The following is a 72,089-nucleotide window of genomic DNA, read 5'->3' as shown; positions in this document are numbered from 1 at the left end:
AAGAGCCCGGAGAACGCACTGGCCCGTTTTGTCCCCCAAAAACTCCCAGAATTTCTGGTAGACTCCAGCCTGCAGCCCATCCGGTCCCAGAGCTTTCCAGGCACTCATTTTCCCCAAAGCAGCACAGACATCCTTCATATCATACGGCCTTTCTAGCTCTTCCACCTCCGTTCTTTCAAGCCTTGGAAACGCAACTCGAGTTCGTAAGTTGGGTCTCTCAGGCATGTCTTCATGGTAAAGATTCTTGAAGAACTGGGTTGCCATGGCTTTCAAGGCTTCACCGTTCCATTCCCAGGTCCCTTCATCCGTCTTCAAACCCGCCACTTTGTTCCTTCTTGTCCGAATGACCGTGGAAGTGTGAAAGAACGAGGTGTTCCGGTCCCCTTCGCACAGCCATTGCACCCGAGATTTTTGTTGCCAGTACATCTCTTCTTGTTCAAGAACAGTATTCAGCTCGATAGTTAATTTTGCTTCCAGTCTAAGAAGACCCCTGGTACAGTGGGTGGCCAAGCTCCTTTGCACACCTCCTAATCTAGCATAAATCTGATTCTTCTTCTTGAAAATATTTCCAAAGGTCTGCTTATTCCACTTGCTCAGGTTATCTTGCATTTTGATCACAATTTCGCTAAGCAAACTCGACCCCTGGCAGCTCTGTTGCACTTGATTCCTGAGAGTGTCATCTGTTAACCAAGCTCTTATGAATCGAAATGGGACTCTTGGCCTGTCGCCACCATTCTGAAAATCAATGAGCAGCGGAACATGGTCCGAATGAAGCCGCTGGATATGCTTTACAACAGCTTCAAGGTACCTCAGGCGCCACTCTACCGAGCAAAGGCTCCTGTCAAGCCGACAAGCCACTCTTGTGCGTAGGGACAATCCACGGTACCAAGTAAATTTCGGGCCAATAAACCCTAGGTCAACCAGCTCCATTTGGTTTATCCAATTCGCAAAAGGTACACATCTATTCAGGATTCTGGCAGCGCCCCCTTGTTTCTCACCAGCTTCCTTAATGCAGTTGAAATCCCCACTTAGAAGCCAAGGCTGGGTAATCGTGCTTTGGACTTCAAGAAGATCAGAAAAAAACCTTCTTTTATGGATCAATTGGGGCCTAACGTAAACAGCCGTGAAGACAAAGGCGGAGCCATGGCTAGCACCCCCTATTGTAGTCACTTCACAGTGCAAGAACTGAAAATTTCTGAGAAGAACTTCAACCTTCACTAGCGCTTCATCCCAGAAAATCCAAACTCCTCCACTAAAGCCCTCTGCTTCCACCACCTCACAGCTTGGTAACCCAACCTGCCTACCAATCTCCTTCGCACGGGAGCTCGGAATACGGGTTTCCAGAAGACAGAGAATGGAGGGACGATAAGTTTGAACAAGGTGTCTAAGAGCTCGCTGAAAGTTGGTGCCTCATTCACCAAAGCAATTCCAGGTTATAATCTTCATAAACAAAGAAGCGAAAGACGTAACCCTGTAGCTGCAGATCACTGACTTTGCACCGGAGGGTTAAGCTCCTCCTCCCTCACTTTTCCTTCTAAAATCCGTAATGTGGAGCGGTCCCGTAGTTTCTGATTCAAACGGTTATTCCCCTTCACTTTTAGGATATCCATAGCCGCACTCTTGCCCCCTAATTCACGCAAAGGTAGGGGAGCAGCTGGTTCAGTTCGAGTTCTTTTGCCTCTCCCAGATTCCAGCTCGGGGCCATCCCTGTCTCCGCTGTCTTCTATCTCAACATCCATCCTGTCCCCTGCCAGACTTGCAAACCTGTTTATGCTTGCAATCTGGTTTAAATTCCTATTTTCTTTGTTTTGCCCTCTTGTCACCACTCCTGCTTTACCTTTGCCTTTCATAGCTAGAGCGCTTGGATGATTACCAGGAGCCATAACATTGGTCTGCATACCTCCAAAGCTCAGGAATTCCCCACTTGCCTGCAAATTCCGCTCATCTGCTAATGCAGAAGAGAACGGGTTGGTGTTCCTTTTGCTCAGCTCTCCTTCATGCACCTTGTCGCTCTGTCCCTTCCTAGTTGGAGCAATAGTGAATTTTTTGCGCGGAACTATCATCCAAGGGCCGTAGGTCGGGGCATTCTCCTCTCTTTCACCAGATTTGGTGACCTCTTTAGCCAACGGGGTCTCCTCATTGTTTGCTTCCACCTCGCTAAGATGATCCCCAATTACCATATTGCTGTCATTTGGGGGAGGGATAGCGCTCGGCCAGCAGCATTCAGTTCTAAGATGTCCATAGCGCCCGCAATTAGTGCAAGCAATATGAAGACCCTCGTACTCAACACGTTGGAATTCACCTTCTAGTTCGAACATGGCTATTAGTGGCTTCTGGAGGTCAATTTCCACACAAATTCTAGCGAATCTTCCTCTCATCTTCTTAGCTGTATTATCATCCACGCGGACCGGCTTTCCAACAGCCCCAGCTAGCCCTAACAGCACATCCTCATCATAGTATAACAGTGGCAATTGCGGAAGGCGTACCCATACCATCGACTTCTCTACACAGGCATCCAACGGGTTAAAATCTGCAGACCAAGAACGGACCGTTAGGTAGTGTCCCTGGACCATCCAAGGACCGTCATTAATCACATGGTCTCTATCTAACTCCTCGTCAAACTGCACCAGGTGGAAACCTTCCCCCAAATCCATCATGCTGACACCAGCAATTGGCTTCCAAAGCTCCAGGGTTCTCTTCTGAAGGGCCACATACCCTAGGTTTCTCCCCAAGAGTTTAATTATCAGGGCTCTTTCCCATGGTTTCTCTAGTTTCTTCTTCAATTCCGGGTCAATCGTCACTCTAGGGATTAACGGTTTACCTTCATCAACTTCGATGTTAACTAATCCAGCTGCACGTAGATCAGCTCTAACTCGGGCCGGGGAGGCTTCGGATTTCGCCATCGCAATATCCTTCCATGTTACTTTTGCAGGCGTTGATGTTTCCGGCGGGATCGCAGCCTGCTTGTCCGACGGAACGGGGGGCGGCGGCCGTCCTCCAAAGGAGGAAAGGGTTCGATGCAGACATAGCTATTTCCAATCGTATATTAAATTTAATTAGTGTGCTCTTTTTATTTTTTTTAGTTTTGTTCACGTTATTATTAAATGATTTTATTTTGTGTTTAAAATTTTATATTTTGCTTAGAATAGTAATTATTGGGTTAGTGTCATATTTATATTATATCAATTTTGAGTTAGTGTAAAATGCCTCAACGCCAACCCAATAAAAATGTGTTTTATGATTGTATCAAATTTAATGGGGTTATTGATTCAAAAAATAAAATAAAATAATGGGGTTATTGGTGATTCCATATCGTGTTTCGGGTCGCATGTAAAGTCCACTGTATACTTATGTGTCATTTATAAATGTAGAAGGATATATTTCTAAATATTTTATTTTATTTTTGTATTAACATGTTAACTTCAAAATTTAAAAGTCGGCTAATATCATTGTTAACTTCATGTAATTTGTTTAGAAGTCAGATGTATCAGGAGTTGATGAGAGTCACAAAGGGTCAGCCGGCTATTCAGGTTGTCGAAAAAATCCCTAAAAGTTGTTATTCTAACGTGGCTATGTCCCTGGCCAACCATGACAAACGAGAAAAAAATGTGAGTTGAACCCTCGTCTTATTCTTTTGTTAATTGGCCCAAAATGACGTCTTTAGAAACCGTCAAAACGTCATTTTGTGGGGCCTAATTAGAAAAGGATAAATAGTTTATTAGCGTCCGGTTTTTTTTACGTAACACACTGTTTAATTTCTTTATATTTTAAAAAAACACATTATAAAGTCACTTACTTTTGTTAATATTAACATTTTGGTCATTTTATCTATTTTTTTTTTACATTTTTAACCAAATATATCTTAGCTTTCAAGACCGTCATACTACAATATAAAATGGTCATGTTACTCTATTATTTCTAGTCTATCTGTTTATTTCAAATATAATGGTTAGAAATCTAAAAAATAGACAAAATGACCAAATAGTTAATAATGATAAATGATATGGACTTTATAATGTGTTTCTGAAAATAAGGCTAAACAGTGGTAGTAAACAACTTTAATTCTTGGAATTTTCAATTTTGAAATCGTTAACGGTTATTTTTCTAGTGTCAAACTAAATGATAAAAAACGAAACCCTAAACTCCGTTTGGACAAAAAAAAAATGATAAGCTTTGGACAAATTTTTTTAGAAGTAGTAGTTTGACAAACATGAAAGTGTATATATATATATATATATATATTGAAGACTTTAGTTGTTAAGCATAGATTTATGTCATTTTATTGAAAAAAGACCCATCATCTCCTTTGCCGTTGGAGTGACAAAGGGAAGAAGCTTTTGCCCTTCTTCCAAATTGGGAGTTGAAAGGATTTGTTATTTATTGTTTGAAATGCTTTTTTTTTCCAAAAAGTTGGATTCCATAATTTTATAAGGTAAACATGACTTCTTTAATCAAATATCTAAAACTTTTATTTTTAAAGTGAAAAAACAAACATAGGGTGAAAAATAAGCAACCAATTCTGAGAGGAATAGACGGCATTTTGTGGATTCAGGGGCTTGTAGCAGATGCAGAGGGCATATTGAGTCTATTGCCATGCTCTTAGGGATTGTACTAGGAGTAATGAGGTGTGGAAGAAAGTTCTCCCTCACCACCTGCTTTCTTCTTTCATGGACCACTCTGATAGTGCCTGGTTTGTTGATGGTGTTAGTGGGAAGTTGTTGGCTGACCTGGAGCATGGTGATATCTTCTTTGCTATTATCTGTCATCAGATTTGGTGTTGGAGGAATGAAGAGATTTTTGATAGAAAAACCGTTTTTATCCCTAATTTGGTTGAGTTTTTCTCAAGAAAATTATTTAATATTATTGATAGCTTCAAAGGAGACTCCCTGGCTAGGTCTACCCTGAAGAAAACGGTCCACCTCTTGGGCTGGTGTAGACCTAGGACAGGGTTGGTTAAGTTAAATTCGGATGGTTCGTGCCTTAAGGATTGTAAAATTGCTGCAGGTGGTGTTCCGAGGGATGATGGTGGTGCCTGGGTGTCTGGGTTTACTCAGAATCTGGGGATGAGTTCGTCCTTTTCGGTGGAGCTTTGGGGGATTTTTTCTGGCCTTAGACTTGCCAAAAGTCTGGGCTTGAAAAAATTGCTTGTTGAATTTGACAACCTCGAAGCTATCAATATGATATCTGATAACAAAGCTATTTGTTTAAATAGCCAAAACTTAATAAAAGGTATCAGAAGGATTTGTTCTTCCTTTGAATACATCAACTTCAGCCATGTTTTTAGAGAACAGAACCGTGTGGCGGATCGTTTGGCGGGTGCTGGTCACGAGAGGATGCCGGGCGTCACAACCTTCTCTTATCCTCCTGATTTTCTTTCTTCTCTTCTCCTGGAAGATGTGGTGGGGATTAGCTTCCCTAGGCTAATCCCGGGTTAGGTTTTTTTCTGTTTGTTTTCTTTTCTGTTCCTACAAAAAAAAGAGAGCAACCAAACACCCCCGAAGTTCCAAAATCCAATTTTTTAAGTTTAAGGATTCTAATCTCTTTCGCCCCAATCCTAAATCGAGTTTGAGCAGTTAGCTATATTCTAAATTCTATAAATATGATATTTCTAATTTATTTATTTATTTTTGTTAAAAAACTTTAGCTTAGTAGCAAAGCAGTTTGATTTACACCCTAAAATTTATAAAGGACGTGGATTCAAGACACGAGGAGTGAATTAGGAAATCAATATTAATCCTCATTGTTTAGAAAATAATTTTTTTTTGCTTATTATTTTATGTAATTCCTAAATTAGTTATTAAATATTAGTTCAATACTTAAAATTAGATAAATTAAATTAGTTAGATTAACTAAGGTTGTGATAAATATTTGATTGGAATGTTAATTTGATTTGGAATTACGATCTAAGATATTATTGAAAATACCAGTCAAATTTTCCCTGCTCCAACGGTCACATTGCCAGTCAAAATCCCTATTTTATTTTTTTTCCATTTTTTACCTAAAACGACATCACTTCATTAAACCTTGCTCACCACTCTCCCAAAACGCACCGTTCTTCACCTCTGCTTCTAGAACCTTTCCCTTTCATCTCCACTATCAACCTCGTTGGAATTATTCCCCAATGATGCCTGCAATCATCAGCCATCCTTGTACTCCCCTCTCATCCTCTCGACACCTGGCAATGCCGTTGTAACTGTTTTTGTTGTTTACCTTATTGCTTTTCTATATCTGTAATCGTTTCTCCTTTCAAAAGATAGAGACGATGAATAAAAGATTCAGTCTTTATTTTGGCTCCCATCTTATGATGGTATCAGAGCAATCTTATACCCATATTTTCCGATGGCTACTCCGCCGGCTATTCCGGTCACCAACCCTTATCACCTATCCGCTAATGAAACACCAGCTCTAGCTCTAGTTACTCAATCTCTCTCTGGAACTAATTATCACCAATGGTCCAGAGCTGTCAAAGTTGCTCTAATGTCGAAAAATAAATTTTCTTTCGTGGATGGATCCATTCTGTCACCGGCGATCGGAGACCCCATGTATGGCCAATGGGAAAGATGTAACAACATGGTCATGTCTTCGCTTCATCACGCAGTCTCACCCTCCATTGCTAGAAGTATTATGTGGTTTGACAAAGCCCTTGATATTTGGGAGGATCTCAGAGAAAGGTTTTCTCAGACCGACACCCTTCGCATCCTGGAATTAAGGCGAGAAATCCACAGCTTTAAGCAAGGTAATAGCTCTATCACAGACTATTATACCAACCTAAAAATCATGTATGATGAATGATATTTCCATATTTCATAGATGTTTAGGGGCATTTCCTTCATTGTTAGTTATTTTCAACCGTTTTTGTTTAGTGTTTTCGTGCTTTAGGTCGGTTTTATGTTTCCTTTACCCTATGGCATGATTAGTGTTTTTCAGGACTTTTTGGACCTCTTCGGAGCTTTAGGAAGCAGTCAGGCATCAACAGAGAGGACGGGGAGCTGAAGAGGACTCGGCCACATACTGTCTTGCCGAGACAACTACTGTCTCACCGAGACAGCCACTGTCTCGCCGAGACAGAACGCGAATCAGCGCTTCTGCAACAGCAAATCCGGCCCTTTATGCTGAGTTGACCCTATGAAGACCTGGAAATATCTATTTTTTACTTCTGTAATTTCCTTTTTTGCCCTTTATCTCTAGTTGTGACTATAAAAGGGAATTAGGTTTTATTTGAATAGGGGATCTTCTTCTTCTTAAGAATTGAGCAACCATTTTTTGTATTGGAACATAATTTTAGAAGCTAGGCTTTTGCTCAATCATTGCATTTGGGATTTTCAATTGCTCTCATTCCATTTCTGGCGACTTTCAATCGAGGATTCACCGACGATCACTAGAGTGACAGTCTAGTTTTCTTCTTCTATTGAATTTCAATATATTTATGGATTTCATCTTTATCATTATGATTGTGTTGATTTGCCTATCTATGAGCTAATGTCCATCCAATCTGGGATGGAGGTGAATTTGGTGTGAATGACTATATCTGGGTTTAGAGTTAGGGTATGATTTGATTGTCAACTGTAATCTGATTGTCTGTACTTAATGTCTTGATCTGAAAGGAAATAGAATTTTAGATAGATTCGAGACCGAGAGGAGAGAGTCTATTCTGAACCCGTACAGTCAGACCTCGCTAGGATACTAGGAGTGCGGTTCTTACTCGGGCTACAGCTTAGAGTTCAACCAAACAGGACTTAGTAATGCTTTACATGTTGTAGAACATATTGCCTAACCAAGCTATTGTTTGAACACATGTGAATAAGGGTTTTAGAATACTGATCACATTCATACCTTTTCTAGAATGGTTGCCGTTATATTCCGACATGATTTAACAACTCTTAACTCTCAACCTAGATATATGATTCGACCAAGGGATCCGAAATCCCAGATTTCTCACCTATTAATCTCATCAATTGATATCCCTAGTGTTAATTTTCAGTTCTTCATAATTAAGTGCATATTTAGTTAATACTAATTCCATCCCAACCTTATTTGTCTTGACATTTGGACGTTTGATTAGACTTAGTGGCTCTGCAATCCTGTCTCCCTATGGGTTCGACCTGTGCTTGCACACTTTATTACTTATTGCGATAGGTTTATACTTGACCTTAATTTGCTATATATCCAAGGAGCATCAGGTTTTTGGCGCCGTTGCCGGGGAGGCACACGAGTGCACATTAAGTCAAAAAAATCGAAATTTGATCTTGACGTTTATTTTATTTTGTTTTGTTTTTAGTTTATGCACCAACGTTCTCGAAGTTATTCACCTTTGCATTTTGACCCTGAAATTGATAGAACTGCGTGCAGGTTAAGGAAAGCACACATGCAGTAGTTTAGGGTGGAAGAAACCGACACCCCTCCTGAGGAAGAAATCCCTCAACTGGAAGAGATGGCCAACCCACCTTCTATCATGGAGCTTCTCAAGGCCACAAGGCCTACAACTACTTCTAGCCTAGTGCAACCTACCATTGCAGTAGCTTCTTTTGAGATCAAACTAGCAATGATCCAAATGATCCAAAACTCGGGACAATTCGGTGGAGAGTATCACGAGGATCCCAATGCTCACCTGAACAAATTCACCCTTTATTGCAGTACTTTCAAATATAACAATGTTACTACTAAAGATGTATACATGACATTATTTCGTTTTTCTTTGAAGGATGAAGCAGCAGATTGGCTAGCCTCATTGGAGCCGGGATCCCTAGCAGATTGGGATAGCACAGTCAGTGAATTTCTGGCCAAGTATTTTCCACCGTCCAAGACGGCCCAGTTCAAGAGCGATATTAACTGTTTCAAACAGTTTGAGAGTGAAAATCTACACTTGGCTTGGGAACGATTCCAAAAGCTTCTGTGAAAGTGCCCACATCATGGGTTTGAAAAGCACCATTTGGTACAACTCTTTTACTCTGGTATTTCTTCTGCTAACCGAGCTTCTTTGGATGCAGCTGCAGGTGGTAATCTATTCAGTAAGACTGCTGCAGTCGCTTATAGCCTTGTGAAGGAGCTAGCAGAGCGTAGTGCGCACTGGCAGATAGAGAAGCCAACCCCAAGGCGGGGTGTATTTGCTGTGGAGGTCCCGCCAACAACATCGGTAGGGACATCAGAATCATACTCTTAGGTAGCAGCTTTGACAGAAAAGCTTGATCTTCTTATGGCTGAGATGAAAAAGTCCGAACCAGCGCCTGCGCCAGTCTTCAAATGTGAAATCTATGTGGGAGAGCACAGAAGCACAGAATGCCCCATAGTGCTGGAGCAAGTCAATTATATGAAGCATAATGGACCTTATCAGAATAATTACAACCCCGCCTGGAGACAAAATCACCCGGGATTCAGTTGGTCCAACAACTAAACCGCCTTGGGACCACCCGAATTTCAGAATCCCAATCAGGGGACGTCTTCAGCACCGCCTCAGCAAAATCAGAACCAATACCAAAAGAAGAAAGATACCCTGGAAGATAAGGTGGATGTCATGATAAAAGTGTTGGGAGCAATAGACGGGAGAGTTTCAGGAATGGAAACTCGTATGCTTCAAAATGAAGCTCATACAAAGCAATTGGAGACTCAGTTGGGACAAATGGCAAAGAATAACTCTGAGCGTCCTGTGGGACAACTACCCCCAAACAGTGAGCAAAATCCGACTCAGGAGTGGAAATCAAGTAAGAAGCGGCCTGAGAGACTCTATCGACGAAGATGCGACCTCGCCCGAGTTGTCTCGGTGAGACACTACAGTGTCTCGGCGAGACAACCCGCTGCTGGAGGCATCTCGGCGAGACACTGTAGTGTCTCGACGAGATGACCCCTCTGGGTCACATCTCGCCGACAAAATCTCCCCAGCCGCCCCCGCTCCAGCTCAAGTAAGTCTCCCTAACCCTAAACTATTTGCTGACCCAAATGTTCAGCCTACTAAGGTACCCCTACCCTATCCAAGTCGCAAGACTAAATTAGATAAGGAATATGCAAAAATTTTAAATGTGTTTAAGAAAATTGAAATCAATCTTCCTTTTCTTGAACTACTTGAAAACATGCCTATTTATGGGAAATTCCTTAAAGAGATAATCACAAAAAAACGAAAGTTAGGGGACCATGAGACTGTAATGTTGAGCTAAGAATGCTCTGCTATGTTGAGCACGAATCTGCCAAAATAATCTAAGGATCCTGGTAGTTTCAGCATTCCTTGCACTATAGGTAGTACACATTTCAAGTATGCACTTTGTGATCTGGGTGCCAGTTGTTAGACGAGGTGCCGCGGCCTAATCTTCTGGGCAGACCGGGGGGTGGACAACCTCATGGCGACGTAAGCGGTGATTGGCGCTGAAAGCAACCAATCGTGGAATCAAGCTGCTCGGCAGGACCGGAGCTCGGAGATATGGAAGAGTCGCCACCCACGAATGGAAAAATGAACACCGATCCCTTGCGGGAGACCGGTGTGGGTTCGGAAAACTTAGGTACGAGACGAGAAGGCTAGCTCCTTTCTGGAGAAAGGCTACTAGGCACCCCGACATCGCCCGGTTATGAACCACCGGCCTCCTACTCAGCATGTTAGGCGATAACGGACTAATCGTATACTTCTTTAAGTTTAAAATTCATTTGAAACCCTTTTCTTTCTCTTTTTAGAAACCGTTTTGAGCATATATTATTGAAAGGCCACATCAGTAAAGAATCACCCATTTATGTTTATACATACACAGAGAGGGGGAAGAAAGAAGTGATTTATTTACACCCGTATTAAATGTTATGTTGTGTGTTCATTCTACATTAACTTATTTTTCCCAAAACGAGTTCATTTACATGGTTCGCACCTTAATCGCCGTTGGAACGATTTAGGTGCGTTTTAAAACCCCGTTTGATGAAATTTACCCGAATCGCCGTTGGAACGACTCGAGTATTTGAAAACGTTTGAGATAAAAACCTTTTAATGAGAAAACATGGTTTAAACATACAAGTCAATTTTATTTTGTACAAATTCTTTGAGAAAATGATTCAAAACTCTATTATTCACAAAGAAAACGATTTTAATTACAATGATCATTTAATCCGCCTTTGGAACGGATTAAGGTTTTAAAACGTGGTGTTTTGAGAAACGATTTGAAATATTAACAAGAATGACTATTTATTTACATTAGAAATCTAAAAACTCATTAGTTTAAATAATTCAATTGAAAACTCTCTTTTTGTGATTTATTTTCTCCACTTATTTAATGGACTCTTTACTAATTATAATTACCATAATAAACCCATTTAAACCACCATCCATACTCAAACAAAGTCCACTTGAAACATGGACCCATGATTAAGCCCAAAAGAATAAAGAAAGCAATTCTAACATATATATATATATATATATATATTTAAATCAAAAATAGAATATGAAAATAAAAGTTAATACAAAAGGAACTATATGTATATAAAAATAATAGGTACAATATATCTATACTTTGAAAATGTGAAAATAGTAAGTAAATCCTATAACTAAGAAAATAACATTTACCCAAGAATAATTTCATTCAATAATCAAGATAACCCAAATATCCCAAAACTATATATATATATACATAACTAATATAGTTTTAAATATAAAAAATGACACATACTAATATTTATCCATTATTTCTCCAAATATCAAGTAACTAATATTCAAAACATAGCCTAAATCAATAAAAAGGAAATACATATATATATACTTATACTCATATTGTAAAATAGAATAAAAATGATATACAAATATTCTAAAATAAATATATATGCTAAAGTTCAAAACATATATTACGTAATTATACATATATATACTAAGGATCAAAAGCTTAAAAGTTAAGAAAAAGGGACTGAAATGGCATTTTTTACATTTTGGCAGATTTACCGACGGAAAATCCGTTGGTAAACAGCATTTAGTGACAGAATTGGTAAATTACAGCAGCACTCCTAAATGTTTCCAGATTTATTCAACAGCTTTAAATTAAATCTAATTCAATCGTTTTGGATTTCCGAACTACCAAAAATGGATCATAGTCGAAAACGGAAGTTCCTAAAACGACGTTTTTATTTTAAAACATTATTTGGAAATTTCTTTTAAATTAAAATGTTATAATTACAACGTTTTTGATACCCGAACTACCTTTTTTATCGGATCACGGTTCGTATTGGGATATCAAAACGAGGTTTTTTATTTGAAAACAAAACCGAATTTTATTCAACACGAAACGAAAATTAAAGAAATACGCTAATTAAATAAAATGTGGCCAAATAAATAACTGACTAAATGAATAAAAACTATAGTATATAAAAAAAATAGGAGAAGAGAATAAATTAAATAAAATAAAGAGTCTAGTCCTCGGATAATACCTTGAATTCGGTATCTGACAGTCGAAGCCGATTGATTCCACGAACCGCGAGCTTCCGTTTTTTTTATGAAAAATTTAGTAAAAATTGAACTTAGGGAATTTGGAGATTTTCAATTTTTAGGAAAAAAAATGTTTTCTCCTAAAAAAATCAACTTCTTCTCTCTAGAAAAAATATTCTAGTGTGAGAAGCTCTCCCTTCCTCCCATTTTTCTTGTTTTTGTTTGCATGGGGATCTGTGCCTTTTATAGGCAAACGGGTCCCCGGACCAATGGGCGACGCCCAAAAGAAATTGGGCGTCGCCCATTGGGGTTGGGCGGCCGCCCAACCTAGTGTTGGGCTACCGCCCAACCTTGTTGGGCGGCCGCCTAACAATCGTTGGGCGATCGCCCAACGGCGTTGGGCGAGCGCCCAACGCTAGGTTGGGCGCCCGCGCCCAACCTCCGTCGGGCGTTCGCCCGACGTGGTTGGGCGCCCGCCCGACGACCCTCGGGGCATGCCTCGAGCCATCGGGCGTGCGCACCCCGCGGCCGCCGAGCGCGCGTCCCGCGCCGCCGGACGCTCACACGTCGCGGCCGCCGAACGCGCGCTTCGCGCTACCGGGCACGTGCGCTCGGCGGTCCACGAGAGCGCGCCCCGTGCCACCGGACCCGGGCATTGCTCGGACGTCGAGAGCGTGCCACTTGCGGTGCGTCCGACGGACGCCGAGCGGGCATTCGACCATTGTCGTCCGTGTGCCGGATGCCGCTAAGCACCCGCGCCGTGCCGCTAATTTTCCTTCGCTTATTATTCGTTATATATTTTTTGTTTTTTGTCAAAACTTCCGGAATTAATCACTTCAACCGTCTTGTTTTCAGATTTTCGTCACAGGTCCTCCGACTCAGTGTCTACACCAGTATTAATCTGATGCCACTATCTGTATACAGGAAATTGGGCATGGGAGACCCGAGTCCCACTTCGGTCACCATTCAATTGGCAGCCCGCTCAGTACGGAGGCCAACCGGAATTGTCAAGGACTTACTCGTGAAGGTTGGCAAGTTCATCTTCCCTGCAGACTTTGTAATTCTAGACATTGAGGAGGATGATCAGGTGCCCATTATTTTGGGAAGACCGTTCCTAGCAACAGGGAGGACACTTATCGACGTGGAAGAAGGAAAGCTGTTTCTTCGATTACACGATGAGAAAGTGGAATTCAACATTATGAAATCAATGAAGTATCCGATAGACACTTCTTCTTGTAATTTTATTTGTGCTAATGATGTTATTGTTGAAGATGTCTTCCAGGAAGATCAGGAACAAAGTCTAGCACTTGTTGAGATCACAGTGGCTGAAAGCAAACTAATCGAGTTAAGTGAGTTGGCAGTAGAAAGGTGTTATTAGATTCGACACGTTGAGGAGTTAGTAAGTAATTCTGGTTCTCTTCCAAAACCCTCCATTGAGGAACCGCCGATCCTCGACCTTAAACCATTACCTGTTCACCTTAAGTATGCATTTTTGCAACCACCTATGTCTTTGCCTGTGATTGTTTCTTCTGAGCTGACCAGGGATATGGAAGAACAGTTAATTGAAGTTCTGCGCACGCATAAGGGCGCTTTTGGATGGCAGATGGCAGACATACAGGGAATCAACCCCTCCGTATACACCCATAGGATTTACATGGAGGACGAGATCAAACCAACTATTCAACTGCAGCGACGATTGAACCCCAAAATGAAGGAAGTGGTGAAGGCTGAAGTGATCAAGCTCTTAGATGCAGATATAATTTTTCCCATTTCTGACAGTCCTTGGGTTAGTCCTGTGCAGGTGGTTCCTAAGAAAGGCGGAACTACAGTGATGCTGAATGAGAAAAACGAACTGATCCCTGTGAGGAAGGTGACTGGTTAGCGTATGTGCATAGACTACAGGAAGCTGAATGACGCCACAAGGAAAGACCACTTCCCACTTCCATTCATCGATCAGATGCTAGAGCGAATGTCAGGTAAGTGTTTCTATTGCACTGTAGACGGTTATTCGGGCTATATGCAAATACCGGTCGATCTAAAAGATCAGGAAAAGACCACTTTTACATGCCCTTACAGGACTTTTGCATATAGACGAATGCCATTTGGCCTGTGCAACGCACCCGCCACATTCCAAAGATGCATGACAGCAATTTTTAGTGATATGGTTGAGCAATTCATGGAGATATTCATGGACGACTTCTCTATATTTGGATCCACTTTTGAAAGTTGTCTACAAAGTCTAAAATTGATGTTGCAGCGCTGTGAGGACACTAGCCTAGTTCTTAACTGGGAGAAGTGTCAATTTATGGTCAAAGAGTGCATAGTATTAGGGCATAGAGTGTCTGAAAGGGGGATAGAGGTCGACCCTGCTAAAATCGAAGTAATAGATAAACTAACTCCCCCCCGTAATATTAAAGCAGTTAGAAGCTTCCTGGGGCATGCAGGATTCTATAGGCGATTCGTTAAAGTTTTTTCCAAAATTGCTAGGCCTTTAACTCAATTGCTTTTGAAAGATGCCGATTTTGTTTTCACTGATGCATGCTTAGATGCTTTTAATGAACTTAAAAGTAAATTGGTGAAACCCCTATTATGGTTAGTCCAGATTGGGACCGGCCATTTGAGCTAATGTGCGATGCAAGCGACACAGCTGTAGGTGCATGCTTGGGTCAAAAGAAAGATAAAATTTGTCAGCCTATTTGTTATGCTAGTAAGACTTTAAATGAATCTCAGGTAAATTATACCACCACAGAGAAAGAATTGCTAGCTATCATTTTCGCCTTAGACAAGTTTAGGTCTTATCTTGTGCTTTCTAAGATTATTGTGTATACTGACCATGCTGCCCTGAGATACTTGTTTTCTAAACAGGACGCAAAGCCTAGACTCATTCGTTGGATATTGCTGCTCCAGGAATTCGATTTAGAGATAAGGGATAAGAAGGGAGTCGAGAATGTGGTAGCTGACCACCTCTCCCGCTTGGAGAACAAGGAGGACGAGATGATCCTCTCTGAGGACATCAAGGAATCTTTCCCTGATGAAAAGTTAATGGCAATTTTATCAGTACCTTGGTTCGCTGACTATGCAAATTTCATTGCAGGAAAGGTCATGCCCCCAGATTTGAGCTATCAGCAGAGAAAGAAATTTCTACATGAGGTAAAACAGTACTACTGGGAGGACCCTTTCCTATGGAAGGTATGTGGTGACAATATCATTCGGAGTTGTATCCCTGAGAGTGAAGTAGAGTCAGTTCTAGCTTTTTGCCATTCCAGAGAGGTAGGGGGGCATCATGGCCCAACCAAAACTGCAGCTAAGGTATTACAATCTGGTCTATTTTGTCCCACCCTTTTTGCCGATGCTGCTAGATTTGTAAAATCATGTGATAATTGCCAGAGAACTGGAAGTATATCAAAAAGACATGAAATGCCTCTCAGTCCTATTTTAGTTTGTGAGATATTTGACGTCTGGGGGATAGACTTCATGGGTCCTTTCCCCAAGTCTTTTAACAATGAGTAGATTTTGGTGGCAGTCGATTACGTGTCGAAGTGGGTGGAAGCTGTTGCTTTACCTAGTAATGATGCGAGGATTGTAACTAAGTTCTTGCAAAAGAACATTTTTACGCGTTTTGGCACCCCTCGCACCATTATTAATGATGGCGGCTCACAGTTCTGCAATAAGCTTTTCTCACAGCTTTTGCAGAAATATGGAGTCACACATAAGGTGGCCACACCTTACCACCCTCAGACTAGTGGCCAGGTAGAAGTGACCAACAGAGAGTTGAAAAACATCTTAGAAAAAACAGTAAATCTATCTCGAAAAGACTGGTCTTTAAAAATCGACGACGCCTTGTGGGCATACAGAACCGCGTTTAAAACGCCAATCGGCATGTCTCCCTACAAATTGGTGTATGGAAAGGCATGCCATCTGCCTGTAGAGCTAGAACACAAGGCCTTTTGGGCCACTAGGTTTCTAAACTTTGATAATAAGATTGCAGGTGAACAGTGGTTGTTGCAGTTGGATCAATTGGAGGAATTTCGACTGGGAGCATATGAGAATGCCAAGATTTACATGGAACGAATGAAGAAATGGCATGACAAGCGGATCATCAAGCGTAACTTTGAACCAATGGACAAAGTTCTGTTATTTAATTCCCGGATAAAGCTGTGGCCTGGCAAGCTAAAGTCTAGGTGGAGCGGACCATTCTCCGTAGTACAAGCTTTCCCTTCTGGTATGGTTGAAATCAAAGACGATAAGAATCAGACGTTTCAGGTTAACGGTCAAAGGTTGAAGTGCTATGATGACGGGCCTCGAGTAATCGAGCATCTACGTCTGGATGATCCGTCCTGAGGGAGAAGGACAATCTATAAGCTCCATAGACTATAAAATTGAGCGCTCCTGGGAGGCACCCCAGATTAGAACCTCTTTACATTACGTTTTTTTTCGTTCTCTTTCAAGCATTTTTGAACATTTTATTCGCACTAAATTTCTTTCATAATTTTGTTAGGACTGTTTCCTTTTCCCGCTGTGTCTCGCCGAGACAACCATTGTCTCACCGAGACAAGGCGGCCCCTGGTAACGTAGGGGCACGCCCAACGTTGTGTCTCGCCGAGACACATCGCGGATCCAAGGCCTATCAGCCTGGATCCACCAATACACCACAATAAATACCCCTCAAACCCTACCTTTGAGATCCCAGCCGACTTCTACCCTCTTTCTCCCCCCAAATTCTTCACTTAAACCCCAAACTCTCATCTCTCTCTACCATTCACCCATATATATCCTTCCCATTTTTCTATTTCTTCCACCATTACCCCCCTTTTAAACCCTATCCCCTCTCCTTCAAAACCACCATTTCTGATTTTTGTAAGGTTTCTTGCTAATCATTCCTCTTTATTTATTTGATTTAGTTTATTTGATTCAGTTTCTTGCTAATAATTTATCTTTATCTATTCTTTAGGTTTCCTTCCCACTTTTCATTTTTTTTGGGTGTTTTCTTGCTATTTTTCTTCTTTTGTGATCTTAGGTCATGGCAGAACCATCCCGTTCCACGCGGTCCAGAAGCAAGAAACGAGTGGACGATGAGCAAACACCGATTGAAGGCTCTGGGCGACCCCGTTGGATGCCACCACGCCCTCCTAGGTCCTGAGCTTCATCACAGCAAGTCGATACTCTGTACCCGTCCGAGTTATCACGTAAGTATCTTTGCCCTTTCTCAATCAAATCTGTTGATGAGGGGGAGCTATACCTGAAATTTAAAGACTACAAACTTGCTCACCCCCGATATTTTGACTGGCCTTTACTTGAGAAAGCGGGTAAGGATGAGGGAATTAAGGAAATCCTAAACCGGATGGGGTGGAAGAAATTGGATGAGAGACAGTACAAATTGTACAAATTCTATATTGTTGAGTTCTTTACTACCCTTCGAATCGACACTGACGACGAGGGAGTAAGAACGCTACACTATAGGATTGATAATACCGAATCCAAATGGAGTGAGGCGGAATTTAACAAAGTCATGGGTTTTAAAGAGGGCGATTACACCGAGTGGGATGAGGGCCTCACTAATAAGGATGTTTGGTTTGAACTTTCGGGGATCTTTGACTTTAAGAAAAACAAAACACTTAATAAGAACATAATCGATCCCCAAATCTGTCTAATGCACAAATGGATTACATTTAACCTTGTCGGTCTTCCCGAGGCCGATAAGGTTAGCGAGGCCGACCTTTTACTTCTATGGTGTATGACCCAAAACAAACCTCCTAGGATGGCCCACTTTATCTGGACTTTGATGGTCGGGGTTCGTTTTTCAAAGCGAACTTCCCTTCCATTTGGCCATATTATCTCCCGCCTAGCCGTCTGTGAGGGCACAATGACTACTTTCCAGTTAAAAGACTCTGAGAACTTTAAATTGTTAGATGCTAGTTATTTGTTGCGTGCTGAACTCCTCCACAAGTCGGGAATATGGTGGAAGGATTTTCATTCTGCAGGTACAGGTTCATATGAGCCAATGGACCTCGGTTCTGACGAGGGGGATGATGACTATCAATCAGAGCCGAAAGGCAGTTTTGAGGAACGTTTGACCAATATGGAGGCCAACTTGGAGGAATTGACACATGAGTTCCGCGACTTCCGCATGGATGTCAACGGATTCATGTCCGATATGCGCGGATGGATGGATCGCCACCTTTGAGGGAGTCCCTATCCTATTTTCTTTTCCCTTTATATGTTGTGTAGCTTTACTTTTCTGCATTTTTGGGAGTAAATGCATGCTTTAAGTGTGGGGAGGGAAAATAGGATAGAATTCTGGTACATTGTTTGTTTGTCATTTTGTTTGTCGTTTTGTATAAACTGTTTGCGTTGTTGCGTGTGTGCGTCTACTGTCACCATGTCTGTCTTGTACCTGTCGTGTCCTTATAAAAAAAAAAACACAAACAAACAAAAGAGTCAATCAAAGCCCCCCCAAAAGTTAAGTCTTGGTTCTTTGCTTGAAATAGATGAAACACTCTAGAGTTGTTATATTGCATATCCCTTGAAAACTCCATCGAAAGAAAAATTAGACAAACAGGCCATCTTAATTTTACCCTTGAATAATTGATGATTAGGTTGTATCGCCAGTACTTAATTTTGCTACTTAGTGTAATTTTAGTCGTCCACCTTTAAGAAGATGATGGAAGCCAAAATTGTGAAATCTGAATGTCAACCTAAGTTGAAGTCGTGTTACCGGAAGTAGTTAAAGTTACGCTTAACGAGTGATAAATGCATAAATTCTTAAATCAAACTTGCTTGCCAATACATCGAAAATCTAAATCTCCAAATACCTCTTCCCACCTTACTCCAATGCCTACAATCAATAAGTGCAATTGCACAAACAAATTCTTGGTATGAGTATGCATAGCATCTTGGTTTTGTGATCGGGTTGTATGGCCGGGGGTACGTCACCCATGCGTTCAACCGGTACAAAAGGCCCCTCACATTGGAAAGAAAACGGGAAGAGGAAATCTAATTCTTCAAACGACTTGGTTTTGTGGTCGGGTTGTATGGCCGGGGGTACGTTACCCATGCGTTTCAACCGGTACAAAAGGCTCCTCACACTGCCAAATAATCTAATTAATTTAGCTTAACAACCTTAGTGTTTTGAATTGAAGGTTCACGGTGAATGATTTGGTTGTTCATTTTTGGCTAAACAAGATTAAGTTTCTATCCATCTTCTTAGAGTTTGGCTACTGAAATTACCTTTGAGAATGAGTTTTCACAGGGCGACCCCCTATCATCTTCGGTTCAAGGGTAGTTAGTAAGGTGTGTTGTTTGGAAATAATCCGGAAATGTCAAGAGTCCAAGGGCTATGTGATTTAATTCCTTCTAAAATGATCGTCTTTCTTGCTTGAGGACAATCAAGGCTCAAGTGTGGGGAGGTTGATATTTCCATATTTCATAGATGTTTAGGGGCATTTCCTTCATTGTTCTTAGTTATTTTCAACCGTTTTTGTTTAGTGTTTTCGTGCTTTAGGTCGGTTTTATGTTTCCTTTACCTTATGGCATGATTAGTGTTTTTCAGGACTTTTTGGACCTCTTCGGAGCTTTAGGAAGCAGTCAGGCATCAACCGAGAGGACGGGGAGCTGAAGCGGACTCGGCCACATACTGTCTCGCCGAGAGAACTACTGTCTCGCCGAGACAGCCACTGTCTCGCCGAGACAGAACGCGAATCAACGCTTCTGCAACAGCAAATCCGGCCCTTTATGCTGAGTTGGCCCTATGAAGACCTGGAAATATCTATTTTTTACTTCTGTAATTTCCTTTTTTTCCCTTTATCTCTAGTTGTGACTATAAAAGGGAATTAGGTTTTATTTGAATAGGGGATCTTCTTCTTCTTAAGAATTGAGCAGCCATTTTTTGTATTGGAACATAATTTTAGAAGCCAGGCTTTTGCTCAATCATTGCATTTGGGATTTTCAATTGCTCTCATTCCATTTCTGGCGACTTTCAATCGAGGATTCACCGACGATCACTAGAGTGACAGTCTAGTTTTCTTCTTCTTTATATTCTTCTATTGAATTTCAATATATTTATGGATTTCATCTTTATCATTATGATTGTGTTGATTTGCCTATCTATGAGCTAATCTCCATCCAATCTGGGATGGAGGTGAATTTGGTGTGAATGACTATATTTGGGTTTAGAGTTAGGGTATGATTTGATTGTCACCTGTAATCTGATTATTTGTACTTAATGTCTTGATCCGAAAGGAAATAGAATTTTAGATAGATTCGAGACCGAGAGGAGAGAGTCTATTCTGAACCCGTACAGTCAGACCTCGCTAGGATACTAGGAGTGCGGTTCTTACTCGGGCTACGGCTTAGAGTTCAACCAAACAGGACTTAGTAATGCTTTACATGTTGTAGAACATATTGCCTAACCAAGCTATTGTTTGAACACATGTGAATAGGGGTTTTAGAATACTGATCACATTCATACTTTTTCTAGAATGGTTGCCGTTATATTCCGACATGATTTAACAACTCTTAACTCTCAACCTAGATATATGATTCGACCAAGGGATCCGAAATCCCAGATTTCTCACCCATTAATCTCATCAATTGATATCCCTAGTGTTAATTTTCAGTTCTTCATAATTAAGTGCATATTTAGTTAATACCAATTCCATCCCAACCTTATTTGTATTGACATTTGGACGTTTGATTAGACTTAGTGGCTCTGCAATCCCGTCTCCCTGTGGGTTCGACCTGTGCTTGCACACTTTATTACTTGTTGCGATAGGTTTATACTTGACCTTAATTTGCTATATATCCAAGGAGCATCAATGAACTCCTTAACCTTCGCCCCATACCCAAATGCTCTTGCACACCAGCTTGCAAGTGTGATGCTTTTAAAACCATGAGAGAACATCAGGATTCCGACCAAGTTATGACCTTTCTCCACGGTCTAAATGATAAATTTTCCTCCATTTGTACCCAGATCTTGATCACTGAACCCCTTTATAATCTTAACAAAGCCTTTTCCATGTCTCTGCAACACGAAAGGCAAATGGGCCTTGGGCCTGCAAAAACACAAAATGAACAGGAGGGAGTCATATTTGCTGGATATACCAATGGTCAATCATCAAACAATCAAACCAGGCAAGGAGGGAACAGATCAAATGGAAATAACAACAATTATAGGGCCCAAAACAAAAGGAACAACAATAGGAGTCAATCCTTATGCACATACCGTGGGAATACCGGCCACACAGAAGAGATCTGCTTCACGAAACATGGTTACCCACCTGGTTATGGGAACAAAAACAGCAAATGAGGAGGTAATGGAAGCCAAGAGCAAATTATGCTGGTGCCCAGAACTTTGATAAGAGTGAACTCGATTCTGGTGAGGATGACAATATCCAAAGCAATATTGGAGAGAGATTTGCCTTATCCAAGGAGAAATATCAGAAGCTTATTACCTTTTTACCTCAGGACTTCTCAAATAAGGCATCCACATCCTCTGGAGGCAGTGTAAACTCCTTCATAAAAAATGAAGGCTCTGGTATTTCTCTTAATTCTGTTTCACATAGTTACACCAAATCCTATTGGATTGTTGACACAGAGGCGACTGATCATATAATTTGTGATCCAAAGTATTACAGTTCCTATAAGGAAGCTGAAAGTTGCAGTGTAAATCTGCCAAACGGTGAAACTATAAAAGTAGATTATATTGGCTTAGTTCATTTGAGTCCTAAATTGGTCCTGCATAATGTCTTGTGTATTAAGAACTTTGAATATAACCTAATATCTACTAGCAAGTTATTGAGGGCAAATCAAGTGTGTGTAGTAATAACAGGGTCAATATGTGTTCTACAGGACACTACAAGATAGGAGACGGTTGGTTTGGCTAGAGAGTTTGGAGGCCTATACCATTTGGAACATCCCTTACCACTGTCACATAATCACCATGTCTTTTAACAAAGCCACTGTTTGGCATGCTAGATTAGGACACCCCTCCTATGAGAGGTTCAAAAATCTCAAAATTCCTTGTACTGATCTCAAAATTATGAATGAAAGGCCTTATGACATTTATCATAAGGCAAAGCAGAAAAAGTTGTCTTGTCCATTAAGCGAAAGCATAACACAACACATTTTTGATTTAATACACATAGACATATGGGGACCAATCAAAGGATCATATAATAATAAGCAATATTTCTTAACTATTCTTGATGACCATAGAAGATACACATGGATTTCTCTCAGGACACAAAATCAGAAGCTAGACCATTGGTCAAGCAATTCTGCAGCTATGCTCACAAACAATTTGACAGGAATGTCAAGATCATTCGGACTGACAATGGTCCTGAATTCTTAATGCGAGATTTTTATGCCCAAGAAGGAATAGTCCACCAAACCACCTGTCCCGAAACACCTCAACAAAATGGCCGGGTTGAGAGAAGACACCAAGATATCATGAATATCACTCGGGCCATTATGTTTCAAAGTTCACTTCCCCAAGAATTCTGGACTGAGGCAGTCCCCCATGCCATATGCCTCATGAACAGATTACCCTCAACTCCACTCAAAAACACCTCTCCATATGAGAATCTTTACAAAACTAAACCCGATTTCACCTCTCTAAAGGTGTTTGGATGTTTGGCCTATGTCTCTTCCCTAGATAGAAACAAGCACAAGTTTTCAGAAAGGGCAATTAAGTGCATATTTCTGGGTTATAGGCATGGCATCAAGGGATACAAACTCATGAATTTATCTACTAACGTGGTTTTCTTTTCCAGGCATGTTAGATTCTATGAAGAAGTTTTCCCTTTTTCAAACACAACAAAGTCTAACTTTTGTAGTGATGAGGAGCTGGATGCACTTCATGATGCAATACCAGATGATGATGATGGAGAGGAAGAAGAGGATGAGGGAACCACTGAGGATATCGAAGATGACACAATGCCTATATCAATACCAAACACTGATGTGGATGAAACTGAAAACCATGAGGAAATATATGAAATTGTTACTCAACAAGAAAATGATACAACTCAATCCACAAGGAAGTCCACAAGGCCTAAGCAGACCCCTACTTACCTCCAAGACTATCACCTTGCCCTTATACAAAACAAAACCACCCCAAAATTTCAAAACTCTCCACATTCCCTACACAAACAATTATCATATGACCATCTACCTACCCTAAAAGGGTGTTTACAGTTTCCATATCATGCCACAAAGAACCCTCATCCTATCACCAAGCAAAACAAGACCCAAATTGGTAGCAAGCAATGAATGAGGAGCTTTTAGCCCTTGAATCAAACCAAACTTGGGAGATAGTAAACTTACCTGCCGGAAAGAGACCAATTACTTGCAAATGGTTGTTCAAGCTAAAGTATAAATCAGATGGGACCATAGCTCGATTCAAGGCCAGACTTGTCGCCAGAGGTTTTTCTCAACAAGAAGGAGTAGACTATACTGCCACATTTGCACCTGTTGCAAAATTCACCACAATTAGGGAAGTTTTGGCTATAGCAGTTGCTGAACAATGGGACATACAACAAATTGATATTAACAACGCTTATCTCCACGGAGATCTAGATGAGGAAGTTTACATAACCTTGCCACCAGGTGTAAAGGGATCTGCTCCTAATCAAGTTTGTCGGTTAAGAAAATCCCTCTATGGGTTAAAACAGGCAGGGAAGCAATGGAATTTGAAACTCTCTCATGCCATAAAAGAAATGGGATTCACACAGTCCATTGCTGACCCTTCTCTATTTACCAAAGCTCAAAAATCAGGGTTTACTGCTATGCTCATCTATGTGGATGATGTAATTATAACAGGAAATGACAAACATACCTTGAGCTTTGCCAAAAGAAGGTTAAATGACCTTTTTAGCATCAAAGATCTCAGACAGCTTCATTACTTCTTGGGATTTGAATTCATTCGAGATGCAAAAGGCCTGTATATGTCCCAGCGAAAGTACATCCTCGAATTACTTCATGAGCATGATTTCTTTCAATCTAAACCTGTTTCCTCTCCAGCCCTACCAAATTTCAAACCCAGTACCACTGCCACAAATCTCACTGATGTAACCTCTTATCGCCGATTGATTGGAAAACTGCTTTATGTAACCCATACAAGGCCCGAGCTATCCTACATCGTAAATCAGTTGTCTCAACATCTCAATCAACCCAAAAGTGATGATATTCACAGAGCTCACCGAATTTTGAGATACCTTAAAGGCTCGATTGGATTGGGGCTTTTCCAGCCAAGAATCCACTCTATTTGCAAGCATTCTCAGACTCTGATTGGGCATCCTGCCCAGAATCTCGGCGATCTCTCACTGGTTACATCGTGTTCTTAGGCACTGCTATCATCTCTTGGCGATCTAAAAAGCAAAACACTGTCTCTCGATCTTCATCAGAGGCAGAGTATCGTGCTCTAGCATACACCTCTTGTGAACTCCATTGGCTTATTACTCTGCTTCGGGACATGCACTATCCTCAACAGACCCCCACTCTCCTTTTCTGTGACAATCAATCTGCTATCCACATTGCCCAAAACCCAGTATTCCATGAACGCACAAAACATATCGACATTGATTGTCATGTTATCCGAGAGCGAATCCAAAATGGGTTAATCAAATTGATGCCCATTGCTTTCGCTCTTCAACTCGCCGACCTGTTTACAAAAGCCCAGCATGCTCCTCAATTGAATTTTCTCCTCTCCAAACTAAGCATGTCCAATCCTTTCCATGCTTTGTTTGAGGGAGGCTATTGAAAATACCAGTCAAATTTCCCCTGCTCCAACGGTCACATTGCCAGTCAAAATCCCTATTTTATTTTTTCCCTTTTTTACCTAAAACGACATCACTTCATTAAACCTTGCTCACCACTCTCCCAAAACGCACCGTTCTTCACCTCTGCTTCTAGAACCTTTCCCTTTCATCTCCACTGTCAACCTCGTTGGAATTATTCCCCAATGATGCCTGCAATCACCAGCCATCCTTGTACTCCCCTCTCATCCTCTCGACACCTGGCAATGCCGTTGTAACTGTTTTTGTTGTTTACCTTATTGCTTTTCTATATCTGTAATTGTTTCTCTTTTCAAAAGATAGAGACGATGAATAAAAGATTCAGTCTTTATTTTGGCTCCCATCTTATGAGATATTAATTTGCTTGATATTACAATTTGACATGTTCCTTAGGTAAGATCCTCAAAATTTAATATATAATTTTTGTATATTAATTCCAGTTTATAAAGGAGGTAGAATTTGGTAATTTCATGTGAAATTGAATTTTACAAATTTTAAGTAAAGGCACAATGGAATTTTAGCTTTGAGGATGTGGTATTAAGTGATTTATTGCTGTAAACCAATCTTTCTAACTCTGAAACGAGATTTTGGAGAAAAACTGACAACTTTATCTTTCTTCCATCTTCTTCTCTTTTCTTATTTCCGACCACCGTAGAACGAGATCTGACCAACCAATCAAAGTGATATCAATGCATTCTTAATCCTCTCAACAAAACATATTGTGAGTATGATTTGGATGTATAATTATTAAGGTTTCAGTTGAGTTACATTTGAATTGGGGTTTTAGAAAGATCAATTGTACGTTTAATTGATTCTACATCGTTGTAAATGGGTTATTTAACTTGTTTTCGATTTTGGTACGAATTGGATGTCGTTTGGATGTTGAACGGTGAAAAAAAAGAGCGAAATCGCATTTTGGGGCGATCTGCGACCAATCGTCGTGATCATGTCGCTTTATATAATGCTCGCGAAAGAGAGTATTATCGCCGAAAATAAGATTAATTGAAACCGACGGACTAGTGTACGATTTTTAATTTTAAAATAATGGTTAATGGTTACGGTTTCGGTATTCCAAACGGTTAACCGAAACCGACCAAATATCATTTAAATATTAAAAAATATATAAATGAATTTATTTATATGGGTAAACAATTATTTAGGGCCCGTTTATTTTACCTACTGTTTGCTGTTTGCTGTTACGGTTTGCTGTTTGCTGTTGGAAAAAGCTGATTTTTCAAAAAGCAGATATTATCTGCTTTTGTAAAAGGCTGTTTTTCAGATGTAAAAAGCAAACAGGAGGTCACTAACCAAACACTTAATGCGCTTTTCAACTGTAAAAAGCAAACAGAAGAAGCCTAACCAAACACCTAAAACTCTGCCTTTTAAAATGAAATGGCAAACAGGAGGTGAAAAGTAGGTAAACAAACACCCCCTTAGTCTCTGTAGTTTTACTAACCCACTAATCAGTCCACTATTTAATTAGAAGGACCTAGAATTTTTTGACTTTTAATGGTTTAGTTCTTATGTCAAATATTAACATTAAATAAGATGAAAATATGTAAATAACGCTCATTTTATTTGTTGTCGTCTCTCTAATTTCATTCAAGACCATCCTCTTGCTAATTCTTAACTCCATCTCACACTTTTCTTAATTTCAGACTGAACTCCTTCAAAATGTCAATCTCTTTTTCTTCTTTCTTGGAGACTCATATTAAGGAAGGAAAATATGGAACACAAGGAGGAAATCGAAAAGTATAAGAAAAAAAAATGCATTTGCTACTTGGTTCTTTATAAAAATATGTGGAAATTAATAATATAAATTGGGTTTGTCTCGATGTAAATTATATTATTCAAAGTGATCAATATGTGGCTTTCTTTTCTTTTACATTTCTTGATATAGAAACAAGGACATGATGTTATTACTTGTTTTCCAAAAAAAATTGTAGCATCAGTTTTATTATGGGCAATTCTTCCATTTAGAAATTTGTTTTTATCAATTTAATTGTTATTTAATATATTTGTAGATGGAAATTGATAAGGTAGAATCCTTGCCTTTCCATTCATTGATAATGTGATATATATACACAAGATATATGTGTGAACATGATAATTACAAATCAATTATATTCCTAAATTACAGCAGAAATATCCATATCTAATACACCCCCGTAGTCGAAACGGGAGGTGGTCGAACGTTGAGACTAGAGCGGAAGTCGTCGAAAAGAATTTGTGGTAGACCTTTGGTGAAAATATCTGCAATTTGATGACGAGAAGGAACATGAAGTACCCTAACCTCTCCTTTAGCAACCTTTTCTCGAACAAAATGTATATCCATCTCAATATGCTTGGTACGTTGGTGTTGTACAGGATTACCAGTGAGGTAAACTGCACTCACATTGTCACAATATACCAAGGTGGATTTACTAATAGGGCAATGAAGTTCAAGAAGAAGATTTCTAATCCAGCAAGTTTCAGATACGACATTAGCAACACCACGATACTCTGCTTCAGCACTAGAACGAGATAAAGTGGGTTGCCGCTTAGCAGACCAAGACAGAAGATTGTCACCAAGGAAAACACAATATCCTGAAGTAGAACGTCGAGTGTCAGGACATCCCCCCCAATCTGCATCTGTATAGGAGACCAAGGAATCTAGTGAAGAGGTTGTGAATGTAAGTCCGAACTCCAGGGTTCCTTTAACATATCGAAGAATCCGCTTGATAGCTGCCATATGAGACGTTTTGGGATCGTGCATGAATAAACAGACTTGCTGAACAGCATAACTGATGTCTGGGCGAGTGAGAGTCAAATACTGTAATGCACCAGCTAAACTTCGATACTCAGATGGATCATGATAAGCAGAACCAGATGAAGCACTCAGTTTTTGCTTAGTGTCAACAGGTGTTGTACAGGAATTTGCTGAAGAAAGACCGGCTTTAGAAATGATCTCAGTAGCATACTTCTTTTGAGACAGAAAAAGAGAGCCGGCGCTCCGAGTGACAGATATCCCTAAAAAATAACTCAATGGGCCAAGATCTTTCATAGCAAATTCAGAACTCAATTTGTTGATAATTGACTCTCGTAGAGCAGTGGAAGAAGTAGCTAGAACGATGTCATCCACATATAAGAGTAGATATGCCATCTCTGCTCCCCGACGAAAGACAAACAGTGAATGATCAGATTTACTGTGAGAAAAACCCATGGTAGACAAGAAAGAGGCAAACCGTTGGTACCACGCCCGTGGTGCCTGTTTGAGACCATAAAGAGACTTTTGAAGAAGGCATACATGATCTGGATAGTTGGGATCCCGAAATCCCAGTGGTTGATGCATATAAACAGTCTCATGAAGATCCCCATGAAGAAAAGCATTTTTTACATCCAGCTGATGTAGTGGCCAACCTTTAGAAAGTGCAATACTTAATACAGCTCGAATTGTTGCTGGCTTAACAACTGGACTGAAAGTATCACCACAGTCTACCCCAACAAGTTGATTCGCCCCATTTCCAACAAGTCTTGCTTTGTATCTTTCAAAAGATCCATCTGCATTAAATTTGTGCCTGAGAATCCACCAACTACGAAGAACATTAGCATTAGAAGGACGGGGTACGAGGACCCACGTCTTATTTTCAATAAGAGCCTTATATTCTTCAGTCATGGCTTGTTTCCAATTAGGGTCTTGTAAAGCAAGTGAGGGATTAGAAGGAATAGGAGAAATAGTGGTGGTGTGTAAGTTGAGCTTTCTTTGGGGTTTGAAAATTCCAAGTTTAGCTCGGGTTGTCATAGGGTGAGTCGGTTGGGTTGGGTTGGCGTGTATAGGATCGGGAGAAGGCGGGGAAGTGGGCTGTTGTGGGGAGGTGAGCTGTTGTGGGGAATTTGTGTTTGGGCCGTGTTGAATTGGAGAAGGAAAGGGACTGTCGAGAGGAGAAGGGGGAAGTGCTGGGCTGTTTTGGGAAGATGGGTTGGGACTGTTGGGCCGTGGTGAAACTGGGCTTTGGTTAGGAGTGGACGCATTAGTGGGGAAGGGAATAATGGGTTGGGTTGTTTGTGTAGGTGAGTTGGAAATAGAAGAAATGGGAGGGGAGGCCGAGACATGTTGAGTGGAAAATGGAAATTTGCTTTCATTGAAAATAACGTGACGAGATATAATTATTTTCCGCGCGGAGATGTCGTAACACTTATAGCCTCGATGATTGGATGGATATCCAAGAAACACACATGGAGAGGACCTAGGTTGAAGTTTATTTCTAGAGGAAGAAGGGACAAGTGGGTAACAAAGACAACCGAAAGTGCGTAAGTGAGTATAAGAAGGAGTACGATTGTAGAGAATTTGAGTCGGTGAAAGAAGACTAAGATTTTTGTGAGGGAGAATATTTAAAAGATAGGTCGCATGAGCAAGAGCATGAGGCCAGAAAGAATGAGAGCAAGAAGCATGTGTTAGAAGAGTGCGAATTATATTATTGATTGTTCGAATCGTTCGTTCAGATTTACCGTTTTGGGAGGAAGTATGTGGACATGAAAAACGGAATTGCATACCATTATTGTTAAAAAAATCATGAAAATGACTATTGTTATACTCACCACCATTATCACACTGAAAAGTTTTGATATCTTTTTCAAATTGAGTACGTACGTAATTTCGGAATGTGAGGAACACAGAAAAAACTTGAGATTTATTTGCTAAGGGAAAAGTCCACAGAAAATTAGAATAATCATCTAGGAAAAGAACATAATATCTATAGCCACTAGAACTTAGAACAGGAGATGTCCATATATCACTATGAATAATATCAAACGGCATTGATGACATATTTTTAGAAGCATAAAAAGGCAATTTAATATGTTTCCCAAGCACACAAGAATTGCAAATAGAAAAATCAACATTTTTAGGACAAGAAATAAAATTATTAGTTCGAAGATTGTCTAAAATTTGAGGACCAGGATGGCCCAATCTATTGTGCCAAACTGAAGGAGATAAAACAGAAGCATTTAAAGCATAAGAAGACTCTGAAGAGGAGGATGTGACTGGATATAAATCACCGGTGCTATTACATCTCATAATAGGGATCCCCGTGCGCAAGTCCTTCACAGAGAAACCAACAGGATCAAATTCAACGGACACATTATTATCAATAGCAAATTTCCGCACAGATATAAGGTTTTTGATTAATCTAGGGGCATGTAAAACATTGTTCAATTCTAGGGTTTTGTTGTTTGTTTTTAAGGATGCATTACCAAGACTGATAACAGGAATACAAGTGCCATTACCTACTACGATACTCGTGTTAGGACTCTTATTTAAATAAGATGTGAGTTTACCTCCATCCCCGCTCATGTGAGAAGTGGCGCCGGTGTCCATATGCCAAGGTTCTGCAGGTGGTGTGATTGTCAAGGTGTGCATAGCCGCCTCAATGTTTGTTGGAGTGTAATACTGGGCCAGATGGGCCTGCGGATGGGCTCCCAATATGCCTGGCTGGACTGCAGAAGAATTGTTATTAAAAACAGGCCCGCGAGTTGCACCATGAGTTGCACCATGTGAAGAATTGGGCCAAGAAGGATAAGGACATGGGGGATAGGCCCATTGGGGCGCCTGTCCAGTCCATGGCCCGTACCCCCATGGCTGTTGTAAAGAAACAGCCCCTGACCAGCGAGGACCGCTATTTTGCTGCCATCGTCCGCCTCTGCCCCGTCCGCCTCTGCCACGGTGATAATAACCCCGGCCACCGCGAGCAGCGCCAGAATTTTGAGGGAAAGAAGGCCGAACGTGATTTGAATATGGAGGAGCTTGATTCGACGGGGACTGTTGGGCGATAGTAACGGCGGCAATTTCAGATCCGACGGTGGCGGCTGTGCGTTTTTTACGGGCAGATTCTTCCAATAATAACATGGACCTTGCCTTTGTGAAATTGGGCAGAATGTCATTGTGGCGAATTTGTGTTCCGATTGTCTCGTAGGCGTCAGTGAGCCCCGAAATTAATTGAAGAACGAGACGATCGTTGGATACGGCAGCCCCGACGTTGCTTAATTGGTCCGAGAGGGACTTCAAATGTTGGCAGTAGGCAGAGATATCATCAAAATTTTCAAGTCTAGCATTGGACAGTTCTTGTTGTAAATAAAGGGCTCTTGAATTTTTATTATCGGAGAATTGTTGTTCTAGGAGTTTCCAAGCGTCGGCGGCTGTTAAATTTGGTCCGATGATACTGTTGAGAAGGTCTGAAGATATGGTTCCATAAATCCATTGCAACACGATGGCATCAACACGAGACCATAAACCTGGATTCTTTGCTTTCATAACCGAAGAAGAGGTTTCCGATTTATCGTCGGTTTCAGGAAGGATATGATCAAGAACTTGAAAAGCACGGGCATGTGTTTTAAAAAGTTCAGCCCAAGTGGTATAGAGGCCTTTGCCGGATTCGAGAGGATCACGAATAAAGGAGGTAATGTTGATAATGGAGAGGGCCGGATGAGTTGGTGCGGCGGCGGCACCATTGTTTTGTTCATTGTTTGGCATGGTGGCAGTAGAGTTTTTAGGGATGAAGAACAGCAGAATGAGGAAGAGAGAAAGAAGAGATTTGGGTGGGATTAGGGAGAGAAATTTTAGGAGAGTTTTTAGGAAAGAAATTAGGCTCATGATACCATGATAAGGTAGAATCCTTGCCTTTCCATTCATTGATAATGTGATATATATACACAAGATATATGTGTGAACATGATAATTACAAATCAATTATATTCCTAAATTACAGCAGAAATATCCATATCTAATAGAAATTTGATCTAGGAAATAACAGTTTAATGGAAATATAGACATAATCCATGCACATCTCCTTTTCAGTCGTTAATATCTTCAACTCGTCATTGACCCGTCGTTCCACTTACAATAAAAATTAGAATTCTTTTATTATTTTTATTTTTATTTAATAATTATTACAAACCGAAATAAAAAGTTAACTGCCCGAAATAATTGGTTAACCGATTAATGGTTAACCAAATTTAGTAGATTGGTGTATGGTTATTGTTTTTAAAAATTCGATAAAATAACTAACCGATCGAATTAATTTTAATGGTCCGGTTAACCGACCACGTGTAGCCGTATAAAAAGGATTCATATGTGTCTGTATTTTGTTTGATGCATAATCGACACACTTACAACAATAACTTGACAATTTTCGTCAAGATCGATAAATAAATCAGGTTTATTCATTGCTTCTCTAACAGTTGTAGATTAAAAAGAAGGCTACTAATTAATCTAAGTATTCCAACTTCTACAAGAAGAAAGAGAGAGAAAATGAGAGTTTAATAAGATTAAAATTATATATAAAGGTTAATTTGTAATATATGTTAGATATAAGGGTGTTTTAGTATTTTCTGTTTTCTAACGTTAGCTAGCTTTTTATATATATGGGGTGTTTGGTTACATACTTTTCACCTCCTGTTGAATTTTTCATAGAGTTTTAAATGTTTGATTGGACAAATTCTGTTTGCTATTTACAGTTGAAAAGTAGTTTTTTACAAAAGCAGAAAATCTTTGCTTTTTGGAAAAGCAGCATTTTTCTAAAAAAAAAACAGCAAACAGCAAACCGTAACAGTAAACAATAAGTAGCAAACGGGCCCATAGTCATCTTTTGGTCTTTTTAGATAAATTTGTTACTTCTTTTGTCACGAACATTGTGTTCATTGTCTTTCTAAATCTCCACAATCTTCATAAATACCATTAGATTTCTTGGTCTTCTTCTTCCTTCAATTCTTCAATTCCGTTATGCTATCAGAGCAGATTTCGTGTGTATTTTAAAATTTGAGGAGAGAGAAGAGTAGATAAATGGTGAGGTGTAAGATATTGATGGAGTAGGAAAAAAATAAAAAATAAATAGAAAGACAAATATACTCCATTAATCATTTGACTTTGACTATTACGTCAGTTTTTTTTAAGCTGTCAGTTAGGTTGGAGTGTTTTTGTTAACATAATAAATCTCAATACTCATGTTTGTCAAGTTTTAAAACACGAGATTGCGTTTAAAAATGACCGAAACCACCTATTATAACTAATAATCGAAATTTAATAAAAGACACAAAACAATAGTAAGGGAACCCTCTATCTAAAATCAAAGTCGCAAAATTATGTTAAAATGGTGAAGACTTACTTGGAATCAAAACACATATTATATACTAAACGTAAAATCAAATAAGAAATAATAGATTATACTAAAAGAAAATATAATTTCAGAAGCTAGGTGACATTGATGTGGAAGAGATCACGATTTTGAAGGAAGAATTTTGAGTCTTACAATATTAGGATGAGAAAGAAGGTAAAATAGTGAAGAAGAATAAAATGGAAAAGTGAAGGGGAAAATTTTGTCTAATTAAGGCCCCGTTTGTTTCGGGGAAAATATTCTGAAGGAAAATATTTTCCCCATTTTTCAGTGTTTGTTTGGGCAGAAAAATAAGTCAAAGGAAAATAAATGGTAAGTCAATGGAAAATGAATGAAGAAATAAGGGAAAATGTTTTACCCTAAAAGGGTAAAACATTTTCCCCAAAACATACACATTTAGAGAAAAATGGGGAAAATGTTAAAAAAATATAAAAATAAAAAAAAATATGAAACACAAAAAAACATGAACAATGTGAAAACGTTACAAAACATGAGAATATGAAAAAAAAACCCGTAAAAAACATGAAAATGTGAACAAACACGAAAAACACAAAAACGCAAAAAAAAAGCAAACAATTGAAATCACAAAACATGAACAACGCGAAAAAGTGACAAAACACGAAATATACAAAAATGTGAAAAATACAAAAAAACACGAAAACGTACAAAATTACGAAAAACATGAAAACGCGAAAAATGCTAAAACGCAAAAAAGCAAACACTTGAAAAATCACAAAACATGAAAAATGCGAAAAAGTGATAAAACACGAAATATACAAAATCGTGAAAAATACAAAAAACACGAAAACGTAAAAAACATAAAAACGTGAAAAATACGAAAAACATGAATAAGACGAAAAAGTAACAAAATGAGAAAATAAAAAACACGAAAAAAAGAAAACGTGAAAAAGGGAAAAACCGAAAAACTAAACGTGAAAACACGAAAAAATGAAGACAAATGCAAAAAAAAAAAACAATAACGTTAATAACACAAGAAAACGTACAAAAAATGTCAAAAATATGAAAATGTGAAAAAACGTTTTTTTTGTGTTTTTAACATTAATTTTTTTCACATTTTCGTATTTTTCCACTTTTTTTTCCATGTTTTCATTTTTTAATACATTTTTTACTTTTCGTGATTTTTGCATTTTTTCAATTTTTGTGTTTTTAACAAATTTTCACGTTTTCTTGTGTGTGTTTTCATGTTTTTCTGTTTTCCATATTTTTTTCTTCAGGTTTTCGTGTTTTCCACATCTTTTCACGTTTTTTAACGTTTTCGTGTTTTCTATATTTCTATTCCATTTTTTTGTTATTCTATTCCTTTGGTGCTTAATTTGTGCTTAATACACGTGGATCTCTTTTTTGTGTTTTATATATACAATTGAAAATAAAAAAATACAGAAAATCTATATTTAGTGGTTGGAAAATATTTTCCAGTGTTGTAACCAAACACCGGAAAATATTTTCCAGTATTGTTGCCAAACCAGAAAAATATTTTATTTTCCTGCACAATATTTTCCCTGCATAAAATTTTCCAGAACATAATATTTTTCACAGACAAACGGGATCTAAAATTAATATTCAAAATTATATATAAGAGATTTATTTAATTATACCACTTTCTTGCATGTAGTGTCGTCTAGGGATTTTAAATTGTTGGGGTCACTTTTTTTCAAGAAATTTTACTATGTATCGAACTTAGTAGTGGTCCCTCTATTTAGATGGTGTCATATCAACAGTTAGGAATCATCCGAGTGAAATGATCATTACTCATCCCGGTCCATAGAAAAATTTTCTCCCCTACCTATATAGACAGAGATAAGGTTATAGATGAACCGAGCCGCTCATGAGCATCTTGGTGGTTGGTTCAATAAAAGCTCAAGTCAATTTATAAATGAGCAGCTCACGAATACGATTTAGAAGCTCGATTCGTAAGAAGCCGAGTCTGAGCATGACAAAACTCGGCATGAAAGCTCGCGAACAAAACTCGGTTATAGGCTCGTTAACAAGTTCATAATCAAGCTCGATTATATTGTTCGCAGACAACATTGATTTAGGTTTTTTTTTTTTTTTTGTAAATCCTCATCATCATCACATCATTTCATATCTTTATCACATTAACTTCTCCTCCTTCCATACCTCTTTTCATTTCCACCTCCCTCTTCTCACAATATTTATTATTTAATAACTAAAAGGAGGTTTTAAATGTTTATGCACGTAAAATTATAATATTTCATTTGCTAAACATGCTATTATTTTATTTGATATTATTTCGTTCTTGAACAAAAAAAACGAGTTCACAAACTCGTGAATAAAATAAATGAACAGTAAACCAGCTGAGCTCAAATAAAAAATTGAACTCGAACGGAGCTCGAAACTCGACACAAACTTGTTAACATTATAACGAGCCAAATTTAAACAAACTAAAACTCAATTCAACTCTATTACATTCCTCTCAACTGAGTAGAAGATGGGGAAAGCAATTCTAACAAATAGATAATCTCATGTTCCCATTTTCATATCCTTGTCCTGTCATTTTCACAATAAAAGTTTTAATTTGTTTATAGAAATTGAGAGTTTTATCACAAGGACACTAAAAATAGAAAAATGACAACATAAATTTATCTTCCGGCCCAACCCACTCCCTATCCCCGTCGTCTGCTACATACAGCTAGCTAGTAATTTTCTTCCTTTGGCCTTTTCTTTCATTTTGTTTTGGGAAGAGAGCTCTCATCAGTATTCACATGGCGGAAATTCGCCAGAGTTCAAAATTAACATTTTCTTTTATAGTTTATTCCTGTATTTATAGCAATAATGACAAATTGAATAGTTGCATTATGCGTAAATGCATTTCTTTGCTTTCGTTTGTGCATACTTCAACAATTCGCTAAGTAAAAAATTCATAAACTCTGATCACTTAGATAAATGGTAGTGGAAGTCTACAATTCCATCAAAGTTATTTCTCATCCTTTAAATAACATATTAAATAATTGAGTTGTGAAAATAAACTATATTACTGGATTAGCTTACATGTATTTTATATAAATAACACATACATTGGATCATTGAATTGTGGAAGAAAATTATGTTATAGGAGTATACAAGATTGAATGAACACATGTATTCTTTTCTGGGGAAACGCATGCTTTTATGTTAAATTGTGCAAACTCTAACCATTCACCGGGTAAATAGTTCGTCAACTCTGATCGGCCAGTTATAAGGCGAGATCCAAATTGTGCAAACTCCAACCATGATTTTTTTTTGGTAGGATAGGAAAAGAAAAACAAACAAACAAAAACGTTCAACCCGGGATCAGCCTAGAAAAACTGACCCCACCACATCCTCTAAGATCATAGAAGAGATGAAAACCGGAGGAGAAGAAATGATAGATAGACCCAACATTCCAGAATGCCCTTCCACCGCAAGACGGTCCGCTATACGATTTTGCTCCCTATAAATATGAGCAAAGCTAATAGAATCAAAAGATGAGCCAATCCTTCTAATGCCTTTGATTAAGTTAAGGCTATTTAGGCAAATAACATTGCCCACAGAAATCATTTTAATCGCTTCTAGGTTATCTGACTCCACAAAAAGCTTTTTCACTCCCAGATTCTTTGCTAACTTCAGGCCGGAGAAAATCCCCCAAAGCTCTGCAGAAAAAGACGAACCCATACCCAAATTCTGAGAGAAACCAGAAACCCACCTGCCACCATCATCTCTAAGAACTCCTCCAGCGGCAATTCTGCCGTCTCTAAGACAAGAACCATCAGTGTTGAGTTTAACCATACCTACACTCGGCCTACACCAGACTAAAAGATGGACCTCCTTCCTTCGAGACACCCTAACCAAGGGATCTTCAACAAAGCTCTCAACCAAAGTACTAATCTTTTTGGAGAAGAAGTCTAAGACGTTTGGCTGAGAAACTACTTTTCCTCCAAAAATCTCCTCATTCCTCCATCTCCAAATCTGATGGAAAACCACCATAAATAAAAGAACACTCTGATTCAGATCAGGCAGAAGAATCCCTTTAATCCCATCTACAAACCAATCATTCTCTGAGTGAGCTAAAAAAGAAGAGAGCACCTCCCTAGGAAGAATACTCCTCCAAACCTCTTTACTTTTCTCACAGTCCCTGAGAGCATGGCACAAAGTCTCTTCATACCCTCTGCATCTGCAACAAGCTCCAGACTCCACTAGATGCTTTCTTTTTCTATCCGAATTAGTAAGCAACCTATTCCTAGCCCCAAGCCAAAGGAAACTTCTAATACGATACGACACTTTTAAGGCCCAAATCGTCTTCCACACCCCTGGGGACGAAGAATCCAAATCATGATAGAAAGCCTGAAAAGAAGATTTACAAGAATAGGCCCCGTTGTTTGTCAAAGACTAACAGTAACTATCTTTATCCTCAATTTGACTACTAATCTGAACACCTCTAATAGTAAGGACCGATTCCAGACTGAGGTAGGAATCAAATTTTGCCCAAATCCACTCACCCTCAGAATCCACCACATATGCAATCCTCCAGTCCTGAATGTCCAACGGAGGCAAAGAAGTACAAACCTCCAATAAAGGCTTCTTACCTATCCAAATATCCTTCTAGAATCTGATGGACCTACCATTACCCACATTCCACCCAATCCCTGAACAGAATTCAGCAAAAACCGCACTAATGCCTTTCCAAAGAAAGGAACAATTAACCACTCTATCCTTAGGACCCCCAAACACCTTATCCTTCCGATATTTACCACACAAAAGCTGAACCCACAGAGCTGAAGGAAGCTGCCACATACGCCACAAGAGCTTCATTAATAAGACTTTATTATTATCTTTGGATTTCCTAATGCCCAGACCTCCCTTATCTTTTGGTTGACAAACCTCATTCCAAGGAACAAGGTGGATCTTCCTTCCCTCCTCAGCTTCCCCCCACAGGAACCTACGATTAATTTTATCTAGATCCTTAAGCACAGGCTCAGGAAGATGACAAGCCTGCATAATGTGATTGGGAGTCGCACAATTGACAGATTGAATCAACGTAAGACGGCCAGCGAGAGAGAGAGACTTTGCTTTCCACGTGGCACACTTCATATTAGTTTTATCCAAAGTATCTTTAAAAGACACTTTAGACACTCTCTCACTATAGAGGGGGATACCCAGATACTTCCCAAGAGAGCAAGTCAGAGGAATTCCCGACAGATCACTCAACCTTTTACAAACTCTCTGGTTCATATTCTTAGAGCACATCATCCTGGACTTCTGGATATTTAGCTTCTGACCAGAGGCCGAACAAAAACAATCAAGAATATCCATAATAATACTTAACTGCTCCTCATTACCTTCTATAAAGATCAGAACATCATCCGCAAAGAACAAGTGAGTAACCTGGGGACAGAACTTATTGATAGCCACCGGGTGGAATTTCCCACTCTCAACAATATCATGGATTAGGTGAGACAGTCTTTCCATTGCAATAACAAATAAGAAAGGGCTCATTGGGTTCCCTTGACGGATACCCCGGCCAGGAGAGAATTCCTCCGACATATCCCCATTAATCAACACTTGAAAAACAGGAGAAGAGATACAAAGCTTTATTAACCTTCTCCAATTATCTGGGATCCTAGCTCTTTCCAGACTCTCCATCAGAAAGCTCCAGTTAATACGATCATAGGCTTTCTCAAGATCCAACTTAAGAGCCACAATACCTTTCTTTCCCTTCTTGATCTTCATAGTGTGAACCATCTCCTGGGCAATCACCACATTATCCAACATTTGTCTACCAGGCACAAAGCTTCCCTGATTCTGACTAATGATCTCAGGCAAAATGCAACGGATTCTATTAACCACAATCTTTGTAATAGTTTTATAGAGAACATTACAAAGAGTGATAGGCCTCATATGTAAGAAAGAAGAAGGCTTCTCAACTTTAGGGATCAACACCAGAAGGGTTCTGTTAACCAGCCCAATCTCCTGAGAACCATTAAAAACACCTTTGCTGAAGTTATAAATACCTTCCTTCACAACCTCCCAGTGTTTATGGTAAAAACCAGCAGGCAGACCATCAATCCCAGGAGCTTTAGTAGCCCCAATACTAAAAATGGCTTGGTCAATTTCTTTCAGGGAAATAGGGTGGAAGGCTTCCAGACTTCTATCCTCTCCAACCATGGGAAAAGTAGCAACAAATTGAGCCTTCTCCAGATCAATAGGTTCCTCTTTAAACAGGTCCTTATAGAACTCCAGGGCCAAACTCCGAATGTCTTCGTCCTCATAAACCCAATCACCATTAGAGTTCTTAATAGCATCAATCCTATTCCTCTACCTTCTAATGATGGTAGAGAGATGAAAATACCTGGTATTTCGATCCCCATCTCTAATCCAGGCTTTCCTAGATTTTTGAAACCAAAGAAGCTCCTCCTGCCTCAGCACAGCTTCCAACTCCTTCTGAAGGGTTCTGAGAAATCAGTCCAAACTATGATCGAATCTAACCTCCAACCTACGCTGAATGCCCTCAATTCTACTTAATAATTTATTCTTCCTCCTAATAATATGCCCAAAGACATTTTTATTCCACCCCAACACATTCTTTCTGAATCCTTCAGCAGCTTGAAGGACATTCGAGTGAGGCTTCCAATTATCTTGAACGAATTCCTTAAACTTAGGATGAGACTCCCAAGCCACCTGATAACGGAAAGGTCTCTCCCCCCAAGGACGATTGCCTCTCATCAGCCTGAATAAGATAGGACAGTGATCCGAATGACGGAACGGAAGATTTAACACAGAACCTTCAGGGAAAGTGGATTGAGCTGAAACATTAGCATAAACTTTATCCAAACGAACAAAGGTACTGTTGCACTTCCAGGTGAACTTATGACCAGAGGCCCCTAGATCAGACAGCCCACATAAATCCATACTCTTCTTATGGTTAAGGCAATGGTTAACATAATGATGCGAACCCCCTCTCTGATCACCCATAAAAGCAATATCATTAAAGTCACCAGCCACAAACCAAGACTCAGAAATGTTAACACTCATAGAGTAAAGAACCTCCCAAAGCCGTTTTCGATTGGCCATGATAGGGTCAGCATACACCAGGGTAACAAAAAAGGAGTTATTACCAGAAACATTCACTTTACTATGAATAAACTGCTTATCCATGCTAATAATATCGAAATGAACACGATCTGGCTTCCAGAAAAGCCAAATCCCACCAGCTCGGCCAGTAGCCTCCGATCTAACACAATTCCAGTTTCTAAACTTTTTAACCACCTCATCTGCTTTATCTGCACTAACCTTAGTTTCAATTAAAGCAAAACAAGAAGGATTAAATTGTTTAATTAAATCATTAACATGGATGCGGGTAGCCTTGCTAGCCGCACCTCTAACATTCCAAATTAACAAATCCATAGATTGGAGGATAACTGACCGCACCTACAAACCTAAGCTAGGTATTTATTAGGGGCTCCTGGGAGCCTAGCCGAGGTACCCGCAGGCCCTCTCTTATCTGGAAAAACCATAGTGTTCTGGACACGTTTTTGCTTTCCCTTTAACTTTTTCATACTAGTTTTGTTAACTCCCATAGTTTTCCCAATACCAGGATCACCATAGTGACTAGGAATACTAACCTCATTAATCTTCTTATTCCTTTGTGAATCCAGAGCCAGGGACCTCACCTGGGCTTCACCTTTGGAGACAAAAAGAGGGTTAACAGTTTCAACCACCTTATTAGATGGTTCAACAGATTCCAACCCTGGCATGCTTTGATCAATGTGCTCGTCAACCTGGTCAGAGTTTTGGGTTTCCTCAATAGTCAGGGCCCCAAATCTGGATCCTGAAGTGAAACCTGAAGCAGCTCCAGAATCCTCCCGCAATTTGGGGATAGGCTTCTCCTTGACACTTGGACTAGCAATAGGCATGGTAGACTTTATATTCCTGTTAATATCAGGAGGATGATTTTGAACAACTGACGGATGTGTCCTTCGTCTAGCAGACCTCTTTGCCACCATCCAGGGCCCAAAATTCCCCCCATCACATTGGATCCCTTCAGTTCTCCCAATAACACCCTCAACTACCTCTTCTAATACCTTTTCCCTCTTAGGGCACCCCTCCTGAGTATGACCATACATACCACAATCATAGCATATATTATGTAAACCTTCATACTCAATAAAGTACACCTTGTTTTGAACACAGAACTTTGACAACAAAGGTTTTGCAAGATTAATATCAATACAAACCCTTGCAAACTTGCCTCTAATGGCTCCAATTGTAGTTTTGTCCACATGGTGGACCTTCCCAACCAGACCTCCTATTTTATTGAGAAAACTCTCACTATAATATTCAATAGGAAGGCACGGGAACCTAACCCAAGTCAAAATCCTGTTAACCGAGCAATCATGAGGATTAAAATTAGGAACCCAAGGCCGCAAGGCTAGAACATGGTTAGAAATAATATACGGACCCCCATTGATCACAGCATTATAATCCTCAACTCGAGTGAATTTAATGACATAGTAGTCATTTTCCAGGTCAGTAATACTGACTTTTCCTTTCCCAGCCCACTGAGCTTGGATCCTTTGAGCAAAGTAGTTAAAGCTAATTCTCTTCCCAAGCACTGTTACTATTAAAGAAACCTTCCACTTCTCCCTTAGCTCCCGCTTATCTGCTGAGGAGAGTCTAATCACAGGACAAAGAGGATCGTCTTGTTCACCATCCTCTTCATCAGATTCAGAGTACACTTCATCAAACTCCCCCTCCATCAACACTTCCTCCATACAAGGCTCCTCCTCAACCACCCCCATTACCGTATCTCTCCAAGAACTTTTCCCTATCCCATTCATACCAACCTTAGAATTGGGGGAAACCGCGTTCCCCTGAACCTGAGTCCCACACTCCTCACCAAACCTACCCGACACCCCTTTAATAAACGGGATCTGTCCCGAGGCAGCCTGCACCACTGCCGCCGCCCCAATCTGCACAGCACCATTCCTGCCCGGAGAATTGCTGCCTGCGCCGGCACTCAACCCGCAGTGCCCAGCAGCGCCACCGGCGCTCAATGCGCAGTGCCCAGCAGCGCTGCCGGCGCACAACCCGAATTGTCCAGCATCACCGGTGCATGGCTCGGAATGCCCAGCATCACCCCCCGACAGGGGAGGCGCCTTACCCCCAGCGTCGACCACTATTCCAGATCCAGCCACCCTTGCGTCCCCCCCCCCCCCAGCCGCACATCCTGAGCACTCGGCGCCCCCCTAACCCCTATCACGCCCTCCCGCCCATCAATCCCTAGCCTCCCTGCCACGCCGCCCAGCACCTCACCCGACACCCTCCCCTTCTCACACCTCGCATCCTCCTTCAACCCATCACCCCTAGCTCTCCCACTCCTCCAGCCCGCCCTTCCCATCCCCGCCGATCTCCTCTACCCGATCCGCCCAAGCCGCTGCCGACACCACCCCCTCACCGCCAGCCGCCCCCCTTTCCCTAGATCTCTCCCTCACCCTTTTCACCATAAAACCCTAACAGAGAGAGAGAGAAAAAAAAATTGTTATGTTAAAAAATCCCAACCATGACTTTCTTGAGTATGGGTGATTGGATGGGTAGCCTCCGATATAAAAAAAAAACAAAATAAAGTCAATCATCCAATTCACCTCATACAATTTCAAACAGAAAACAATTATATATATCTCTTGATGCACCGTGTTTTCAATATGTGCCCCTTGTCTTTGGTTGTTACGCCTTCCTCCACTTGTCCCGACATAATTGACCTCTTTTCTGCTATTTTTTCTTTTCTTTGTGACTACCTCCCCTCTATTGCGGACTTTAATTGGTTTGGGACTACCACAGGATCGACCCACTAAAGGATCAACAATAGGTACTCCTTGATTGTCGTAGTTGTTTGCATGAACATTTGTTATCGTTGTGTTCTTCCAATCTAACAAATCTTCCTTAATAACTTGTAACCTTTCTTTCACGTGATCCATCTTCGCAACAGAATGCATACACAAATCTGTGCAATCGTGAAATTCGCGTTATAGTTCTTTATATATTTTGTATTCTTCAGTCATGTGTGGATATCCTCAGAGGAAGAATATCTTTGTGTAGCGTCGAATCACATCATTTCTCCATCGATATGATTGTTGTCAATTCTACTTATGTTTTTATGATATATAACTCTGAATATATGCACACAAGGATATCCCCAGACTCCATCTAAATGTCTGCACAACTTGTTTTCTATACTCAACTGTAAATTTAATTTCCTTGCTATATGCATTCGGTACACGCCTGTCCACCCCTGTGATATTCTCCACTTGAGCTTGTAATACAACAAGAGCAATTCAGACACAAAAAAAATAGTAAAACATTTGCATTTTATGAAACATTGCATTAGTGAACACTTGTGAAAATGTTTTTTCCATTCGTTGTATCTCATCTTGCACTTTATGAAGCATGCATATTTTTTGACATGATTATAACTTTCGAGAATATATGTTACTCGTACCCTCCATCCTCTTGTATTTTAACCACTCAATAAAGCTTGAAATTACCTTCTCTTAAGTAAAAAAAAAAACTCATTCCTAATTAACGATAATTGCAACATCCGATAAACATTATATTTAAAATTTCAATATTTTATATATATAGCTAGATTTATAGTATCCCTAAATCATATAAACTCTGATGCAGGCACTTAGTCGATGACATGTGAGGAGACGAGTGATAGACGAAGTCGAATCAAAGAGGAAACAGACCAAAGCAAAGAGAAGATCATTTGTTGAAAAACAGGTCCACACGTCGTGTGGATTTTAAAATTCAATATCAGAGACTCAACACCAAACCCAGACGCTGTGTGGAAATCCCACACATCGTGTGGACTTTCGAAATGAATCTCACACGTCGTGTGTGTATGTGGGCTCTTTAAAAAATCCTGCAGATTAGATTTGAGCCTAACTCCAGTTTTTCCTTATTACAAGTTTGTCACTCCTTATTTACAACTCATGCTACCATCTTATTTACAAGTTCGTCACCCATTTACCGTTATCCTATTTTAATTTTAACTTCAGTCCTTTAATTATTTATGTAAATTGAGCTTTTATGTAATTTGTTTTTTAGGATTTGAGATGATATAAATTCATCTCTTTCAAAAAAAAAAAAAAAAAAAAAACTTTTTTATCAATCAAATATTATCTTTCCTTTTAAGAGCTTTTGTTAGGGTTCATCCCTTCTACAATGAGGATTTCACGAGTCCTACAAGTTTAGCTCGTTAATTCAGTTTATGAACTTCGTTCGTAAACAACTCATTAATTATGTCCACTAATTATATTGATTTGAAATTCCTTTAACACAAAACCACGTAGTTTTGAAACCTTCAAAATTTAATTTTACACAAAATTATGTTGTTTATATTTCCCCTTTATATAAATATTATTATTAACAAAATAATCGAACCAAGCTTGCTCACGAACGTGTCCATTATAATCGAGCTTGCTTATGAACCTATAATCGAACCTATTCATGAGCTTTCAAGCGGAGTTTCAAGGTGCTCAAGCTCAGCTCCTTTATAAATTGAGTCGAATACGATTGATCTTTTATTGAGTCCAACACCGAACCGCATATGAGCGACTAGACTCATATATAACCCTACTAATAATAATTACTTTGGAATCAATTTTGTAATGTGGTTGTCATGTTATACGTAGAAATCAGTTATTTTCAAAAATAATTGTCACGTTATTATACAATCAAAAGAAAATTCAATTACTTTGTCGACATAAAATGGAATTCAATAATTTAAGAATATGGTATCAAATTAATCCAAAGCTTTTGAAAAAAATGTAAATTTATCCCAAATGTACAAAATAATTTAATGAAATCGTTCCAATTTAGCTCTGAATAGTCAATTGTACCAATTTATCTTTAAATAATAAAATTTGATATTTCAATATTTATAAAATAGTATTAATTTAACTTTGAATAATAAAACACCACTACTTATTAGTATTTATAAAATAGTACCAATTTAACCGCAAATTTCATTAACTAGGGCTAAATTGATATCATTTTCCAAAATTGTGAAAACTAACACTAAACTTTGCTGGATGGTATTTACTCTAAATAAGGTAGATAAACATAATACCCATTTGGCTTCTTAAACTAAAGATTCAAAGTTAGTTAGCACCTTAAATTATCAAAATAATCAATTAAATCTCGGAATTAACCAAAAAATCATCAATCAAGTCTCATTCTAAATAAAAATTATCAATTGATTCCTGATAAAAAATCATTCGGTTAAACAGTTTCAAACCCTCCAGTTTCAAGCTCTCTTCTCCCAAACACATTTTGAACCAACACTGTGATTATTATACTAGCTTATATCAAATATTCACAGTTTCCGACTCGAAGATAAAATAAAAACTCAAACAATAATTTTTATTTAATTCAAAAACCTAATTAATAATTTAAAATTCTAATTAACTTTCTAGCTTTAGTTTGAGAATCTAAACGATGAAATGCCTTTATAATATAAGGAATATCCTTAAAAAAAAAAAATCAGTAACTATTTATTTAGCTATTTGATTTACAGTAATGATAGAAAATTACCTGACCAAAACAAATTAATCATTTGAAAACTGTACTTTAAATGTCAGCCTATAGGATAATGGAAGAAGATTCGCAGCTCCTTCCTTTCCTACTTTTCCCAAAAAAAAAAAAAAAAAAAAAAAAAAAAAAAAAAAAAAAAAAAAAGACACCACCAGACCAGTCCAGAACATACCAACCAAACAATCAACAATTTCAAATCCAGGTTTATATCCCGATCAAATCAACACAGAAAAAGAAAAAAAAAAAAAAACAAAAGATCCAAAACCATTTCATATATATATATATACATTAATTCAAGGGATTAATCTCAGATCCCCAAATTTTCATCTCATCGGAAAACCAGAAAACCCACCGGAAATTCTTCTGTCTTCCCCCCAAAAAGAACTAATTAAAGAACAAGAAATTAACAAATTAATGAAACAAGAACAAGAAGAAGAGTTAGATTAGTAAGATAATTCTAAACGCCGTCGACATAAAGAACAAGAAAACCTTCGCTTGATCTTGTAGCAAATCGGTAAGAAACAGCAGCTCCATTTACTCTCGACATCAATGGCTTCCACTTTTCCACCGCAGTAGGGGCATGATCCGGGAGCTTGTTGTCTTCCGAGTTCTATCTCTTCTTCGTCGCATAGGAATATGAAGCACATTTTTCTTAATTTCTTCTTTAATGGCCGCACCAAGGTTTTCTTGATTAGAGCTGGATTTGGGGGAGATGAAAGAGAGAGAGGGAAAGAGAGAGAGGGAATGAGAGAGAATGAGAGGAACAGAGTAGAGTTTTTTTTTAATTTGGTGTTGGTTTGAAAGAGAACATAGGCTTTATATATAAGCACATCAGCTGTTGTTTGGTTGGTGTGTAAAGTATTTATCTTTTCTAAGTTTTTCTTTATCCTACTTTTTTATGTTCTTCTATGTTATTTTTATTATTATTTAATTTAATTTTTGATCAGCTTTAATTATGATGTATTAAAAGGTTTATTACTTTTCATATTATTATTTGGCCTAATAGATCTTCATACCCCCAAAACTTTAACACCTCCTAAACTTTTAGAAGTTTTAAAATGATATTATATTTTTTTTTGGGTTAATTACAACTAATTATCCAGTGATTTGACCGATTTGCAGATCGGTATACGTGGTATTATTTTACAAACATAACTCTATGGTTTTAAAATTTTACATGTTTTTTCACTTTGTAAATTTGGCCAATAACGACTTTAAAATGAAATTTTTTAAGAATTAAACTTGATTAGTATTAGATTTACTGTGGAACTATATTTTTAGTTTTTTAAAATCATCATTTTTGGAGATTTCTCTCTCTAAATATTATATTTATCTCTTATAAAAAAACAACAACACCTAAATTACCTCAAATCTAAAAAGTTTAAGAATTAAAGTTGCTTAAAATATCATTTAACTCTTGAAAATTTTCATTTCGAGGTCGTCATCGACCAAATTCTGATAAAGTAAACTCAAATGCAAAATTTTACAAACCACAGAATTGCGTTTGCAAAAGAAAATACTACGAGTACCGGTCTGCAAATCGGTCAAACCACAGGGTAATTATTTATAATTAACCTTATATTTTTTTTATCTAATTGCATTCAATAATCCTTCATTTCTCACTAGAATGTGTTGAGTGGATAAAGTGGGAGACATACTTTGTCATATGGCAAAGTGTTAATTAACTTTTGAAAGTTGAGTGACGGTTGGAGTTTTGAGATTATTGAATGCAATTCGATAATAATAAAAGTTATAGAATGCAATTAAATAAAAATGGAAAATCGTTTAAAACTTTTGAAAATTTAAAGTGAAAATTAAAGTTTTGCATCAAGTACATTTGACAACAAATGTATTAGGTCTTATTTATTTAATCTTGTTGCCTATGGGAGTGGAGTGAGGGCTGGCAAGGAGGATGTACAAGAAGTACCACAACACATCCAAATAATAGAGATACTATAAAGTTTTTTTTTTTTTTTGTGATATTGATAGTCCAAATTTATTTCAGGGTTAAAAAAATTATGAACTATTTTACTAAAAGACAAAAAAAAAACTATTGAGTTAATGAGTTAATCCAACTATTTTGATTATTTTTAAAATGTATTTATTGATTATATGATATTATTAACTATACTGGTTATTGATACGTATGTTGAAAAGTAATAATTTAAAATTAAAGTTACTTAAATATTTATGAAGTTAAAAGAAATTGAATCAAATGGGTTCGAGGTTATAGTTATATTTTTAAGAAAAAAATAATTTTTCTTAAAAATAGTTATAACCAATTTTTTTATTGAGTCCAATTAATGGGTTTGAGGTTATTTACGCACTCTTTTGGTGGTCTCTTTCTCAAATTAAGTCTAATGTACTTGAGAATTTGAATTCAAGACCTCTAGTTTAAAAGATTTGAAATCATTACCATTTAAATTAAATCAATCTTAATTAATATAAGCAATTATTTCTGAATTCTAATTAAAAATATTCTATTGTTTGAAATCAAAAAAACAAAACAAAAAGAAACTGCTAAAAAAAATTAGTAGTTGGATTCTAAGTGCTTAAGAGACCATTAGTTGAAAACACCAAATTCAACTAAAGTGTATCAATCATTTTATATGTATTGCTGTTGCATTTTTAACAATTAATTAGAAAAATTTATATGTTAATTTGATTCCTTCCCAACTTGACAAAATTCAATGTTAAATACAAGAAAACATAAATTTAATGTTTGTCTTATTAACTAGAAACTAAAATGTTAAATTATAATTATGTTAAATTAAAATATTAAACACCTAATCCATAAAAAAATAGAAAATATTTTTTTTACAAAAAAAAGTTATAGCCACACGTGTCCCATGTTCATATTGCTTTTGCTGTCTGCTTAATTTAATCAGGATTTTGATTATAAAATAAATAAATAATCAGGGTTTTAATTTTATACTATATGATACAATAATATAATATAATATAATAATGGGTGGCTAGGATCTGGCCCATTTAAACTTTGTAATTATCTAGCTGTTGTTAACAAATTTGGTTATATGATTATATTACAATTAAAGTAAATTAAGCATTTTAAGTAATGTTTATAAGGGAAAATAAAGAAAGTTGAAGGAAACATTCTATATATGCATGCACATGCAAAACATTGTTACCATTCAAAAACTTTGACTTTTTCTACTGTAAAATTAATAATAAAAAACTTTGGTATAAAACATGTTTTTTTAATTAAATTAATATTAAGACTTGTCTTATGATTTATGCTGTAGAATCAAATGTGCATATTCTGTTTTTTTGACTGAAAAATATTGAAAATTCTTTTATTGGAATTATAATTTATTAAAGGCGGATCTGCATGTTTAATTGTCAGATTAGGAGAGGATTTAGAATTAATAAATTTGGAGGACTAGTTTGATATTGCTTTTCTAGAGTCTAAAAACAGATTTTTCAGTTTTTTTTTTTTAAAAATAATATTTATTAAATGTAAAACTATTTTCCTTAAAAACTAAAATAGCAGAAAACTGTTTTCAAGAAAAACTACCACCTCTAGTTTCTAGACAAAAGACGTTCGCAATTTATCAGAAAAACTAATATTAAATTTTTTTCTAATAAAAACAGATCTAACTTTCTATATAATACAATATACATATTTTTTATTTCTTAACTTTTATATTTAATAAACATTTATCAATTTTTTTCGCACAACACTTCTTTCCACACCACTTTTCCTCATAGTAAGTTTTATTGGCTACCAGGGGCGTATACAGGGGGGCCTGGCCCCCTCCGACCGTTGGAACCATCATGGTCACGAATAGTTTCGGTCCCTCTAAATATTCGTGTATATACACTCTGTATATTAATATTTCATTGTTTAAAGGTATATGAGATGTTTAAAACATTTACTTTTAATTTTAGGTTCAATTTCCCCTAACCTCAATTTATTTTTAGAAAGTGTTTATTTATTTAAATTTTATTTTTCAATAATTATAAAATTATGTTACCATTATTAATTAATTTATTTATTTTCATAACACTTTTGAACTCATTTTTATTATGTCTTTTCCATTAAAAAAATTAATTTCTTATTTTTGAGACTCAAACAACTTAATTTCTAAATTAAATTTTAAAATTTTAAAACTAAAAATAAAAAATGTAAAAATGTTATAATTTTTTTTAGAAACCAGTATTGAACTAATAAAAAGAATTAAATATATCCCATTACGTGTTTGACTTGTCCAAAATTCAAAATTTCAATATTTTAGACCTATTCTACATAAATCCAAATTTCTAAATTTTTTAGGCCTGTTAGGCATTTCTAAATCCAAATTTCTAATTTTTTTTGGCCTGTTAAGCCTCCATAAATCCAAATTTCTAATTTTTTTTAGTCTCTTAGGTCTCCTTAAAATTGGTTCTTGACCATTCAAATTATAACACGCATATATATAAAAAAATTAAGCAAGTTCGAATTAGCAAAAAAAAAAAAAAAATTCTGAACGCACGTGTAAAATCGCCCCCCCCCCCCCCCCCCCCAACCCACTAATCCTGTCTTCGCCACTGTTGGCTACAACAATATCAAACTGGCTCTAATTCATGGTGTCAATATAACTGATATCGGACGAATGTAAACTCATCAAGTGGTATTTAAGATACCCAAATCCACATTTGCGGAAAGAAAACATATGGCGCCTCCATAGACAAACTGGACAATACGACTCTATATTGGAGACCTCGACTCAGAAAGTCTCAAAAGACAGTCAAAAATTCATCTGTTACAACAAATCACACCTCATCCTGTGGATCACATACCTAGTGGGCTTGAAGAATACCAAGTCTCGATATCTGGTGCACGCTCACCTATCAACATGTGACATGTAGCACATCATGCTCAACTCATAATTGCGTTCTACAGTCTGATCATAGTATATATATAGAGCAAACTCAGCTCAAGGTACACGACTTCCAGAGGAGTAGATGATGGTGTGTAAGGAGCCCTTCCGCACAGGGCCTCAAAATTATAAGGGTCCCAAAATTTAAGACACGCTTAGTCAAATATATTAGCTTAAATTGAAAAAATAATAATATAATGTAATAAGATCTGGTACACATTTTCACTATATTGAGCGTATATCTGATTTAGATATTCTACCATTCAAAATTCACAACCTTACCATTCATTCATTCATTTTTTTTGTATGTTTTTCTTAATACAAAATTCTATTAAACATTAAGAGTTAGATACAAATTTAGTACAGGGGTTCCAAAAAGTTTAAGACGCCCTGGTGACTTCATTCATTCATTAAATTTATATTATAACTTCGATTTACTATTGTGTTCATTTTCGATTCATTTCTCAAACTAACTTAATTATCAGAGTGGGTTAGCCGAATTAATAGTTCCTTTAAACTTTGATTCTGTCAAATTGCAGGTCTCTAAGTGGAGTTTCAGAATTCAACGATATTAATAACTTTAAATAAATTTGCCGAATTAATAAATCACTTTAAATAATTTTTAAAAAGTAATAAAATATACTTAAAATTGAGGAAAGGAATCAATTGTTTAGACCAATTTTATACTACAAATGGAGGAAATTTCAGAGTGGGGGCAGAAAAAATAAACGTCATGAATAACCTAATTACAGAGAAAAGAAATTCACATACGTTATACACATACATACATACGTATTTAATAGAATTAGAAAATGGGGCCCATACTATTATTTATGCAATCTATTGATGGAAACACCTCCATCACCATCCATATATACGAAAGCACCTACACTTTGATATGGACGGCCCAGATCTGACCTGGCCGAAACGTTTCTCGAGATATTTCAGTGTCTGTCTTTGAAAAAAGCTGACGTATTTTGGAAATTTGTGAAAATTGCGAATTATTGCTAGTACGTTGCGTTTCGACCTCTTCTTTCTTTTTTATTTACTTTTTTTGCCTAAAATTTGTTGTTCTCTACGAATTCTTCAATTCATTTGCGTCATTCCTCAAACAGAAAAAGTTTCTATTTCATACCATATCTCCTGCAATTATGCATTCGGTTGAACTTAATTCCAAATTCCTCTTTTTATTAATTTTTCTTCCAATTGGATATTTATAGAGTAATTATAATTTATAAATGTGAAAGTAGTTGAAAATTGTTTGTTGTATAGCTATATTAGAGTATGTTTAATTGGATACAACTAATGCCTACTAAAGTGACCTTAGCTCACAAAAAAAAATTAGTAAAAATTTGGTTAGCTATATTAGAGTATGTTTAATTCGAGTAAATATAGCTATATTAGTAAGTATAGCTATATAGACTGTTTGTTTGTGTGGTCATACGAGAAAGGACCGGGTGAGTAATGAAATAATTAGGACAAAAGTAGGGGTCACATCTATTGAGAATAAAATGAGAGAAAACCGACTAAGGTGGTTTGGCCATGTGAGACATAGAGCGCTTGATGCGCCGGTTAGAAGAACCGAAGAGTGGCAAATGGATGTAGTGGTGAGGGGTAGGGGAAGACCTAAGCAAACTTGGAGGAAAGTGATCGAGAGTGATATGAGTTTACTGGGAATTGAGGAAAATATGGTAGTGGATAGGACGGAGTGGAGGGAGCGAATTTATGTCGCTGACACGACTTGATTTCACGGTTTTATATGATGGTTCATGTTAGCCGACCCCGAATCATTTCGGAACTAAGACTTTATTGTTGTTATTGTATTGTTTTTTTAAATAACTATAAAATAATTAATAACCATAGGTATAAAAGAAAATGAATAATTAATCGTGGTTTCTATCTCTCAATTAATCACAATTTCCTTGAGCCCATAAAAAAAAAAAAACTTAATAGATGCTTCAGGCCTTCGGCTAGTTCGTAAATTATAAATTCACACTTTAGAATACAAATCTTAAAGACTAATTAATTTTTCCATCTTCAAGTTATTTCTCTACTTTATTATAAACATCAATAGCATTAGCAGCTACCATTCGTACGTAATTATACATACAACTAACCCATCCGCGATCTGAATTTGTCTTATTCGATCATTGATAGTAGATACTATTCTTTGAGCTCGACCATATGCGATTTTTTTTTATTATTATTTAAACTCATGTAGTGTATGTCATATCAGTTTTTTTTTATCTCCTATAGTATATTATATGCATGTACAATAAATCTAGTTAAAACTCGGCTTGAGAGGTCTTGATCCAAGCTAAAATCGATCTCAATTCGGCTAATAGCTAGTATTGCAAAGATATTGATATTAACCATCCAAATGGAAGGTGGTATTACCCAGATATTGCTTTGTGATTACATTATTTATTCTTTGATTTCTAACTTGATGTAATCCTTTTTGCATCTTAATAGTGGAAAATATGATATCCAACGCCTATCAACTTTCAAGCCGAACCAATTTTCTAATAGATAAAAATTCATTTGGACTACCTAAAATTTTATTAATTATTTGGCTTGGACTCGATAATTCTATCGAGCTTCCTACGTATCCCGAACATCTTTTAATCTTTTAAATCGGGAATCAAAGCCACGTAGTTCTACCTATTTTAGGTAGTTAAAATATTTATTTTGATCATCTTAAGTTATAACTTTTTATAACATTTACCCAATAATTAAATTAAACCTAATAGTATATTTAAAATCGTAATTAATTAATACTCCAAAATCGATATCGAAATTTTTTTTTTTAAGACACGGACGTGACAATTCTACCCACCTTAAGGAATTTCGTCCTCGAAATTCATATCGATTTTTACTTAGGACAATTAATCGTTACAATTACTTAATTACGATTTTTTGCTAACCCACTATCGAGCTATATATCTTTCGAAATTTCTATCCTCGAATATTCACATCACAATTCTCATTAGGTCCGAAAAATATAACCTATGACTCTGATACCAAAATGTCACACCCGACCCTAAACGGCATCAGGTATGAACGGAAAATATGATATCCAACGCCTATCAACTTTCAAGCCGAACCAATTTTCTAATAGATAAAAATTCATTTGGACTACCTAAGATTTTATTAATTATTTGGCTTGGACTCGATAATTCTATCAAGCTTCTTACGTATCCCGAACATCTTTTAATCTTTTAAATCGGGAATCAAAGCCACGTAGTTCTACCTATTTTAGGTAGTTAAAATATTTATTTTGATCCTCTTAAGTTATAACTTTTTATAACATTTACCCAATAATTAAATTAAACCCAATAGTATATTTAAAATCGTAATTAATTAATACTCCAAAATCGATATCGAAATTATTATTTTTTTAAGACACGGACGTGACATCCGCCATAAAATACAAAGGATCGGGTTAAAAATATTCTCCCAAAGGAAGGACCAAAAAGGAGAAATGACAAGATGGGATCCGCCTCCTTAATATATATGGCGTACAGCTGGAAATTGTTGAAACACCTTTCCACATGATTTTGATTTGACAAAATTATTTAAGTAAGATTAAATTACCCATGATAAAATATCCTAACACATTAAATTTAAGTGCTTTGATTTATTTGTACTAATGTGTTTGTTCAATGTTGAGTAAATTAATTGTAAGAGTAAGGACCAGAAGTCCACAAGTAAAATTCAAGACTAAAGTCAGCAGATGAAAGTCACACAGCAGAAGCTGAGTAAAAATGCAACTCAGCATGAGAACAGAAGTTGTTTCTAAAGCTTGAAGGCGAAGCCGTTGAGTCAAGCAACAAGATCGTCAGGACAGCACCAGTCAGGTCAGCTCAAGATATTGATCAGCGTTTGATAACATCGAGATATTATCCACAGGATCAAAGAGGATATTTATCAAAACGGCAATGTATTGGGAACGCCAGGGAAGCAATGGCGTATCAAGCAAGTCATCCCGGTGGCGGATCTCCTAGATTCCGCCACACGTTATCCATAGTCAAACCAATGGGAGACCCGCCATCACACCTCGATCCGCCCACCGAACGGTAGAGTCGATCCCCAATAAAGGCAATTAATGAAACGTTAATGAGCTAACGGCCACATTTAAGGGAGATCCGTAACCGCCATTAATGGGTCATTAATAGAGACTTTCAGGTTACTGGAAGTTATGATCACATGACTATAAATAGCTTGCACCCCAAGCTATTGAGGTATACACATTCACTCTCTCAAACCCTACTTTGTCAATACAGTTCATTCTATATTCCATTACTGACATTGGCATCGGAGCTTCCCCCCGTCGAACCCAACGACGCCCCCCGCAGGGAAGGAATCTGATCAGAAGTTCATCACCAGTTATCAACTGGTGCGGTGAGCGTGGAGGTTCTAAACTAAAAAGGACTTAGTTCACAAGATAAACATGACAAACGGGGAATCCAACCCCTCAACAGGTGCTTCGGTACCACCCATACCACCATCAATTTATCCCACTACAGGCGCTGGTCGCGCTAATCCCACCCTAGGCGCTGGACACGTCGATCCTGATGAGCCAATCATCCATGACGAAGGGAACATGTCACCAGAAACCCTTTTGGATATTTGCGCAAGTACCGTAGGCCGAGAACATGGACCTATTATGGAGGGTCGATTAAGAGCATTCTTGACGAACCGAGATGTAGGTGGAGCAACGACCGGAGCTGCCTTCCCACCTAATCACCGTCCGCCCCCAAGATCAACCATATCGCAATGGCAGAGCGCCAATGTTATGTCTAATGCACGCCGTGACTCGTCATTTTTTTCCTCTCAACCCATAGATTCGATAATTATCAATCTGGGGCTCGACAACAATCCGCCATTAAACCGAGCATTGTTTCATGATATACCAGAAGGAAGTCATGGGAGTGATCAACCTCTCTTGGGAAACACAGCAAACCCAGGAATCACTATTGGCGGATCCCGAGCTCCGCCAGCACAAGCGGATCAGGGACAAAATAACACAGCAACGGATCCATCGGAAGGCAGACGTGATGGTCACAGACGTAAAAAACGGACCCGATCACATAAGGAGAGACGGTCTAGGTCTCATTCTCACCGCAGACGAAAACTAAATCCCCTGGGCGAAGAAAGTCGCCTCCCGGGCAAAGAGGAAACGAGCACCGGGCTGGATCACCTCGACAGGTCGTACAACACCCCCAGCTAGATGGAGATAATCGGGGACGATCTCCACCACGGGGGCAGTCCCCACCCAGAGGATGAGGAGGCGGTGGTTCACCATCAGACCCTTCGTCAGAGTCTAGTTCCTCATCTTCGCAGTGAAGCAGGTCCCGTAGTAAAAGGCATCCTAGAAGGGGTCGAGGTTCTATGGCGGATCAGATCAGGGATGAGGTACGTAGACAGAACGAAGAGAATGCCATGCGTAATTCGTTCGCCAATCAGGAATCGCCCTTCGCCGCATGGATTGAGGCCAAGGAGACAGATATGCGTTTTAAAATCCCAAATATACCAGCCTATTCGGGCGAGGATAATCCTGAAGCCCATGCAAGGAAGTACCGCATGTTGCTCGGGCTTAATCGTGCAAGTGAAGCTGTGCAATACCGAATGTTCATCACCACACTAAAAGGTCCAGCCTACGATTGGTTCCAATCTCTCCGCCCAGGATCGATAAACAGCTGGGATCAATTGAGTAGAGAATTCTGTTCAAAATTCGCAGGAAGCATCCCTCTAGTGGTTAAATCGCGAAAACTCTTCGAGTTAAAGCAAAAAGAAAATGAACCACTCCGGGAGTATATCGATAAATTCAATAAGTTGTGCATCCGCATTGTTGATGTAGATCTCTCCATGGCAGTGGAAGCACTCGTAAAAAAAACAACATGCAAGAGCTTGTAGGAGGATTTGATCAGAAATAAACCGCAGGATATGGCGGAGCTGATAGACAGGTGCAAAGACTTCATGGAAGTCGATGACATTCGCAGAGAGTCGGAATCTCCACCCAAGAAAGGAAGGGGCGAATCTCGGAGACGAAGAGGCTCTAGGAACAAATCAGCATATACACCATCGTTCACGCCGTTGAACGCCTCCAAAAGCGAAGTGTTAATGTGGATAGAGAACAACTAGTATAAGCGGAGCATTTCATACCCCGAACCAAAAGGGGGGAGTACACTAACATGGGGAAAAACCCCAAAAATTATTGTAAATACCACAGGAAGAACGGCCATGATACAGATGCGTGCTGGGAGTTGGCTAGAGAAATCGAGAGGCTTATCGAGAGAGGAAAGCTGGACAGGTTCATCCGGAACGATAGAAAGGGAGATGGTGATAAACCTAGAGATGAGCAGAAGAAGAAGGCTAAGGGGGTCATTAATGTTATTGCTGGCGGACCAGGATATCAGCCTACGGTAAAGAAAGCAAAGACCACTGCTTTAGATAGAGCGTCATTCAACCATCCCTTTGCAGACGTAGGTCCGGCTATCTCTCCACATGCAGACGCCCTCGTCATTACTATGATGGTGGAGGGATGGGAAATGAAGAGAGTGATGGTAGACACTGGCAGTTCTTGTAATGTTATCACCAGGAGTGCGTTTGCCAAGCTCAAGGTTGACCCTATTCAGATTGAGACCACCATTGTAGATATCCTGGGAGTGACGGGTCACACAATCCAGACAAAGGGTCAAGTAACACTGGAATGCGAATTAGCAGATGACGACCAAGTATGGATGGGAGATCTGGAATTCTCCATCATGGATGGTCAATTAGCATATAATATCATCCGAGGGCGACCTTTCCTCTCAAAAGTGGTAGCTCTCATATCAATTCGCCATTTGACGATGTACATCCCTACTGCCAAGGGAGGCGTAATGATCAAAGGGAGCCAGAAAGTGGCCTAGGAGACATATTCGGCATCTCTGTCGATTCGCCCGCAGTCTAATGATGAGGATGAGGAAGAAGTTGTTACGGCTGCTCTTGGAGATACGAAAATGTTTCTCATGGCAAAAGACAAGCAGGTACGCATTGCCAGAGGGTTAAAAGAAGAGGTCAAGGAGGACATCACAAAGGTTCTTCTCGAGTCCGAGGGTGTGTTCGCATGGAAAGATGAGATCCTCACAGGAATCAGTCCGGATGTGCTCACCCATAAACTCAATATCGCTGAAGATGCGGTCCTTGTAGCACAAAAGCGGAGGAATCATGGTCCAGAGAGACAGAAAGTGATTGAGGAAGAGGTCTCTAAACTGAGGAAGGCGAACGCCATTGAAGAAGTTATTTATACACAGTGGCTGGCGAATGTGGTCCTAGTCAAAAAGGCAGGCAGATTATACCGCATGTGTATCGACTTCACGGATCTTAACAAGGCTTGTCCCAAAGACAACTATCCTCTGCCTTGTATCGATATACTAGTTGACGGAATCGCTGGACACACGATGTATTCCTTCACGGATGTGAAATCTAGCTATCACCAGATCCCGATGGAACCGTCTGACAGGATCAAGACCTCCTTCGTGACACACTAGGCGACCTACTGTTTTAGGGTCATGCCTTTCGGGCTCAAAAACGCCGGAGCTACTTATCAGCGAATGATGAATAAAATATTCGAAGGAAGAAAAGGTGACAATTTCTCAATCTATGTGGACGACATGATCATTAAAAGCACCACTATAGAGAAACATGCAAAGGACATAAGGGAGGTCTTAGGAGTCCTTCGTCATCATAACATCAAGCTTAATCCTGAAAAGTGTACTTTCGGGGCAACTTATAGAAAATTCCTGGGGTACATGATCAGCCAGAAGGGAGTGGGCCCCAACCCATATAAAATCAAGGCGGTGCTAGACATGAAAGCGCCACAAAATGTCAGGGAGGTACAACGCCTTAATGGGCTGATCATAGCGCTTGGCCGATTCATCTCCTGCTCTGCTCGTAGATGCCAACCTTTTTACGAAGTGATCAAAAAGCAGAAAGGCTTCGAATGGAATGAAGATTGTAAGCAGGCCTTTGAGGGAATCAAGCGCTTCCTATCAGAACCACCTCTAATGAGCAGAGCTTTGGAAGGTGAGGACCTATACATGTATGTTTCTGTTACTGACAAAACGGTTTGCACAATCATGATAAGGGAAGAAGATGGCCAACAATACCCGATCTATTATGTGAGCAAGGTCTTAAAAGATCCTGAAACCCGGTATTCAAGGTTGGACAAGCTGGCCTTAGCAGTGGTAACCACTTCAATCCGCCTAAGACCTTATTTCCAGGCCCACACGGTCATCGTTCGTACCAACATACCTATGAGGAAGGTATTACAAAAGCTGGAAACTTCGGGGAGGCTAATGGAGTGGGCGATTCGCCTGGGCGAGTTTGATGTTCGTTATGAAGGTAGGTCCGCCTTGAAGAGTCAAGTCTTGGCAAACTTTGTGAATGAATTCACCAAAGAGGGCATAAATCTTCCAAAGCCAAAAGTGGAAGAATGGACAATGTACATAGATGGTGCCTCTTCGGCAAAAGATTCGGGAATCGGCGTGGTGATCAAGGGACCTCACTACATCAAGTTGCATTATGCTGCGAAGTTAGGATTCCCTGCAACGAATAACGCCGCAGAATATGAAGCCTTGATATTGGGACTGCGCCTGCTGAAGAAGATCACGCCAGAAGAAGTGGTGATCTATAGTGATTCTAAGCTAATGGTCAATCAGGTGATCAAAAACTTTGATGTAAAAGATGAAACTTTGGTCAAGTACGTTGAGGAGGCCAAAAAGCTATTAAACCATTTGGAGTCTAAAGAAACCAAGTGGGAGTTGGTTCACGTGTTGCGAGGATCAAACGCAGAAGCGGATCACCTGGCTAAAGTAGCCTCAAGCAAGGATCTGTGGGCAGACCTTCAATGTCCATTCGAGATAAGAGATAAGCCGGCATTTGCCCCAGAAGTGATAGCTCTTCTCTCATCTGCGGTAGGAGATTGGAGATCACCGATCCAGCAGTACCTCTCCACAAGGTCTTTGCCTCAAGACAAAGAAGAGGCTAAACAAACGGTGAGAAAGGCTGCATACTTTTCCATAATGAATGACCAACTATATAGAAAAACTTTTGGTCACCCCTGGTTGAAGTGTGTAACGACGGAAGAGGGACAACAGATCCTCAAGGAATTGCACGAAGGTACTTGCGGGGCTCATGAAGCATCCGCCTCCATCTTGAAAAAATCCAGATTGGCAGGATTTTACTGGCCCACAGCGGAACTTGATGCTCAAAAACTGGTGGAGTCCTGTCACAATTGCCAGGTCCATGCAAACGAATCTCACACGGCTAAGCACCTGCAAAAGCCCATTGTTGAAGGGCGACCCTTTGCCATCTGGGGGATTGATATTGTTGGCCCATTTACTCCTACCAAGAGAAAAAGGAAATATGTTGTAGTAGCTGTAGACCACTTTACGAAATGGGTTGAGGCCGAAGCAGTCTCTTCCATAAGTGCAGAGCGAATGGTTGAGTTTGTCAGAGACAACATAGTCGGAATATTTGGAGTTCCCTACACGATTATTACCGACAACGGGACGCAGTTCAATTGCGGAGAGTTCAGAACATTCTGTGAAAGCCAAGGCATTCAAAATAGGTTCGCCTCTGTTTACTACCCCCAATTCAATGGGATGACTGAGGTAACAAATCGGATGATTGTCAAGGGCATAAAAAAGAGACTGGGTGAGCATAACAAAAAGTGGGTGGATCACCTCATGAATGTCCTATGGGCATACAGAACCACTCCTCGAATTGCGACTGGCGAATCACCGTTCGCCCTCACCTACGGTGTAGAAGTTGTGATTCCCATTGAGATCCAGGTCCCTAGCGACAGAGTTTTATTCTACTGCAAAGACAGCAATGACCAAAGATTAAGGGAGAGTCTTGACCAATTGGAAATAAGAAGGGAGAAGGCGTATATACGGATGGCTGCCTACAAACAAAGGATCGCAGCCTACCACAACAAACACATCAGACTCGTGGACTTAAACTCGGGAGACCTCGTACTCCGCAAGGCGGACAAAATTCAATCTTTGGAAGGCAAAGGAAAGTTAGGGATCACCTGGACGGGGCCATATAAAATTGTCACCAAAATTGGACCTGCTACTTTCAAGATACAAGATATGGAGGGAAAGACATTGCCACGCACGTGGAACATTCAGAACCTCTGTAAATATTTCGCCAGAAAGTAAAATGTAACTAAGGTCTTGAGTACTCTTTTTCCTTTAGTAAGTTTTTATCCCATGTGGTTTTTCTTATTAAAGGTTTTAACGAGGCTCACGCATAAGACCAATCCGTTGTAATAAGGCGCATCGCCATTTAATAAAAAGCAATGTTCATTTTGCAAATTATTTCTTTAAGTACTTTTCTTGCAGTAATATAAATATTCCAGATTCAAAAAGGGGAGGCAACAAACGCATTCCCACAAGTACAATAAAGCTATCATGGCATAACTACTTTCTCCTCAAAGATAAGAGAGCAATCTCAACGGCGGATCAATTCACCTCAAAGATAGGAAACAATTGATCCCCGTTAGAGATAGAGTTAAAACATTTCTCAGACGTGAGATCTTTACACTCACACACACTCTTTCCGAAGAAGAGTTCAAAGTCCTGGTGGCGGATCGATTCACCTCAAAGATAGGAAGCCAATCGATCGCCTAAGGCAGCTTAACTTCCTCTAAAGGAATAAAAGCTCCAAGCCTTCCCAAAGGCTCACACTCCGGGGTATGGCTGGCCACCTACCTCGAACCAACAGAACAAATCCTAAAACCTATAAATTTACTTGTTGAATACAAAGCGTAAAGTAAAGATAAATGGTTGCAAAAGGAGATTAAAATAAATTGTACTCAGTTACATTTACAAAACTAAACATTTACAGGAGTGTTCTCCTCAGCATCCTTCTCACCAGATGCGCCCTCCAGAGGGACCTCCTTCTCTACAGTAATGGTTCCTTCCTGAGGAACCGTACAATCAATTATCAGCTCATTATTCTTATCACCCGCCCCCTGGGATGCTTCGCCGAGGTCCTCTGATTCGAGATCGACAAGAGGTTTGCTCTCTTCCACGGATCCATTCATCACCTTACGAATATGATCGCGGATGAAGTCTTTAACGTTCAGGATCTTGCGGTACTTAAGGCAATCCTCCACCTCAGGAACCACATACTCAGGGTCCACAAAGTCAATCTCGGGATAGGCGAGCTTAATATATGCCATGATCCATTCGCCATAATAGTAAGCTCGTTCCCCTGCCAGGATCTCCGCATTCGATAAGGCAGCCTTGTGATCCTCAGCATCCGCATCTATCTTCTCCTTCAGGCTGCAGATCTCAGCATCCTTACTCTCATTAAGAGCAATGGCGGAAGCAGCGTTCACGTTGGCAACGTCGACCTCTTTCTCAAGCCTTTTTATGGTCGTCTTGTCCGCCACCCCTTGGAGTAGATCCGCCTCCATAGCACGCATGTGCGTGTAAGCCTATCAAAACAAAGGAGTTTGTAAAAAACGAAAATCTCCTTAAGAAAGATCACTCTTTCATCCAAAAATATAAAAAGAAAAGCTCACCAGCAGGAGATCCATTTTACCCATCTTGGCATGGGCCGACCCGGAGAACTTGTCCTGGTTCACTTGTACTTCACCAAGCTGACCGAGGGCCTTATCAAGATCGTTGATAATGGACTTGTTCCTCACGGATCCCTTATCGCCATACTTGGCAAGCCAGTATCCTCCTAAGTCAGGCTTCACCATCTGTGCAAGAATTAAAAGGCCAAAATTAAGATTCATGGCAGGGAAAGGAAAGACGGTGAGGCGAACATACCTGCTCTTTCTCCATGATAGGCTTTTCAGCTCTCATGGCATCCGCCAGTAACTTTCCTCCACCAGAAGCTGTGGATCTCTTCTTCTTCTGCGGGGGAAGATCCGCGACTTCTTCAGCGGGACGTTTTCCAGCACTTTTTTTGGGGATCCGCCACCTACGTATCCTTTTGGGCCTCCAGCTCCTTTTGCTTCTTACGCATCTCTACAAGGGCGCGACTGGCCTCAGACAAACCCCTGACAAGGGAACAATAAAATAATCAAAGTTCAAGGAAGAAACAAGGTTACCTCCATCTAGTTGTGTAAACTTCACGTAAGTAATCCTATCCCCATCGCGGTGGATCAGTGGAATGTCATTCATCATGAATTCCAAAGCGTCAGTGTATGTCCAAGCATTTACCTTGATGCTTTTCATGAGATCCACCACTTTCTCATTGTTGTCCGTCAGTATACGTAAGTCTCCAGCCATGTGCAGAGGTTTGGCATTCCAAACCGACGGAAATCCCAGAGGTTTGTCCTCTTTTATCTTAACAAAGAAAAATCTTTCGTCCCAGAGATGGACATTCGACATCTTACCGCAGAAGGGCGAATAAGTTTTGAATTTAGCAAAGGTGTAAAAAGACTCGGACTTTCACTTTGTGGGTTTAAGAAGAGACCGAAAGACTCGAGGGTTACAGACTACCCCCCAGGTTTGAAGCTAAATAACAGTCTAGGGCCAAATCTAACCAGCCATTTGGATGCAGCTGGCAAACAGTGATCCCAAAGTACTCTAGGATATCCGCCATCATTTTAGGAAGAGGAAGATGGAATCCCCTCTCCACATGACAGCTGTAAACAGACAAGTACCCTATGGGCGGACAGGCGGGTCGCTGATGAGCAGCCGCCAACTCAATCTCGTAATCCTTGATCCAAGGATAACGATCCGCCAAATTGGCTAGATCCGAAGTGCTCATACGGGACGAAGTAGACTCCACCCTCGGTAACTTTTTTCTAAACGAGGTCGAAGGAGAAGCCTCCATTTTGGGAAATCTCCTAGAATCTATCGCCGGAACAATATGGGTCACGGCGACGGGAAAATTCTGAGTCCTAATTAAATGAGTTTGACAACTTCTACTCACCAAGTTGCACAACTCGGTTAGATCACAACTAGCAGTACTTTCAGAGGAATTAGAACTCTCAGAAGAAGTGGTCAAACTAATTACAGTTTCAGAGGAAGTGGTCAAATTAAAGAGTTCGATGGTAGACTGAGAGGAAGAACTCATAAACATCCAGAAAACAAGGCGAAAAGATTCACTTACATGAAAGTTGGGGGCTTTGAAGATTCTTGGCTCCGAAAAAGCTCTGGAAAACTCAAAGCAGATTGAGAGAGGAAGACACAAATGAAATTGGAGAGAGAAGAGAGAGGTTGAAGAAGGTATCCTCTCTTACCTCGAGCAGCACGCCTATGACACCTGTCGTTCGATGAATGGGCTGGAACATGGTGCCCATAAATGTGGTTCATCATGGCGGCGTGCGAGGAAGCTCAAAAGCCCTAAAGGACTTTAACGGAACTTAGGGGGGCTTCTGATAACATCGAGATATTATCCACAGGATCAAAGAGGATATTTACCAAAACGGCAACGTATTGGGAACGCTAGGGAAGCAATGGCGTATCAAGCAAGCCATCCTGGTGGCAGATCTCCTAGATTCCGCCACACGTTATCCATAGTCAAACCAATGGGAGACCCTCCATCACACCTCGATCCGCCCGCTGAATGGTAGAGTCGATCCCCAATAAAGGTAATTAATGAAACGTTAATGAGCTAACGACCACATTTAAGGGAGATCCGTAACCGCCATTAATGGGGCATTAATGGAGACTTTCGGGTTACTGGAAGTTATGATCACATGACTATAAATAGCTTGCACCCCAAGCTATTGAGGTACACACATTCACTCTCTCAAACCCTACTTTGTCAATACAGTTTATTCTATATTCCATTACTGACTTTGGCATCGGAGCTTCCCCCCGTCGAACCCAACGACGCCCCCCGCAGGGAAGGAATCTGATCAGAAGTTCATCACCAGTTATCAGTGTTGAAGAAAAAGCCTGTCCAGTTTTGAGTACAATTCAGAAGTTGCAGAAATTTGTCGGAAGGACCTTTTCGAGAAGCATGGACTATCTGACGCCCAGAACAAGACAAACCTGGCATCTGACGAAGACGAAAGAGACAACATTTTGATTGGCCTATGGCACTGAGTGCTGACGAAAGAAGACCATTTCCCCACAATGGCTATGTCGGGATGCAAATGATTGATAACTCGGAAATCACTATAAAAAGGCCATTCCAACATTTCTATCAACACAGATCTTCATCAAGTCTATTCATTGATAAAGTACAAAATAGAAGCCCTGTCTTGAGAAGAAAAAAAGCAAGCTCTTACACCAAATCCTATTCTTGTGTAAAAGTCTAGAGTGATTTTATTCATCTAAAGTGTTCTTCACTCAGTGAGAACAAATCTTGTATCATTTGTAAAAGGTTAGAAAAGAGAGGCTGAGTACTCGGTTATAGTACTCAGTGGTAGAGAGAAGCTGAGTTACTCGGTTATAGTACTCAGCGGTAGAGATAGGATTGAGTAGAGGAATAGAGGAAGGTACTCTTGCATACTCAGTTGCTATTGTAAAAGATTTGTGTTCTACCTTTAAAGAACTCAGTAGAGGATTCAAAAAGCTCGGAAGGATTTCCGGGGACTGGACGTAGGCGAAGAGGCCGAACTAGGATAAGTCTGTTGAGTAACTTCTAACCCTTATCTCTTTCTATATATATATTTCTTGCTTATCATCACTCAGTAAAACACTAATAATCATACACTGAGTTGAGTAATCTGAGTGCTGAGTTTGGAAATAAAACTAAGTTTTGTCTCCTAACTCATAGTTGAAACAGCTCAAGTCAACAACTGACTGAAGCTAACTTAAGTTCCACTCAACGGTGCTGACCTAAAAGAACAAAGTTAAAGTCTTAAATTTAAATAAGTCAGCATTAAGTCTAAAAGTGCTAAATAGTTCCTACCCCCCTCTCCTTGGAACTATTATTGTCAAGTTACACGGGACCAATAAGTGGTATCAGAGCCTAACGGCTCACTAATCAAGATAAAACTATCTTGAGCTGATCCCTGTAATGGCTGAGAACATCACTCGTTTTCTTCTTGGAAACCAAACAACTCAGATACTCCCTGAGGGATTATCTATCACTAGGCCCCCTTTGTTCTTTAGGGCTAACTACACGTTTTGGAAAAACAGGATGAAGAATTTCATTCAGGCAACAAATATGAGTGCATGGCTAGCTATAGTCCAAGGCCTCTTTGTTCCCTATGAAATCATTGACGGTGTAAAAGTCGTTAAAAGCGAGGCTAAGTGGTCAGAGGATGACCTTAAGAAATTACAAAATAATGCTTCGGCTATAAACATGCTTCACTATGCGTTAGATGCTACAGAATACAATAAGATTTCAGGTTGTGAGTCAGCACAAGAAATCTGGAAGAAGCTGGAGGTTACCTATGAAGGAACCAGCAAGGTCAAAGAGTCAAAAGTGAATCAACACATGCGCTTGTACGAGCTGTTCGAGATGAATGATGATGAAGGCATCTCTGAAATGAATGCTAGGTTCACAAATATAATCAACGAGCTGAAGAGACTCGGAAAGAACTTCACAGAGGAAGAACAAGTGAAGAAGATACTAAGAAGTCTTCCTAAAAGCTAGCAAGCAAAGAAGACAGCCGTAGAAGAAGCTCAAGACCTGACTACCTATAAGTATGATGAGCTTATTGGATCTCTGCTGACCCATGAGATTTCAATGAAAAACTTTGAAGCCAAAGAAAAGACTGAGGACAAGAAGCAAAAATCTCTTGTCATGAAAGCTGACTCCACAGAAGCTGTCTCATCAGATGATGAGGAAATGGCCATGTTCACTAGAAAAATGAAGAAGCTGTTTTGGAAAAATGACAAATACAGCAAGAGGCCATTCAAAAAAATGACAAATACAAAGCTGAGTCAAGCGACAGCATACACAAAAAGTAAAGCTCAAAGCCAATCACATGCATTGAATGTCACCAAGCTGGGCATATTAAATCGAGCTGTCCAACCCTGAAGAAAGATAAGAAAAGCGGAAGGAAGGCAATGGTGGCCATATGGAGTGATAGTGGCGAGTCATCCACATCAGAAACTGATGCCACTGAGTCAGCGAACATCTGTTTCATGGCTGATGAGTCTGCTGACCTCTACTGTTATGAGCAAGCTGACCTCTCTGGTGGCTCTCACCATGAGGAACACTCAACTGAGTTAATGTCTCTACGTTTGCTCAGAAATGAAATGATAAATGCCCTGAGTGATCTCTACACACTTATCAAAAAGTGTAACAAGAAAATACGAGCACTCAGCAGGCGATGTGATGAGATTGAGGAGGTCAAGCTGAGTGATCTCCAACATCTTCTCCAGGACAACACCAGGCAAGATGAGAACTTAAAAATCTTGCACAGGTTTGTCACTGAGGTCCAATTAGATTCTAAGAAACTGAGGATGGACATCACATCTATTCAGAACCAGCTTAAAGTTCCAAATAAGAAAAACTTCCCTCAGCACGCTGAGTACTCAGGTACTGGTAAGCGGAAGTGGACTCCTCAGCAGAATGTCCAATGTGACTTCTGTGGAAAGAAATGACATACCACAAAGGTATACTGGCATGCTCAGCACCCAGGTGCTGACCAGAATATAAGATATCCCCAAAGGAGGAGTCAGTGTGGCTTCTGTGGGAAGAATGGCCACATTAGCAAAGTGTGCCGCCATAAAATTAAATATGATATATCATCTGCTGAGTCTAACAAACGAGGTCCCAAAAAGACTTGGGTACCTAAAGATAACTAGCTATATTGCAGGTGAGCCTGAGATGTGCTGAGAAGTCAAAGTTGTGGTACATTGACAGCGCATGCTCAAGGCATATGACTAGTGATGAAACTCAGTTCATCACACTTGTGCATAAACGAGGTGAAAATGTAAGTTTTGGAGACAACAAAAGGGGTAAGATAGTAGGCTCAGGTACTGTTGGTGGTAATCCTACTATTGAGTCAGTCTCCCTAGTCAGAGGACTTGAATATAACCTACTGAGCGTAGCTCAGCTGTGTGACAATGAGTTGATTTTAACTGCAGCTCGTGTTGACAATGTTTTCATGTTAAATTTAGAAAAGAAGTTTTCAAAAAATATATGGTTAGTGTCAAAGGAAGATAATTCCTGGCTATAGCATAGGAGACTTGGTCATATATGGTTAGCTATAGCCCAAACTCAAAACGGCAAGTAAAAATGTAGTCTCAACCAAACGTCCACTAGAGTTACTACACTTGGATCTTTTCGGACCAGTCCAGCCGCTGAGCTTGGGTGATAAGAGATTTTCCTTGGTCATTGTAGATGACTTTTCTCGGTACACTTGGGTCATCCTGCTGAGTAGCAAGGATGAAGCTTTTGAGATGTTCTCAACATTGGTTAGAATACTTGAAAATGATAAAGACCTAAAATTAGCTCACATCCGAAGTTATGATGGTGGAGAATTCAAAAATCAACAATTTGATGAATTCTGTGAAGCCAACAGCATTGACCATAATTTTTTTGCTCCTAGAACTCCTAAACAAAATGGGGTAGTTGAGAGGAAGAACAGAACCTTGGTTGAAATAGCTAGGACAATGCTGAGTGAGAATAGGCTTCCAAAGTATTTCGGGGGAGAAGCTGTCAACACAGCATGCTATATACTCAATATGGCGTTAGTCAGACCTATACTCAAGAAACCCCCTATGAACTTTGGAAAGGACGAAAACTCAACATTGGATATTTTCGTGCCTTTGGTTGCAAATGTTTTATTTTAAATACTAAGGACAACCTTGCTATGTTTGATTTAAAAGCTGATGAAGCTATCTTTTTAGGCTACTCAACAAATAGCAAAGCATATAGAGTCTTTAATAAACGAACTCAGGTCTTAGAAGAGTCTGTGCATATTGAGTTCGATGAAACTGACCCTGCAGGAAAAGTAAATCAATCAGCTGAAGATGATCCGTACTCAGCATCTGCTGACCAAAACACAGCCGATGAGTCACTACCTCAAGGGCTAACTAAAGGTAAAAGCGAACCTTAAATTGTTTTCACTGACCAAATCAATCCTGCAGAGATTGTTGAAACACACACCCCTGAACACATTACATTACCAAAAGAAATCAAGATTCCAAGAGGACACTCTGAGAGTAACATTCTTGATGCTGCTGAGAACACCCTGATGACCAGAAATCAGCTCAGGAGATATCTCAGTAATGTAGCCTTCGTCTCAGTTCTTGAACCGAGAAATTTTTCAGAAGCTGAGCACGATAAGTTCTGGATAAATGCAATGCAAGAGGAGCTTGATCAATTTAGAAGAAATGAAGTATGGGATCTAGTGCCCAAACCAAAGAACCAAAAGACCATAGAACGAAATGGGTCTTTAGAAACAAGCTGGATGAACAAGGAAACGTCGTCAGGAACAAAGCCAGACTTGTAGCTCAAGGCTATAGTCAGCAAGAAGGTATTGACTATGGTGAGACCTTTGCCCCAGTGTCAAGACTTGAAGCAATTAGAATACTATGTGCTTATGCTAGCTTTATGAATTTTAAATGAGGAGGTCTATGTTAGTCAGCCTCCAGGGTTTGAGGATCCAAAATTCCCAAACCATGTTTATAAGCTCAAAAAGGCTCTGTATGGTCTGAAGCAAGCACCACGTGCTTGGTATGAAAGGCTGACCAGTTCCCTGCTGACCAGAAACTATGTCAGAGGAAAAGCTGACACAACCTTATTCATTAAGAAAAAGGGTAAAGATACCCTACTGGCACAAATATATGTTGATGATATTATTTTTGGTGCTACTAATGAGTCTATGTGCAAGGAATTTAGTAAGCAAATGCAAACTGAGTTTGAGATGTCAATGATGGGAGAACTCAACTTCTTCCTTGGACTTCAAATCAAACAAGGCAAGAATGGCATCTTCATCAGCCAGACTAAGTATGCCAAGGAAATATTGAAGAAATTTAAAATGGAAAATTGTAAGACAATATCTACCCCAATGGGTACTGACACTGTGCTCTGTGCTGACGAAAAATGTAAGTCAGTAGACAGCAAATTGTACTGAGGTATGATTGGCTCTCTACTCTATCTAACGGCAAGTAGGCCAGATATTCAGTACTCAACATGTTACTATGCAAGATATCAATCTAACCCTAAGGAATCTCATTACATAGCTGTAAAAAGATTCCTTAGATATTTACAAGGCTCAGTGAATGCAGGTCTATGGTATCCTAACACAAATGATTTCACACTCATTGGATACACTAACGCTGACTATGGACGAGAATAGCTTGAGCGGAAAAGTACTTTAGGAGGATGTCATTTCCTTAGAAGCTGTCTAGTGTCTTGGTTCAGTAAGAAGCAGTTGTCAGTAGCCCTGTCAACAACTGAAGCTGAGTACATTGCTGCTAGAAGTTGTGTTGCACAAGTCCTTTGGATCAAGCAATAGCTGGAAGATTATGGAGTTCAGACCAAAATGATTGAAGTCAAATGTGACAACAAGAGTTCCATTGACTTATCAAGGAATCCAATCCAGCACAGCAGGATGAAGCATGTCAGCATTAGGCATCACTTCATCAGAGATCATGTACTCAAAGGTGAGATGAAGCTGACCTATGTTCCAATGGATGAACAGCTTGCAGATATCTTCACGAAGCCACTGGCCCGTGAACAGTTTAGCATATTAAGAGAAGCTATCGGTATGTGTAATCCTCTTCAATAAATTTCCAAGTACAATAACATGCTGAGTGATTATTGCATATGCTGAGTAAACATCTATACTAAGTAACGTTGAGTGATTATTAAATGCTGAGTTACTACACGCTGAGTTGATATGCATACTGAGTGACTCACCATGCAAATGTATAATTCTATTTTACACTCGGAACTTCAAACGTTGAGTACCTTAGATGCTGAGTAAGACAACTTGCACAATTAGGGTTTGCACGCTTAACTAGATAGCTACTAGGATGATGTAAGCGTCATCATTAGGAAAACCCATGCACCGAATTTGTCATTAATGTCAGTATTAAATGACTCTGAGTGGTTCGAATTCCCACCGTTATTCTGACCTATCAGATCAACCTCTCTCGGCTATAAATAGTGCACGATCTCTCACAATCTCCCTTACACTTGAAAATTTCGCACTCAATCTCTCTCTCTCAAAACTCAAAGTTTCTGCATTTCTCAAGAACTTCCCAAGAACACAATGTCGAACGATTCCCAGAACAACTCCAGCGATCAATACGAGGACAACCATTCCGATATCAACCCTTCTTCTCCACCGGAATAGGAATACCAGGAAACTTCTTCTTCCTCACAATCCCAACAAACTCGTGGTTAGCATGACCAACCCATGGCTGAGGTTAGCATCCTCGGTGAGAACCTTCACACTGAACAGTCAACTCTGTCTAAGAAAAGGAAGCAGAAAAAGAATAAGAAACCCAAGGAAAGAAAATTCACCACCGCGGTCGATGATGTTGAGGGACTCAACATCTTTCACTCACGCTGGTTCTCAAAGAGCTTCGTTGAAGCTGAGAAACCCTTCTGCGAATGGATCTCCAAGAACGGATAGACTGCTCTCTTCTCTCTCCCTGGACTGACTTACCCAAGGTTGGTAACTGAGTTCTACACCAACCTGGTAGTCGCTGATGATGACGCTGACTATATGGTGACTCACGTTAACCAAAAGAAGATCATTATCAACCCATCGTACTTAGCCGTACTTCTGAATCTAAAGGAGGAAGGAACTGAGTTGAGGAAGACCAATGACTATAAGAAAGCTGAGTATAAAGCTGAGTTTTGTAAACCTAAGAACCACGTTGGTGAAGTCTCATCAACCTCACTACGTCAGCCCCAGAGAAAAGCTCATTACATACTGACCAACATTCTTTTTCCAAAGGTCAACTCCACATCCTCAGCCTCAAATTTTGAGCAGTGCTTCATCTGGCACATGCTGAACTATAAGCCGCTGAACATGCCTGTCTTTCTCATTGGGGAATTCCAACGAAGTACTCGGATCCTCAGGATGGGTTCCCTCATTACCAAAATCCTCCAAGATTATGAGATTAGTCTCGAAGGTGAAGACAGCGTGACAGGGACGGAGATCACCGCTGAGATCCTAGCTGGGTTAACTCACAACCTTCCTTTCAAATCTAAGAAAGGAAAGGAAACTATGGTTGAAGAAGCACCTGCTGAGCTACCCAAGAAGGAAAAGAAGAGGAAAGATGACCCATCCTCAACACCAAAAGCCAAAGACATTAATAAAGCTGTGAAAAAGATCAGGCTGGTGCTAACTGAGAAGAAAGCTGCACCTGCTGAGCCAGCCCAAAAACGACCAGCTCCTGAGTGTGAAGCTGAG

The 72,089-nt window shown here is 39.3% G+C and overlaps 1 protein-coding gene across 1 annotated transcript; it reads right to left on the bottom strand.

Annotated features, from left to right (window-relative positions):
• Positions 1–46,163: 46,163 nt before the first annotated feature.
• On the bottom strand, positions 46,164–46,714 carry LOC136202243 (uncharacterized). The gene has a single exon (XM_065992747.1). It carries the CDS (start codon positions 46,553–46,555, stop codon positions 46,352–46,354), a length of 204 nt encoding a protein of 67 aa, XP_065848819.1. The 5' UTR covers positions 46,556–46,714; the 3' UTR covers positions 46,164–46,351.
• Between the last annotated feature and the right edge of the window lie 25,375 nt (positions 46,715–72,089).

Source organism: Euphorbia lathyris, chromosome 8, assembly GCF_963576675.1.
Source record: "Euphorbia lathyris chromosome 8, ddEupLath1.1, whole genome shotgun sequence".
NCBI lineage: Eukaryota > Viridiplantae > Streptophyta > Magnoliopsida > Malpighiales > Euphorbiaceae > Euphorbia > Euphorbia lathyris.
The sequence above is the reverse complement of the archived record's forward strand: the minus strand, read 5'-3'. Positions and strand labels throughout refer to the sequence as shown.

Bases quoted from the DNA above. Each gene is read 5' to 3' on its own strand.
- LOC136202243 (XM_065992747.1), bottom strand. From the start codon at position 46,555: ATGTGCTTCATATTCCTATGCGACGAAGAAGAGATAGAACTCGGAAGA.